Source organism: Idiotropiscis lumnitzeri, unplaced genomic scaffold (genome assembly GCF_059441095.1).
Source record: "Idiotropiscis lumnitzeri isolate Australia: NSW breed Sydney's pygmy pipehorse unplaced genomic scaffold, RoL_Ilum_1.0 HiC_scaffold_36, whole genome shotgun sequence".
NCBI classification, from domain to species: domain Eukaryota; kingdom Metazoa; phylum Chordata; class Actinopteri; order Syngnathiformes; family Syngnathidae; genus Idiotropiscis; species Idiotropiscis lumnitzeri.
The window spans coordinates 1,260,058-1,332,146 of record NW_028283574.1 but is presented as its reverse complement, the minus strand read 5'-3'; positions in this window follow the sequence as shown (position 1 = coordinate 1,332,146).

Below are 72,089 nucleotides of genomic sequence, written 5' to 3'. Positions count from 1 at the left end.
AAAAAACAAACTTTTATAACAGCTAAACCAAACGTTTCCAATGTAAATTTCCACCTTTATATAGTGTAGAAAGGCATCCTGAAGCCTGGAAAGTCATTAATTTGATTGTCCAGTATTTCCTTCATGAGATATTGCAACACTTAGAAAAAGTGTTCAGCGCCAGCAGACAATGAATTTTCAGCACTAAATAAACGAAACTTCATTAACAGCTAAAGTAAACGTTTCCAATGTAAATTTCCACCTTTATATAGTGTAAAAAGACATCCTGAAGCCTGGGCAGTCATTAATTTGATTGTCCAATATTTCCCTTATGAGATAATGCCTCTCATAGCAAATGTGTACAGTGCGAGCTGAAAATGCATTTACAGCACTAAAAAAACAAACTTTTATAACAGCTAAACCAAACGTTTCCAATGTAAATTTCCACCTTTATATAGTGTAAAAAGACATCCTGAAGCCTGGAAAGTCATTAATTTGATTGTCCAGTATTTCCTTCATGAGATATTGCAACACTTAGAAAAAGTGTACAGCGCCAGCAGACAATGAATTTTCAGCACTAAAAAAAACGAAACTTCATTAACAGCTAAACCAAACGTTTCCAATGTAAATTTCCACATTTATAGAGTGTAAAAAGGCATCCTGAAGCCTGGGAAGTCATTAATTTGATTGTCCAGTATTTCCCTTATGAGATAATACCTCTCATTGCAAATGTGTACAGCGCGAGCTGAAAATGCATTTTCAGCACTAAAAAACCAAACTTTTATAACACCTAAACCAAACGTTTCCAATGTAAATTTCCTCCTTTATATAGTGTAAAAAGACATCCTGAAGCCTGGGCAGTCATTAATTTGATTGTCCAATATTTCCCTTATGAGATAATGCCTCTCATAGCAAATGTGTACAGCGCGAGCTGAAAATGCATTTACAGCACTAAAAAACCAAACTTTTATAACAGCTAAACCAAACGTTTCCAATGTAAATTTCCACCTTTATATAGTGTAGAAAGGCATCCTGAAGCCTGGAAAGTCCTTAATTTGATTGTCCAGTATTTCCTTCATGAGATATTGCAACATTTAGAAAAAGTGTACAGCGCCAGCAGACAATGAATTTTCAGCACTAAAAAAACGAAACTTCATTAACAGCTAAACTAAACGTTTCCAATGTAAATTTCCACCTTTATATAGTGTAAAAAGACATCCTGAAGCCCGGGCAGCCATTAATTTGATTGTCCAATATTTCCCTTATGAGATAATGCCTCTCATAGCAAATGTGTACAGCGCGAGCTGAAAATGCATTTACAGCACTAAAAAACCAAACTTTTATAACAGCTAAACCAAACGTTTCCAATGTAAATTTCCACCTTTATATAGTGTAAAAAGACATCCTGAAGCCTGGGCAGTCATTAATTTGATTGTCCAATATTTCCCTTATGAGATAATGCCTCTCATAGCAAATGTGTACAGCGCGAGCTGAAAATGCATTTACAGCACTAAAAAAACAAACTTTTATAACAGCTAAACCAAACGTTTCCAATGTAAATTTCCACCTTTATATAGTGTAGAAAGGCATCCTGAAGCCTGGAAAGTCATTAATTTGATTGTCCAGTATTTCCTTCATGAGATATTGCAACACTTAGAAAAAGTGTACAGCGCCAGCAGACAATGAATTTTCAGCACTAAAAAAACGAAACTTCATTAACAGCTAAACTAAATGTTTCCAATGTAAATTTCCACCTTTATATAGTGTAAAAAGACATCCTGAAGCCTGTGGGCAGTCATTAATTTGATTGTCCAATATTTCCCTTATGAGATAATGCCTCTCATAGCAAATGTGTACAGCGCGAGCTGAAAATGCATTTACAGCACTAAAAAACCAAACTTTTATAACAGCTAAACCAAACGTTTCCAATGTAAAATTCCACCTTTATATAGTGTAAAAAGGCATCCTGAAGCCTGGAAAGTCTTTAATTTGATTGTCCAGTATTTCCTTCATGAGATATTGCAACACTTAGAAAAAGTGTAAAGCGCCAGCAGACAATGAATTTCCAGCACTAAAAAAACGAAACTTCATTAACAGCTAAACTAAACGTTTCCAATGTAAATTTCCACCTTTATATAGTGTAAAAAGACATCCTGAAGCCTGGGCAGTCATTAATTTGATTGTCCAATATTTCCCTTATGAGATAATGCCTCTCATAGCAAATGTGTACAGCGCGAGCTGAAAATGCATTTACAGCACTAAAAAACCAAACTTTTATAACAGCTAAACCAAACGTTTCCAATGTAAATTTCCACCTTTATATAGTGTAGAAAGGCATCCTGAAGCCTGGAAAGTCATTAATTTGATTGTCCAGTATTTCCTTCATGAGATATTGCAACACTTAGAAAAAGTGTACAGCGCCAGCAGACAATGAATTTTCAGCACTAAAAAAACGAAACTTCATTAACAGCTAAACCAAACGTTTCCAATGTAAATTTCCACATTTATAGAGTGTAAAAAGGCATCCTGAAGCCTGGGAAGTCATTAATTTGATTGTCCAGTATTTCCCTTATGAGATAATGCCTCACATAGCAAATGTGTACAGTGCGAGCTGAAAATGCATTTTCAGCACTAAAAAACCAAACTTTTATAACAGCTAAACCAAACGTTTCCAATGTAAATTTCCACCTTTATATAGTGTAAAAAGACATCCTGAAGCCTGGGCAGTCATTAATTTGATTGTCCAGTATTTCCCTTATGAGATAATGCCTCACATAGCAAATGTGTACAGCGCGAGCTGAAAATGCATTTACAGCACTAAAAAAACAAACTTTTATAACAGCTAAACCAAACGTTTCCAATGTAAATTTCCACATTTATAGAGTGTAAAAATGCATCCTGAAGCCTGGGAAGTCATTAATTTGATTGTCCAGTATTTCCCTTATGAGATAATGCCTCACATAGCAAATGTGTACAGTGCGAGCTGAAAATGCATTTTCAGCACTAAAAAACCAAACTTTTATAACAGCTAAACCAAACGTTTCCAATGTAAATTTCCACCTTTATATAGTGTAAAAAGACATCCTGAAGCCTGGGCAGTCATTAATTTGATTGTCCAATATTTCCCTTATGAGATAATGCCTCTCATAGCAAATGTGTACAGCGCGAGCTGAAAATGCATTTACAGCACTAAAAAACCAAACTTTTATAACAGCTAAACCAAACGTTTCCAATGTAAATTTCCACCTTTATATAGTGTAAAAAGACATCCTGAAGCCTGGGCAGTCATTAATTTGATTGTCCAATATTTCCCTTATGAGATAATGCCTCTCATAGCAAATGTGTACAGCGCGAGCTGAAAATGCATTTACAGCACTAAAAAAACAAACTTTTATAACAGCTAAACCAAACGTTTCCAATGTAAATTTCCACCTTTATATAGTGTAGAAAGGCATCCTGAAGCCTGGAAAGTCATTAATTTGATTGTCCAGTATTTCCTTCATGAGATATTGCAACACTTAGAAAAAGTGTACAGCGCCAGCAGACAATGAATTTTCAGCACTAAAAAAACGAAACTTCATTAACAGCTAAACTAAATGTTTCCAATGTAAATTTCCACCTTTATATAGTGTAAAAAGACATCCTGAAGCCTGGGCAGTCATTAATTTGATTGTCCAATATTTCCCTTATGAGATAATGCCTCTCATAGCAAATGTGTACAGCGCGAGCTGAAAATGCATTTACAGCACTAAAAAACCAAACTTTTATAACAGCTAAACCAAACGTTTCCAATGTAAATTTCCACCTTTATATAGTGTAAAAAGGCATCCTGAAGCCTGGAAAGTCTTTAATTTGATTGTCCAGTATTTCCTTCATGAGATATTGCAACACTTAGAAAAAGTGTACAGCGCCAGCAGACAATGAATTTCCAGCACTAAAAAAACGAAACTTCATTAACAGCTAAACTAAACGTTTCCAATGTAAATTTCCACCTTTATATAGTGTAAAAAGACATCCTGAAGCCTGGGCAGTCATTAATTTGATTGTCCAATATTTCCCTTATGAGATAATGCCTCTCATAGCAAATGTGTACAGCGCGAGCTGAAAATGCATTTACAGCACTAAAAAACCAAACTTTTATAACAGCTAAACCAAACGTTTCCAATGTAAATTTCCACCTTTATATAGTGTAGAAAGGCATCCTGAAGCCTGGAAAGTCATTAATTTGATTGTCCAGTATTTCCTTCATGAGATATTGCAACACTTAGAAAAAGTGTACAGCGCCAGCAGACAATGAATTTTCAGCACTAAAAAAACGAAACTTCATTAACAGCTAAACCAAACGTTTCCAATGTAAATATCCACATTTATAGAGTGTAAAAAGGCATCCTGAAGCCTGGGAAGTCATTAATTTGATTGTCCAGTATTTCCCTTATGAGATAATGCCTCACATAGCAAATGTGTACAGTGCGAGCTGAAAATGCATTTTCAGCACTAAAAAACCAAACTTTTATAACAGCTAAATCAAACGTTTCCAATGTAAATTTCCACCTTTATATAGTGTAAAAAGACATCCTGAAGCCTGGGCAGTCATTAATTTGATTGTCCAGTATTTCCCTTATGAGATAATGCCTCACATAGCAAATGTGTACAGCGCGAGCTGAAAATGCATTTACAGCACTAAAAAAACAAACTTTTATAACAGCTAAACCAAACGTTTCCAATGTAAATTTCCACATTTATAGAGTGTAAAAATGCATCCTGAAGCCTGGGAAGTCATTAATTTGATTGTCCAGTATTTCCCTTATGAGATAATGCCTCACATAGCAAATGTGTACAGTGCGAGCTGAAAATGCATTTTCAGCACTAAAAAACCAAACTTTTATAACAGCTAAACCAAACGTTTCCAATGTAAATTTCCACCTTTATATAGTGTAAAAAGACATCCTGAAGCCTGGGCAGTCATTAATTTGATTGTCCAATATTTCCCTTATGAGATAATGCCTCTCATAGCAAATGTGTACAGCGCGAGCTGAAAATGCATTTACAGCACTAAAAAACCAAACTTTTATAACAGCTAAACCAAACGTTTCCAATGTAAATTTCCACCTTTATATAGTGTAGAAAGGCATCCTGAAGCCTGGAAAGTCATTAATTTGATTGTCCAGTATTTCCTTCATGAGATATTGCAACACTTAGAAAAAGTGTACAGCGCCAGTAGACAATGAATTTTCAGCACTAAAAAAACGAAACTTCATTAACAGCTAAACTAAACGTTTCCAATGTAAATTTCCACCTTTATATAGTGTAAAAAGACATCCTGAAGCCTGGGCAGTCATTAATTTGATTGTCCAATATTTCCCTTATGAGATAATGCCTCTCATAGCAAATGTGTACAGCGCGAGCTGAAAATGCATTTACAGCACTAAAACACCAAACTTTTATAACAGCTAAACCAAACGTTTCCAATGTAAATTTCCACCTTTATATAGTGTAGAAAGGCATCCTGGAGCCTGGAAAGTCATTAATTTGATTGTCCAGTATTTCCTTCATGAGATATTGCAACACTTAGAAAAAGTGTACAGCGCCAGCAGACAATGAATTTTCAGCACTAAAAAAACCAAACTTTTATAACAGCTAAACCAAACGTTTCCAATGTAAATTTCCACCTTTATATAGTGTAAAAAGACATCCTGAAGCCTGGGCAGTCATTAATTTGATTGTCCAGTATTTCCCTTATGAGATAATGCCTCACATAGCAAATGTGTACAGCGCGAGCTGAAAATGCATTTACAGCACTAAAAAAACAAACTTTTATAACAGCTAAACCAAACGTTTCCAATGTAAATTTCCACCTTTATATAGTGTAGAAAGGCATCCTGAAGCCTGGAAAGTCATTAATTTGATTGTCCAGTATTTCCTACATGAGATATTGCAAAACTTAGAAAAAGTGTACAGCGCCAGCAGACAATGAATTTTCAGCACTAAAAAAACGAAACTTCATTAACAGCTAAACCAAACGTTTCCAATGTAAATTTCCACATTTATAGAGTGTAAAAAGGCATCCTGAAGCCTGGGAAGTCATTAATTTGATTGTCCAGTATTTCCCTTATGAGATAATGCCTCACATAGCAAATGTGTACAGTGCGAGCTGAAAATGCATTTTCAGCACTAAAAAACCAAACTTATATAACACCTAAACCAAACGTTTCCAATGTAAATTTCCACCTTTATATAGTGTAAAAAGACATCCTGAAGCCTGGGCAGTCATTAATTTGATTGTCCAATATTTCCCTTATGAGATAATGCCTCTCATAGCAAATGTGTACAGCGCGAGCTGAAAATGCATTTACAGCACTAAAAAACCAAACTTTTATAACAGCTAAACCAAACGTTTCCAATGTAAATTTCCACCTTTATATAGTGTAAAAAGACATCCTGAAGCCTGGGCAGTCATTAATTTGATTGTCCAATATTTCCCTTATGAGATAATGCCTCTCATAGCAAATGTGTACAGCGCGAGCTGAAAATGCATTTTCAGCACTAAAAAACCAAACTTTTATAACAGCTAAACCAAACGTTTCAAATGTAAATTTCCACCTTTATATAGTGTAAAAGGACATCCTGAAGCCTGGGCAGTCATTAATTTGATTGTCCAATATTTCCCTTATGAGATAATGCCTCTCATAGCAAATGTGTACAGCGCGAGCTGAAAATGCATTTACAGCACTAAAAAACCAAACTTTTATAACAGCTAAACCAAACGTTTCCAATGTAAATTTCCACCTTTATATAGTGTAGAAAGGCATCCTGAAGCCTGGAAAGTCATTAATTTGATTGTCCAGTATTTCCTTCATGAGATATTGCAACACTTAGAAAAAGTGTACAGCGCCAGCAGACAATGAATTTTCAGCACTAAAAAAACGAAACTTCATTAACAGCTAAACCAAACGTTTCCAATGTAAATTTCCACATTTATAGAGTGTAAAAAGGCATCCTGAAGCCTGGGAAGTCATTAATTTGATTGTCCAGTATTTCCCTTATGAGATAATGCCTCACATAGCAAATGTGTACAGTGCGAGCTGAAAATGCATTTACAGCACTAAAAAAACAAACTTTTATAACAGCTAAACCAAACGTTTCCAATGTAAATTTCCACCTTTATATAGTGTAGAAAGGCATCCTGAAGCCTGGAAAGTCATTAATTTGATTGTCCAGTATTTCCTTCATGAGATATTGCAACACTTAGAAAAAGTGTACAGCGCCAGCAGACAATGAATTTTCAGCACTAAATAAACGAAACTTCATTAACAGCTAAAGTAAACGTTTCCAATGTAAATTTCCACCTTTATATAGTGTAAAAAGACATCCTGAAGCCTGGGCAGTCATTAATTTGATTGTCCAATATTTCCCTTATGAGATAATGCCTCTCATAGCAAATGTGTACAGTGCGAGCTGAAAATGCATTTACAGCACTAAAAAAACAAACTTTTATAACAGCTAAACCAAACGTTTCCAATGTAAATTTCCACCTTTATATAGTGTAAAAAGACATCCTGAAGCCTGGGCAGTCATTAATTTGATTGTCCAATATTTCCCTTATGAGATAATGCCTCTCATAGCAAATGTGTACAGCGCGAGCTGAAAATGCATTTACAGCTCTAAAAAACCAAACTTTTATAACAGCTAAACCAAACGTTTCCAATTTAAATTTCCACCTTTATATAGTGTAGAAAGGCATCCTGAAGCCTGGAAAGTCATTAATTTGATTGTCCAGTATTTCCTTCATGAGATATTGCAACACTTAGAAAAAGTGTACAGCGCCAGCAGACAATGAATTTTCAGCACTAAAAAAACGAAACTTCATTAACAGCTAAACCAAACGTTTCCAATGTAAATTTCCACATTTATAGAGTGTAAAAAGGCATCCTGAAGCCTGGGAAGTCATTAATTTGATTGTCCAGTATTTCCCTTATGAGATAATGCCTCACATAGCAAATGTGTACAGTGCGAGCTGAAAATGCATTTTCAGCACTAAAAAACCAAACTTATATAACACCTAAACCAAACGTTTCCAATGTAAGTTTCCACCTTTATATAGTGTAAAAAGACATCCTGAAGCCTGGGCAGTCATTAATTTGATTGTCCAATATTTCCCTGATGAGATAATGCCTCTCATAGCAAATGTGTACAGCGCGAGCTGAAAATGCATTTACAGCACTAAAAAAACCAAACTTTTATAACAGCTAAACCAAACGTTTCCAATGTAAATTTCCACCTTTATATAGTGTAGAAAGGCATCCTGAAGCCTGGAAAGTCATTAATTTGATTGTCCAGTATTTCCTTCATGAGATATTGCAACATTTAGAAAAAGTGTACAGCGCCAGCAGACAATGAATTTTCAGCACTAAAAAAACGAAACTTCATTAACAGCTAAACTAAACGTTTCCAATGTAAATTTCCACCTTTATATAGTGTAAAAAGACATCCTGAAGCCCGGGCAGCCATTAATTTGATTGTCCAATATTTCCCTTATGAGATAATGCCTCTCATAGCAAATGTGTACAGCGCGAGCTGAAAATGCATTTACAGCACTAAAAAACCAAACTTTTATAACAGCTAAACCAAACGTTTCCAATGTAAATTTCCACCTTTATATAGTGTAAAAAGACATCCTGAAGCCTGCGCAGTCATTAATTTGATTGTCCAATATTTCCCTTATGAGATAATGCCTCTCATAGCAAATGTGTACAGCGCGAGCTGAAAATGCATTTACAGCACTAAAAAACCAAACTTTTATAACAGCTAAACCAAACGTTTCCAATGTAAATTTCTACCTTTATATAGTGTAGAAAGGCATCCTGAAGCCTGGAAAGTCATTAATTTGATTGTCCAGTATTTCCTTCATGAGATATTGCAACACTTAGAAAAAGTGTACAGCGCCAGCAGACAATGAATTTTCAGCACTAAAAAAACGAAACTTCATTAACAGCTAAACTAAACGTTTCCAATGTAAATTTCCACCTTTATATAGTGTAAAAAGACATTCTGAAGCCTGGGCAGTCATTAATTTGATTGTCCAATATTTCCCTTATGAGATAATGCCTCTCATAGCAAATGTGTACAGCGCGAGCTGAAAATGCATTTACAGAACTAAAAAACCAAACTTTTATAACAGCTAAACCAAACGTTTCCAATGTAAATTTCCACCTTTATATAGTGTAGAAAGGCATCCTGAAGCCTGGAAAGTCATTAATTTGATTGTCCAGTATTTCCTTCATGAGATATTGCAACACTTAGAAAAAGTGTACAGCGCCAGCAGACAATGAATTTTCAGCACTAAAAAAACGAAACTTCATTAACAGCTAAACCAAACGTTTCCAATGTAAATTTCCACATTTATAGAGTGTAAAAAGGCATCCTGAAGCCTGGGAAGTCATTAATTTGATTGTCCAGTATTTCCCTTCTGAGATAATGCCTCACGTAGCAAATGTGTACAGTGCGAGCTGAAAATGCATTTTCAGCACTAAAAAAACAAACTTTTATAACAGCTAAACTAAACGTTTCCAATGTAAATTTCCACCTTTATATAGTGTAAAAAGACATCCTGAAGCCTGGGCAGTCATTAATTTGATTGTCCAATATTTCCCTTATGAGATAATGCCTCTCATAGCAAATGTGTACAGCGCGAGCTGAAAATGCATTTACAGCACTAAAAAAACAAACTTTTATAACAGCTAAACTAAACGTTTCCAATGTAAATTTCCACCTTTATATAGTGTAAAAAGACATCCTGAAGCCTGGGCAGTCATTAATTTGATTGTCCAATATTTCCCTTATGAGATAATGCCTCTCATAGCAAATGTGTACAGCGCGAGCTGAAAATGCATTTACAGCACTAAAAACCCAAACTTTTATAACAGCTAAACCAAACGTTTCCAATGTAAATTTCCACCTTTATATAGTGTAGAAAGGCATCCTGAAGCCTGGAAAGTCATTAATTTGATTGTCCAGTATTTCCTTCATGAGATATTGCAACACTTAGAAAAGGTGTCCAGCGCCAGCAGACAATGAATTTTCAGCACTAAAAAAACGAAACTTCATTAACAGCTAAACCAAACGTTTCCAATGTAAATTTCCACATTTATAGAGTGTAAAAATGCATCCTGAAGCCTGGGAAGTCATTAATTTGATTGTGCAGTATTTCCCTTATGAGATAATGCCTCACATAGCAAATGTGTACAGTGCGAGCTGAAAATGCATTTTCAGCACTAAAAAACCAAACTTTTATAACAGCTAAACCAAACGTTTCCAATGTAAATTTCCACCTTTATATAGTGTAAAAAGGCATCCTGAAGCCTGGAAAGTCATTAATTTGATTGTCCAGTATTTCCTTCATGAGATATTGCAACACTTAGAAAAAGTGTACAGCGCCAGTAGACAATGAATTTTCAGCACTAAAAAAACGAAACTTCATTAACAGCTAAACTAAACGTTTCCAATGTAAATTTCCACCTTTATATAGTGTAAAAAGACATCCTGAAGCCTGGGCAGTCATTAATTTGATTGTCCAATATTTCCCTTATGAGATAATGCCTCTCATAGCAAATGTGTACAGCGCGAGCTGAAAATGCATTTACAGCACTAAAAAACCAAACTTTTATAACAGCTAAACCAAACGTTTCCAATGTAAATTTCCACCTTTATATAGTGTAGAAAGGCATCCTGAAGCCTGGAAAGTCATTAATTTGATTGTCCAGTATTTCCTTCATGAGATATTGCAACACTTAGAAAAAGTGTACAGCGCCAGCAGACAATGAATTTTCAGCACTAAAAAAACGAAACTTCATTAACAGCTAAACTAAATGTTTCCAATGTAAATTTCCACCTTTATATAGTGTAAAAAGACATCCTGAAGCCTGGGCAGTCATTAATTTGATTGTCCAATATTTCCCTTATGAGATAATGCCTCTCATAGCAAATGTGTACAGCGCGAGCTGAAAATGCATTTACAGCACTAAAAAACCAAACTTTTATAACAGCTAAACCAAACGTTTCCAATGTAAATTTCCACCTTTATATAGTGTAAAAAGGCATCCTGAAGCCTGGAAAGTCTTTAATTTGATTGTCCAGTATTTCCTTCATGAGATATTGCAACACTTAGAAAAAGTGTACAGCGCCAGCAGACAATGAATTTCCAGCACTAAAAAAACGAAACTTCATTAACAGCTAAACTAAACGTTTCCAATGTAAATTTCCACCTTTATATAGTGTAAAAAGACATCCTGAAGCCTGGGCAGTCATTAATTTGATTGTCCAATATTTCCCTTATGAGATAATGCCTCTCATAGCAAATGTGTACAGCGCGAGCTGAAAATGCATTTACAGCACTAAAAAACCAAACTTTTATAACAGCTAAACCAAACGTTTCCAATGTAAATTTCCACCTTTATATAGTGTAGAAAGGCATCCTGAAGCCTGGAAAGTCATTAATTTGATTGTCCAGTATTTCCTTCATGAGATATTGCAACACTTAGAAAAAGTGTACAGCGCCAGCAGACAATGAATTTTCAGCACTAAAAAAACGAAACTTCATTAACAGCTAAACCAAACGTTTCCAATGTAAATTTCCACATTTATAGAGTGTAAAAAGGCATCCTGAAGCCTGGGAAGTCATTAATTTGATTGTCCAGTATTTCCCTTATGAGATAATGCCTCACATAGCAAATGTGTACAGTGCGAGCTGAAAATGCATTTTCAGCACTAAAAAACCAAACTTTTATAACAGCTAAATCAAACGTTTCCAATGTAAATTTCCACCTTTATATAGTGTAAAAAGACATCCTGAAGCCTGGGCAGTCATTAATTTGATTGTCCAGTATTTCCCTTATGAGATAATGCCTCACATAGCAAATGTGTACAGCGCGAGCTGAAAATGCATTTACAGCACTAAAAAAACAAACTTTTATAACAGCTAAACCAAACGTTTCCAATGTAAATTTCCACATTTATAGAGTGTAAAAATGCATCCTGAAGCCTGGGAAGTCATTAATTTGATTGTCCAGTATTTCCCTTATGAGATAATGCCTCACATAGCAAATGTGTACAGTGCGAGCTGAAAATGCATTTTCAGCACTAAAAAACCAAACTTTTATAACAGCTAAACCAAACGTTTCCAATGTAAATTTCCACCTTTATATAGTGTAAAAAGACATCCTGAAGCCTGGGCAGTCATTAATTTGATTGTCCAATATTTCCCTTATGAGATAATGCCTCTCATAGCAAATGTGTACAGCGCGAGCTGAAAATGCATTTACAGCACTAAAAAACCAAACTTTTATAACAGCTAAACCAAACGTTTCCAATGTAAATTTCCACCTTTATATAGTGTAGAAAGGCATCCTGAAGCCTGGAAAGTCATTAATTTGATTGTCCAGTATTTCCTTCATGAGATATTGCAACACTTAGAAAAAGTGTACAGCGCCAGTAGACAATGAATTTTCAGCACTAAAAAAACGAAACTTCATTAACAGCTAAACTAAACGTTTCCAATGTAAATTTCCACCTTTATATAGTGTAAAAAGACATCCTGAAGCCTGGGCAGTCATTAATTTGATTGTCCAATATTTCCCTTATGAGATAATGCCTCTCATAGCAAATGTGTACAGCGCGAGCTGAAAATGCATTTACAGCACTAAAACACCAAACTTTTATAACAGCTAAACCAAACGTTTCCAATGTAAATTTCCACCTTTATATAGTGTAGAAAGGCATCCTGGAGCCTGGAAAGTCATTAATTTGATTGTCCAGTATTTCCTTCATGAGATATTGCAACACTTAGAAAAAGTGTACAGCGCCAGCAGACAATGAATTTTCAGCACTAAAAAAACCAAACTTTTATAACAGCTAAACCAAACGTTTCCAATGTAAATTTCCACCTTTATATAGTGTAAAAAGACATCCTGAAGCCTGGGCAGTCATTAATTTGATTGTCCAGTATTTCCCTTATGAGATAATGCCTCACATAGCAAATGTGTACAGCGCGAGCTGAAAATGCATTTACAGCACTAAAAAAACAAACTTTTATAACAGCTAAACCAAACGTTTCCAATGTAAATTTCCACCTTTATATAGTGTAGAAAGGCATCCTGAAGCCTGGAAAGTCATTAATTTGATTGTCCAGTATTTCCTACATGAGATATTGCAAAACTTAGAAAAAGTGTACAGCGCCAGCAGACAATGAATTTTCAGCACTAAAAAAACGAAACTTCATTAACAGCTAAACCAAACGTTTCCAATGTAAATTTCCACATTTATAGAGTGTAAAAAGGCATCCTGAAGCCTGGGAAGTCATTAATTTGATTGTCCAGTATTTCCCTTATGAGATAATGCCTCACATAGCAAATGTGTACAGTGCGAGCTGAAAATGCATTTTCAGCACTAAAAAACCAAACTTATATAACACCTAAACCAAACGTTTCCAATGTAAATTTCCACCTTTATATAGTGTAAAAAGACATCCTGAAGCCTGGGCAGTCATTAATTTGATTGTCCAATATTTCCCTTATGAGATAATGCCTCTCATAGCAAATGTGTACAGCGCGAGCTGAAAATGCATTTACAGCACTAAAAAACCAAACTTTTATAACAGCTAAACCAAACGTTTCCAATGTAAATTTCCACCTTTATATAGTGTAAAAAGACATCCTGAAGCCTGGGCAGTCATTAATTTGATTGTCCAATATTTCCCTTATGAGATAATGCCTCTCATAGCAAATGTGTACAGCGCGAGCTGAAAATGCATTTTCAGCACTAAAAAACCAAACTTTTATAACAGCTAAACCAAACGTTTCAAATGTAAATTTCCACCTTTATATAGTGTAAAAGGACATCCTGAAGCCTGGGCAGTCATTAATTTGATTGTCCAATATTTCCCTTATGAGATAATGCCTCTCATAGCAAATGTGTACAGCGCGAGCTGAAAATGCATTTACAGCACTAAAAAACCAAACTTTTATAACAGCTAAACCAAACGTTTCCAATGTAAATTTCCACCTTTATATAGTGTAGAAAGGCATCCTGAAGCCTGGAAAGTCATTAATTTGATTGTCCAGTATTTCCTTCATGAGATATTGCAACACTTAGAAAAAGTGTACAGCGCCAGCAGACAATGAATTTTCAGCACTAAAAAAACGAAACTTCATTAACAGCTAAACCAAACGTTTCCAATGTAAATTTCCACATTTATAGAGTGTAAAAAGGCATCCTGAAGCCTGGGAAGTCATTAATTTGATTGTCCAGTATTTCCCTTATGAGATAATGCCTCACATAGCAAATGTGTACAGTGCGAGCTGAAAATGCATTTACAGCACTAAAAAAACAAACTTTTATAACAGCTAAACCAAACGTTTCCAATGTAAATTTCCACCTTTATATAGTGTAGAAAGGCATCCTGAAGCCTGGAAAGTCATTAATTTGATTGTCCAGTATTTCCTTCATGAGATATTGCAACACTTAGAAAAAGTGTACAGCGCCAGCAGACAATGAATTTTCAGCACTAAATAAACGAAACTTCATTAACAGCTAAAGTAAACGTTTCCAATGTAAATTTCCACCTTTATATAGTGTAAAAAGACATCCTGAAGCCTGGGCAGTCATTAATTTGATTGTCCAATATTTCCCTTATGAGATAATGCCTCTCATAGCAAATGTGTACAGTGCGAGCTGAAAATGCATTTACAGCACTAAAAAAACAAACTTTTATAACAGCTAAACCAAACGTTTCCAATGTAAATTTCCACCTTTATATAGTGTAAAAAGACATCCTGAAGCCTGGGCAGTCATTAATTTGATTGTCCAATATTTCCCTTATGAGATAATGCCTCTCATAGCAAATGTGTACAGCGCGAGCTGAAAATGCATTTACAGCTCTAAAAAACCAAACTTTTATAACAGCTAAACCAAACGTTTCCAATTTAAATTTCCACCTTTATATAGTGTAGAAAGGCATCCTGAAGCCTGGAAAGTCATTAATTTGATTGTCCAGTATTTCCTTCATGAGATATTGCAACACTTAGAAAAAGTGTACAGCGCCAGCAGACAATGAATTTTCAGCACTAAAAAAACGAAACTTCATTAACAGCTAAACCAAACGTTTCCAATGTAAATTTCCACATTTATAGAGTGTAAAAAGGCATCCTGAAGCCTGGGAAGTCATTAATTTGATTGTCCAGTATTTCCCTTATGAGATAATGCCTCACATAGCAAATGTGTACAGTGCGAGCTGAAAATGCATTTTCAGCACTAAAAAACCAAACTTATATAACACCTAAACCAAACGTTTCCAATGTAAGTTTCCACCTTTATATAGTGTAAAAAGACATCCTGAAGCCTGGGCAGTCATTAATTTGATTGTCCAATATTTCCCTGATGAGATAATGCCTCTCATAGCAAATGTGTACAGCGCGAGCTGAAAATGCATTTACAGCACTAAAAAAACCAAACTTTTATAACAGCTAAACCAAACGTTTCCAATGTAAATTTCCACCTTTATATAGTGTAGAAAGGCATCCTGAAGCCTGGAAAGTCATTAATTTGATTGTCCAGTATTTCCTTCATGAGATATTGCAACATTTAGAAAAAGTGTACAGCGCCAGCAGACAATGAATTTTCAGCACTAAAAAAACGAAACTTCATTAACAGCTAAACTAAACGTTTCCAATGTAAATTTCCACCTTTATATAGTGTAAAAAGACATCCTGAAGCCCGGGCAGCCATTAATTTGATTGTCCAATATTTCCCTTATGAGATAATGCCTCTCATAGCAAATGTGTACAGCGCGAGCTGAAAATGCATTTACAGCACTAAAAAACCAAACTTTTATAACAGCTAAACCAAACGTTTCCAATGTAAATTTCCACCTTTATATAGTGTAAAAAGACATCCTGAAGCCTGCGCAGTCATTAATTTGATTGTCCAATATTTCCCTTATGAGATAATGCCTCTCATAGCAAATGTGTACAGCGCGAGCTGAAAATGCATTTACAGCACTAAAAAACCAAACTTTTATAACAGCTAAACCAAACGTTTCCAATGTAAATTTCTACCTTTATATAGTGTAGAAAGGCATCCTGAAGCCTGGAAAGTCATTAATTTGATTGTCCAGTATTTCCTTCATGAGATATTGCAACACTTAGAAAAAGTGTACAGCGCCAGCAGACAATGAATTTTCAGCACTAAAAAAACGAAACTTCATTAACAGCTAAACTAAACGTTTCCAATGTAAATTTCCACCTTTATATAGTGTAAAAAGACATTCTGAAGCCTGGGCAGTCATTAATTTGATTGTCCAATATTTCCCTTATGAGATAATGCCTCTCATAGCAAATGTGTACAGCGCGAGCTGAAAATGCATTTACAGAACTAAAAAACCAAACTTTTATAACAGCTAAACCAAACGTTTCCAATGTAAATTTCCACCTTTATATAGTGTAGAAAGGCATCCTGAAGCCTGGAAAGTCATTAATTTGATTGTCCAGTATTTCCTTCATGAGATATTGCAACACTTAGAAAAAGTGTACAGCGCCAGCAGACAATGAATTTTCAGCACTAAAAAAACGAAACTTCATTAACAGCTAAACCAAACGTTTCCAATGTAAATTTCCACATTTATAGAGTGTAAAAAGGCATCCTGAAGCCTGGGAAGTCATTAATTTGATTGTCCAGTATTTCCCTTCTGAGATAATGCCTCACGTAGCAAATGTGTACAGTGCGAGCTGAAAATGCATTTTCAGCACTAAAAAAACAAACTTTTATAACAGCTAAACTAAACGTTTCCAATGTAAATTTCCACCTTTATATAGTGTAAAAAGACATCCTGAAGCCTGGGCAGTCATTAATTTGATTGTCCAATATTTCCCTTATGAGATAATGCCTCTCATAGCAAATGTGTACAGCGCGAGCTGAAAATGCATTTACAGCACTAAAAAAACAAACTTTTATAACAGCTAAACTAAACGTTTCCAATGTAAATTTCCACATTTATATAGTGTAAAAAGACATCCTGAAGCCTGGGCAGTCATTAATTTGATTGTCCAATATTTCCCTTATGAGATAATGCCTCTCATAGCAAATGTGTACAGCGCGAGCTGAAAATGCATTTACAGCACTAAAAACCCAAACTTTTATAACAGCTAAACCAAACGTTTCCAATGTAAATTTCCACCTTTATATAGTGTAGAAAGGCATCCTGAAGCCTGGAAAGTCATTAATTTGATTGTCCAGTATTTCCTTCATGAGATATTGCAACACTTAGAAAAGGTGTCCAGCGCCAGCAGACAATGAATTTTCAGCACTAAAAAAACGAAACTTCATTAACAGCTAAACCAAACGTTTCCAATGTAAATTTCCACATTTATAGAGTGTAAAAATGCATCCTGAAGCCTGGGAAGTCATTAATTTGATTGTGCAGTATTTCCCTTATGAGATAATGCCTCACATAGCAAATGTGTACAGTGCGAGCTGAAAATGCATTTTCAGCACTAAAAAACCAAACTTTTATAACAGCTAAACCAAACGTTTCCAATGTAAATTTCCACCTTTATATAGTGTAAAAAGGCATCCTGAAGCCTGGAAAGTCATTAATTTGATTGTCCAGTATTTCCTTCATGAGATATTGCAACACTTAGAAAAAGTGTACAGCGCCAGTAGACAATGAATTTTCAGCACTAAAAAAACGAAACTTCATTAACAGCTAAACTAAACGTTTCCAATGTAAATTTCCACCTTTATATAGTGTAAAAAGACATCCTGAAGCCTGGGCAGTCATTAATTTGATTGTCCAATATTTCCCTTATGAGATAATGCCTCTCATAGCAAATGTGTACAGCGCGAGCTGAAAATGCATTTACAGCACTAAAAAAACAAACTTTTATAACAGCTAAACTAAACGTTTCCAATGTAAATTTCCACCTTTATATAGTGTAAAAAGACATCCTGAAGCCTGGGCAGTCATTAATTTGATTGTCCAGTATTTCCCTTATGAGATAATACCTCTCATAGCAAATGTGTACAGCGCGAGCTGAAAATGCATTTACAGCACTAAAAAACCAAACTTTTATAACAGCTAAACCAAACGTTTCCAATGTAAATTTCCACCTTTATATAGTGTAGAAAGGCATCCTGAAGCCTGGAAAGTCATTAATTTGATTGTCCAGTATTTCCTTCATGAGATATTGCAACACTTAGAAAAAGTGTACAGCGCCAGCAGACAATGAATTTTCAGCACTAAAAAAACGAAACTTCATTAACAGCTAAACCAAACGTTTCCAATGTAAATTTCCACATTTATAGAGTGTAAAAAGGCATCCTGAAGCCTGGGAAGTCATTAATTTGATTGTCCAGTATTTCCCTTATGAGATAATGCCTCACATAGCAAATGTGTACAGTGCGAGCTGAAAATGCATTTTCAGCACTAAAAAAACAAACTTTTATAACAGCTAAACTAAACGTTTCCAATGTAAATTTCCACCATTATATAGTGTAAAAAGACATCCTGAAGCCTGGGCAGTCATTAATTTGATTGTCCAATATTTCCCTTATGAGATAATGCCTCTCATAGCAAATGTGTACAGCGCGAGCTGAAAATGCATTTACAGCACTAAAAAAACAAACTTTTATAACAGCTAAACTAAACGTTTCTAATGTAAATTTCCACCTTTATATAGTGTAAAAAGACATCCTGAAGCCTGGGCAGTCATTAATTTGATTGTCCAATATTTCCCTTATGAGATAATGCCTCTCATAGCAAATGTGTACAGCGCGAGCTGAAAATGCATTTACAGCACTAAAAAAACAAACTTTTATAACAGCTAAACCAAACGTTTCCAATGTAAATTTCCACCTTTATATAGTGTAGAAAGGCATCCTGAAGCCTGGAAAGTCATTAATTTGATTGTCCAGTATTTCCTTCATGAGATATTGCAACACTTAGAAAAGGTGTACAGCGCCAGCAGACAATGAATTTTCAGCACTAAAAAAACGAAACTTCATTAACAGCTAAACCAAATGTTTCCAATGTAAATTTCCACATTTATAGAGTGTAAAAATGCATCCTGAAGCCTGGGCAGTCATTAATTTGATTGTCCAATATTTCCCTTATGAGATAATGCCTCTCATAGCAAATGTGTACAGCGCGAGCTGAAAATGCATTTACAGCACTAAAAAACCAAACTTTTATAACAGCTAAACCAAACGTTTCCAATGTAAATTTCCACCTTTATATAGTGTAGAAAGGCATCCTGAAGCCTGGAAAGTCATTAATTTGATTGTCCAGTATTTCCTTCATGAGATATTGCAACACTTAGAAAAAGTGTACAGCGCCAGCAGACAATGAATTTTCAGCACTAAAAAAACGAAACTTCATTAACAGCTAAACCAAACGTTTCCAATGTAAATTTCCACATTTATAGAGTGTAAAAAGGCATCCTGAAGCCTGGGAAGTCATTAATTTGATTGTCCAGTATTTCCCTTATGAGATAATGCCTCACATAGCAAATGTGTACAGTGCGAGCTGAAAATGCATTTTCAGCACTAAAAAACCAAACTTTTATAACAGCTAAACCAAACGTTTCCAATGTAAATTTCCACCTTTATATAGTGTAAAAAGACATCCTGAAGCCTGGGCAGTCATTAATTTGATTGTCCAGTATTTCCCTTATGCGATAATGCCTCACATAGCAAATGTGTACAGCGCGAGCTGAAAATGCATTTACAGCACTAAAAACCCAAACTTTTATAACAGCTAAACCAAACGTTTCCAATGTAAATTTCCACCTTTATATAGTGTAGAAAGGCATCCTGAAGCCTGGAAGGTCATTAATTTGATTGTCCAGTATTTCCTTCATGAGATATTGCAACACTTAGAAAAGGTGTACAGCGCCAGCAGACAATGAATTTTCAGCACTAAAAAATCGAAACTTCATTAACAGCTAAACCAAACGTTTCCAATGTAAATTTCCACCTTTATATAGTGTAGAAAGGCATCCTGAAGCCTGGAAAGTCATTAATTTGATTGTCCAGTATTTCCTTCATGAGATATTGCAACACTTAGAAAAGGTGTACAGCGCCAGCAGACAATGAATTTTCAGCACTAAAAAAACGAGACTTCATTAACAGCTAAACCAAACGTTTCCAATGTAAATTTCCACCTTTATATAGTGTAAAAAGACATTCTGAAGCCTGGGCAGTCATTAATTTGATTGTCCAATATTTCCCTTATGAGATAATGCCTCTCATAGCAAATGTGTACAGCGCGAGCTGAAAATGCATTTACAGAACTAAAAAACCAAACTTTTATAACAGCTAAACCAAACGTTTCCAATGTAAATTTCCACCTTTATATAGTGTAGAAAGGCATCCTGAAGCCTGGAAAGTCATTAATTTGATTGTCCAGTATTTCCTTCATGAGATATTGCAACACTTAGAAAAAGTGTACAGCGCCAGCAGACAATGAATTTTCAGCACTAAAAAAACGAAACTTCATTAACAGCTAAACCAAACGTTTCCAATGTAAATTTCCACATTTATAGAGTGTAAAAAGGCATCCTGAAGCCTGGGAAGTCATTAATTTGATTGTCCAGTATTTCCCTTCTGAGATAATGCCTCACGTAGCAAATGTGTACAGTGCGAGCTGAAAATGCATTTTCAGCACTAAAAAAACAAACTTTTATAACAGCTAAACTAAACGTTTCCAATGTAAATTTCCACCTTTATATAGTGTAAAAAGACATCCTGAAGCCTGGGCAGTCATTAATTTGATTGTCCAATATTTCCCTTATGAGATAATGCCTCTCATAGCAAATGTGTACAGCGCGAGCTGAAAATGCATTTACAGCACTAAAAAAACAAACTTTTATAACAGCTAAACTAAACGTTTCCAATGTAAATTTCCACCTTTATATAGTGTAAAAAGACATCCTGAAGCCTGGGCAGTCATTAATTTGATTGTCCAATATTTCCCTTATGAGATAATGCCTCTCATAGCAAATGTGTACAGCGCGAGCTGAAAATGCATTTACAGCACTAAAAACCCAAACTTTTATAACAGCTAAACCAAACGTTTCCAATGTAAATTTCCACCTTTATATAGTGTAGAAAGGCATCCTGAAGCCTGGAAAGTCATTAATTTGATTGTCCAGTATTTCCTTCATGAGATATTGCAACACTTAGAAAAGGTGTCCAGCGCCAGCAGACAATGAATTTTCAGCACTAAAAAAACGAAACTTCATTAACAGCTAAACCAAACGTTTCCAATGTAAATTTCCACATTTATAGAGTGTAAAAATGCATCCTGAAGCCTGGGAAGTCATTAATTTGATTGTGCAGTATTTCCCTTATGAGATAATGCCTCACATAGCAAATGTGTACAGTGCGAGCTGAAAATGCATTTTCAGCACTAAAAAACCAAACTTTTATAACAGCTAAACCAAACGTTTCCAATGTAAATTTCCACCTTTATATAGTGTAAAAAGGCATCCTGAAGCCTGGAAAGTCATTAATTTGATTGTCCAGTATTTCCTTCATGAGATATTGCAACACTTAGAAAAAGTGTACAGCGCCAGTAGACAATGAATTTTCAGCACTAAAAAAACGAAACTTCATTAACAGCTAAACTAAACGTTTCCAATGTAAATTTCCACCTTTATATAGTGTAAAAAGACATCCTGAAGCCTGGGCAGTCATTAATTTGATTGTCCAATATTTCCCTTATGAGATAATGCCTCTCATAGCAAATGTGTACAGCGCGAGCTGAAAATGCATTTACAGCACTAAAAAACCAAACTTTTATAACAGCTAAACCAAACGTTTCCAATGTAAATTTCCACCTTTATATCGTGTAGAAAGGCATCCTGGAGCCTGGAAAGTCATTAATTTGATTGTCCAGTATTTCCTTCATGAGATATTGCAACACTTATAAAAAGTGTACAGCGCCAGCAGACAATGAATTTTCAGCACTAAAAAAACCAAACTTTTATAACAGCTAAACCAAACGTTTCCAATGTAAATTTCCACCTTTATATAGTGTAAAAAGACATCCTGAAGCCTGGGCAGTCATTAATTTGATTGTCCAGTATTTCCCTTATGAGATAATGCCTCACATAGCAAATGTGTACAGCGCGAGCTGAAAATGCATTTACAGCACTAAAAAAACAAACTTTTATAACAGCTAAACCAAACGTTTCCAATGTAAATTTCCACCTTTATATAGTGTAGAAAGGCATCCTGAAGCCTGGAAAGTCATTAATTTGATTGTCCAGTATTTCCTACATGAGATATTGCAAAACTTAGAAAAAGTGTACAGCGCCAGCAGACAATGTTTTTTCAGCACTAAAAAAACGAAACTTCATTAACAGCTAAACCAAACGTTTCCAATGTAAATTTCCACATTTATAGAGTGTAAAAAGGCATCCTGAAGCCTGGGAAGTCATTAATTTGATTGTCCAGTATTTCCCTTATGAGATAATGCCTCACATAGCAAATGTGTACAGCGCGAGCTGAAAATGCATTTACAGCACTAAAAAACCAAACTTTTATAACAGCTAAACCAAACGTTTCCAATGTAAATTTCCACCTTTATATAGTGTAGAAAGGCATCCTGAAGCCTGGAAAGTCATTAATTTGATTGTCCAGTATTTCCTTCATGAGATATTGCAACACTTAGAAAAAGTGTACAGCGCCAGCAGACAATGAATTTTCAGCACTAAAAAAACGAAACTTCATTAACAGCTAAACCAAACGTTTCCAATGTAAATTTCCACATTTATAGAGTGTAAAAAGGCATCCTGAAGCCTGGGAAGTCATTAATTTGATTGTCCAGTATTTCCCTTATGAGATAATGCCTCACATAGCAAATGTGTACAGTGCGAGCTGAAAATGCATTTTCAGCACTAAAAAACCAAACTTTTATAACACCTAAACCAAACGTTTCCAATGTAAATTTCCACCTTTATATAGTGTAGAAAGGCATCCTGAAGCCTGGAAAGTCATTAATTTGATTGTCCAGTATTTCCTTCATGAGATATTGCAACACTTAGAAAAAGTGTACAGCGCCAGCAGACAATGAATTTTCAGCACTAAAAAAACGAAACTTCATTAACAGCTAAACCAAACGTTTCCAATGTAAATTTCCACATTTATAGAGTGTAAAAAGGCATCCTGAAGCCTGGGAAGTCATTAATTTGATTGTCCAGTATTTCCCTTATGAGATAATGCCTCACATAGCAAATGTGTACAGTGCGAGCTGAAAATGCATTTTCAGCACTAAAAAACCAAACTTTTATAACAGCTAAACCAAACGTTTCCAATGTAAATTTCCACCTTTATATAGTGTAAAAAGACATCCTGAAGCCTGGGCAGTCATTAATTTGATTGTCCAGTATTTCCCTTATGAGATAATGCCTCACATAGCAAATGTGTACAGCGCGAGCTGAAAATGCATTTACAGCACTAAAAAAACAAACTTTTATAACAGCTAAACTAAACGTTTCCAATGTAAATTTCCACCTTTATATAGTGTAAAAAGACATCCTGAAGCCTGGGCAGTCATTAATTTGATTGTCCAGTATTTCCCTTATGAGATAATACCTCTCATAGCAAATGTGTACAGCGCGAGCTGAAAATGCATTTACAGCACTAAAAAACCAAACTTTTATAACAGCTAAACCAAACGTTTCCAATGTAAATTTCCACCTTTATATAGTGTAGAAAGGCATCCTGAAGCCTGGAAAGTCATTAATTTGATTGTCCAGTATTTCCTTCATGAGATATTGCAACACTTAGAAAAAGTGTACAGCGCCAGCAGACAATGAATTTTCAGCACTAAAAAAACGAAACTTCATTAACAGCTAAACCAAACGTTTCCAATGTAAATTTCCACATTTATAGAGTGTAAAAAGGCATCCTGAAGCCTGGGAAGTCATTAATTTGATTGTCCAGTATTTCCCTTATGAGATAATGCCTCACATAGCAAATGTGTACAGTGCGAGCTGAAAATGCATTTTCAGCACTAAAAAAACAAACTTTTATAACAGCTAAACTAAACGTTTCCAATGTAAATTTCCACCATTATATAGTGTAAAAAGACATCCTGAAGCCTGGGCAGTCATTAATTTGATTGTCCAATATTTCCCTTATGAGATAATGCCTCTCATAGCAAATGTGTACAGCGCGAGCTGAAAATGCATTTACAGCACTAAAAAAACAAACTTTTATAACAGCTAAACTAAACGTTTCTAATGTAAATTTCCACCTTTATATAGTGTAAAAAGACATCCTGAAGCCTGGGCAGTCATTAATTTGATTGTCCAATATTTCCCTTATGAGATAATGCCTCTCATAGCAAATGTGTACAGCGCGAGCTGAAAATGCATTTACAGCACTAAAAAAACAAACTTTTATAACAGCTAAACCAAACGTTTCCAATGTAAATTTCCACCTTTATATAGTGTAGAAAGGCATCCTGAAGCCTGGAAAGTCATTAATTTGATTGTCCAGTATTTCCTTCATGAGATATTGCAACACTTAGAAAAGGTGTACAGCGCCAGCAGACAATGAATTTTCAGCACTAAAAAAACGAAACTTCATTAACAGCTAAACCAAATGTTTCCAATGTAAATTTCCACATTTATAGAGTGTAAAAATGCATCCTGAAGCCTGGGCAGTCATTAATTTGATTGTCCAATATTTCCCTTATGAGATAATGCCTCTCATAGCAAATGTGTACAGCGCGAGCTGAAAATGCATTTACAGCACTAAAAAACCAAACTTTTATAACAGCTAATCCAAACGTTTCCAATGTAAATTTCCACCTTTATATAGTGTAGAAAGGCATCCTGAAGCCTGGAAAGTCATTAATTTGATTGTCCAGTATTTCCTTCATGAGATATTGCAACACTTAGAAAAAGTGTACAGCGCCAGCAGACAATGAATTTTCAGCACTAAAAAAACGAAACTTCATTAACAGCTAAACCAAACGTTTCCAATGTAAATTTCCACATTTATAGAGTGTAAAAAGGCATCCTGAAGCCTGGGAAGTCATTAATTTGATTGTCCAGTATTTCCCTTATGAGATAATGCCTCACATAGCAAATGTGTACAGTGCGAGCTGAAAATGCATTTTCAGCACTAAAAAACCAAACTTTTATAACAGCTAAACCAAACGTTTCCAATGTAAATTTCCACCTTTATATAGTGTAAAAAGACATCCTGAAGCCTGGGCAGTCATTAATTTGATTGTCCAGTATTTCCCTTATGCGATAATGCCTCACATAGCAAATGTGTACAGCGCGAGCTGAAAATGCATTTACAGCACTAAAAACCCAAACTTTTATAACAGCTAAACCAAACGTTTCCAATGTAAATTTCCACCTTTATATAGTGTAGAAAGGCATCCTGAAGCCTGGAAGGTCATTAATTTGATTGTCCAGTATTTCCTTCATGAGATATTGCAACACTTAGAAAAGGTGTACAGCGCCAGCAGACAATGAATTTTCAGCACTAAAAAATCGAAACTTCATTAACAGCTAAACCAAACGTTTCCAATGTAAATTTCCACCTTTATATAGTGTAGAAAGGCATCCTGAAGCCTGGAAAGTCATTAATTTGATTGTCCAGTATTTCCTTCATGAGATATTGCAACACTTAGAAAAGGTGTACAGCGCCAGCAGACAATGAATTTTCAGCACTAAAAAAACGAAACTTCATTAACAGCTAAACCAAACGTTTCCAATGTAAATTTCCACATTTATAGAGTGTAAAAAGGCATCCTGAAGCCTGGGAAGTCATTAATTTGATTGTCCAGTATTTCCCTTATGAGATAATGCCTCACATAGCAAATGTGTACAGTTCGAGCTGAAAATGCATTTACAGCACTAAAAAACCAAACTTTTATAACAGCTAAACCAAACGTTTCCAATGTAAATTTCCACCTTTATATAGTGTAGAAAGGCATCCTGAAGCCTGGAAAGTCATTGATTTGATTGTCCAGTATTTCCTTCATGAGATATTGCAACACTTAGAAAAAGTGTACAGCGCCAGCAGACAATGAATTTTCAGCACTAAAAAAACGAAACTTCATTAACAGCTAAACTAAACGTTTCCAATGTAAATTTCCACCTTTATATAGAGTAAAAAGACATCCTGAAGCCTGGGCAGCCATTAATTTGATTGTCCAATATTTCCCTTATGAGATAATGCCTCTCATAGCAAATGTGTACAGCGCGAGCTGAAAATGCATTTACAGCACTAAAAAACCAAACTTTGATAACAGCTAAACCAAACGTTTCCAATGTAAATTTCCACATTTATAGAGTGTAAAAAGGCATCCTGAAGCCTGGGAAGTCATTAATTTGATTGTCCAGTATTTCCCTTATGAGATAATGCCTCACATAGCAAATGTGTACAGCGCGAGCTGAAAATGCATTTACAGCACTAAAAAACCAAACTTTTATAACAGCTAAACCAAACGTTTCCAATGTAAATTTCCACCTTTATATAGTGTAGAAAGGCATCCTGAAGCCTGGAAAGTGATTAATTTGATTGTCCAGTATTTCCTTCATGAGATATTGCAACACTTAGAAAAAGTGTACAGCGCCAGCAGACAATGAATTTTCAGCACTAAAAAACCGAAACTTCATTAACAGCTAAACTAAACGTTTCCAATGTAAATTTCCACCTTTATATAGTGTAAAAAGACATCCTGAAGCCTGGGCAGTCATTAATTTGATTGTCCAATATTTCCCTTATGAGATAATGCCTCTCATAGCAAATGTGTACAGCGCGAGCTGAAAATGCATTTACAGCACTAAAAAACCAAACTTTTATAACAGCTAAACCAAACGTTTCCAATGTAAATTTCCACCTTTATATAGTGTAGAAAGGCATCCTGAAGCCTGGAAAGTCATTAATTTGATTGTCCAGTATTTCCTTCATGAGATATTGCAACACTTAGAAAAAGTGTACAGCGCCAGCAGACAATGAATTTCCAGCACTAAAAAAACGAAACTTCATTAACAGCTAAACTAAACGTTTCCAATGTAAATTTCCACCTTTATATAGTGTAAAAAGACATCCTGAAGCCTGGGCAGTCATTAATTTGATTGTCCAATATTTCCCTTATGAGATAATGCCTCTCATAGCAAATGTGTACAGCGCGAGCTGAAAATGCATTTACAGCACTAAAAAACCAAACTTTTATAACAGCTAAACCAAACGTTTCCAATGTAAATTTCCACCTTTATATAGTGTAGAAAGGCATCCTGAAGCCTGGAAAGTCATTAATTTGATTGTCCAGTATTTCCTTCATGAGATATTGCAACACTTAGAAAAAGTGTACAGCGCCAGCAGACAATGAATTTTCAGCACTAAAAAAACGAAACTTCATTAACAGCTAAACCAAACGTTTCCAATGTAAATTTCCACATTTATAGAGTGTAAAAAGGCATCCTGAAGCCTGGGAAGTCATTAATTTGATTGTCCAGTATTTCCCTTATGAGATAATGCCTCACATAGCAAATGTGTACAGTGCGAGCTGAAAATGCATTTTCAGCACTAAAAAAACAAACTTTTATAACAGCTAAACTAAACGTTTCCAATGTAAATTTCCACCTTTATATAGTGTAAAAAGACATCCTGAAGCCTGGGCAGTCATTAATTTGATTGTCCAATATTTCCCTTATGAGATAATGCCTCTCATAGCAAATGTGTACAGCGCGAGCTGAAAATGCATTTACAGCACTAAAAAAACAAACTTTTATAACAGCTAAACTAAACGTTTCCAATGTAAATTTCCACCTTTATATAGTGTAAAAAGACATCCTGAAGCCTGGGCAGTCATTAATTTGATTGTCCAATATTTCCCTTATGAGATAATGCCTCTCATAGCAAATGTGTACAGCGCGAGCTGAAAATGCATTTACAGCACTAAAAACCCAAACTTTTATAACAGCTAAACCAAACGTTTCCAATGTAAATTTCCACCTTTATATAGTGTAGAAAGGCATCCTGAAGCCTGGAAAGTCATTAATTTGATTGTCCAGTATTTCCTTCATGAGATATTGCAACACTTAGAAAAGGTGTACAGCGCCAGCAGACAATGAATTTTCAGCACTAAAAAAACGAAACTTCATTAACAGCTAAACCAAACGTTTCCAATGTAAATTTCCACATTTATAGAGTGTAAAAATGCATCCTGAAGCCTGGGAAGTCATTAATTTGATTGTCCAGTATTTCCCTTATGAGATAATGCCTCACATAGCAAATGTGTACAGTGCAAGCTGAAAATGCATTTTCAGCACTAAAAAACCAAACTTTTATAACAGCTAAACCAAACGTTTCCAATGTAAATTTCCACCTTTATATAGTGTAAAAAGACATCCTGAAGCCTGGGCAGTCATTAATTTGATTGTCCAATATTTCCCTTATGAGATAATGCCTCTCATAGCAAATGTGTACAGCGCGAGCTGAAAATGCATTTACAGCACTAAAAAACCAAACTTTTATAACAGCTAAACCAAACGTTTCCAATGTAAATTTCCACCTTTATATAGTGTAGAAAGGCATCCTGAAGCCTGGAAAGTCATTAATTTGATTGTCCAGTATTTCCTTCATGAGATATTGCAACACTTAGAAAAAGTGTACAGCGCCAGTAGACAATGAATTTTCAGCACTAAAAAAACGAAACTTCATTAACAGCTAAACTAAACGTTTCCAATGTAAATTTCCACCTTTATATAGTGTAAAAAGACATCCTGAAGCCTGGGCAGTCATTAATTTGATTGTCCAATATTTCCCTTATGAGATAATGCCTCTCATAGCAAATGTGTACAGCGCGAGCTGAAAATGCATTTACAGCACTAAAAAACCAAACTTTTATAACAGCTAAACCAAACGTTTCCAATGTAAATTTCCACCTTTATATAGTGTAGAAAGGCATCCTGGAGCCTGGAAAGTCATTAATTTGATTGTCCAGTATTTCCTTCATGAGATATTGCAACACTTAGAAAAAGTGTACAGCGCCAGCAGACAATGAATTTTCAGCACTAAAAAAACCAAACTTTTATAACAGCTAAACCAAACGTTTCCAATGTAAATTTCCACCTTTATATAGTGTAAAAAGACATCCTGAAGCCTGGGCAGTCATTAATTTGATTGTCCAGTATTTCCCTTATGAGATAATGCCTCACATAGCAAATGTGTACAGCGCGAGCTGAAAATGCATTTACAGCACTAAAAAAACAAACTTTTATAACAGCTAAACCAAACGTTTCCAATGTAAATTTCCACCTTTATATAGTGTAGAAAGGCATCCTGAAGCCTGGAAAGTCATTAATTTGATTGTCCAGTATTTCCTACATGAGATATTGCAAAACTTAGAAAAAGTGTACAGCGCCAGCAGACAATGAATTTTCAGCACTAAAAAAACGAAACTTCATTAACAGCTAAACCAAACGTTTCCAATGTAAATTTCCACATTTATAGAGTGTAAAAAGGCATCCTGAAGCCTGGGAAGTCATTAATTTGATTGTCCAGTATTTCCCTTATGAGATAATGCCTCACATAGCAAATGTGTACAGCGCGAGCTGAAAATGCATTTACAGCACTAAAAAACCAAACTTTTATAACAGCTAAACCAAACGTTTCCAATGTAAATTTCCACCTTTATATAGTGTAGAAAGGCATCCTGAAGCCTGGAAAGTGATTAATTTGATTGTCCAGTATTTCCTTCATGAGATATTGCAACACTTAGAAAAAGTGTACAGCGCCAGCAGACAATGAATTTTCAGCACTAAAGAACCGAAACTTCATTAACAGCTAAACTAAACGTTTCCAATGTAAATTTCCACCTTTATATAGTGTAAAAAGACATCCTGAAGCCTGGGCAGTCATTAATTTGATTGTCCAATATTTCCCTTATGAGATAATGCCTCTCATAGCAAATGTGTACAGCGCGAGCTGAAAATGCATTTACAGCACTAAAAAACCAAACTTTTATAACAGCTAAACCAAACGTTTCCAATGTAAATTTCCACCTTTATATAGTGTAGAAAGGCATCCTGAAGCCTGGAAAGTCATTAATTTGATTGTCCAGTATTTCCTTCATGAGATATTGCAACACTTAGAAAAAGTGTACAGCGCCAGCAGACAATGAATTTTCAGCACTAAAAAAACGAAACTTCATTAACAGCTAAACCAAACGTTTCCAATGTAAATTTCCACATTTATAGAGTGTAAAAAGGCATCCTGAAGCCTGGGAAGTCATTAATTTGATTGTCCAGTATTTCCCTTATGAGATAATGCCTCACATAGCAAATGTGTACAGTGCGAGCTGAAAATGCATTTTCAGCACTAAAAAACCAAACTTTTATAACAGCTAAACCAAACGTTTCCAATGTAAATTTCCACCTTTATATAGTGTAAAAAGACATCCTGAAGCCTGGGCAGTCATTAATTTGATTGTCCAGTATTTCCCTTATGAGATAATGCCTCACATAGCAAATGTGTACAGCGCGAGCTGAAAATGCATTTACAGCACTAAAAAAACAAACTTTTATAACAGCTAAACTAAACGTTTCCAATGTAAATTTCCACCTTTATATAGTGTAAAAAGACATCCTGAAGCCTGGGCAGTCATTAATTTGATTGTCCAATATTTCCCTTATGAGATAATGCCTCTCATAGCAAATGTGTACAGCGCGAGCTGAAAATGCATTTACAGCACTAAAAAACCAAACTTTTATAACAGCTAAACCAAACGTTTCCAATGTAAATTTCCACCTTTATATAGTGTAGAAAGGCATCCTGAAGCCTGGAAAGTCATTAATTTGATTGTCCAGTATTTCCTTCATGAGATATTGCAACACTTAGAAAAAGTGTACAGCGCCAGCAGACAATGAATTTTCAGCACTAAAAAAACGAAACTTCATTAACAGCTAAACCAAACGTTTCCAATGTAAATTTCCACATTTATAGAGTGTAAAAAGGCATCCTGAAGCCTGGGAAGTCATTAATTTGATTGTCCAGTATTTCCCTTATGAGATAATGCCTCACATAGCAAATGTGTACAGTGCGAGCTGAAAATGCATTTTCAGCACTAAAAAAACAAACTTTTATAACAGCTAAACTAAACGTTTCCAATGTAAATTTCCACCTTTATATAGTGTAAAAAGACATCCTGAAGCCTGGGCAGTCATTAATTTGATTGTCCAATATTTCCCTTATGAGATAATGCCTCTCATAGCAAATGTGTACAGCGCGAGCTGAAAATGCATTTACAGCACTAAAAAAACAAACTTTTATAACAGCTAAACTAAACGTTTCCAATGTAAATTTCCACCTTTATATAGTGTAAAAAGACATCCTGAAGCCTGGGCAGTCATTAATTTGATTGTCCAATATTTCCCTTATGAGATAATGCCTCTCATAGCAAATGTGTACAGCGCGAGCTGAAAATGCATTTACAGCACTAAAAACCCAAACTTTTATAACAGCTAAACCAAACGTTTCCAATGTAAATTTCCACCTTTATATAGTGTAGAAAGGCATCCTGAAGCCTGGAAAGTCATTAATTTGATTGTCCAGTATTTCCTTCATGAGATATTGCAACACTTAGAAAAGGTGTACAGCGCCAGCAGACAATGAATTTTCAGCACTAAAAAAACGAAACTTCATTAACAGCTAAACCAAACGTTTCCAATGTAAATTTCCACATTTATAGAGTGTAAAAATGCATCCTGAAGCCTGGGAAGTCATTAATTTGATTGTCCAGTATTTCCCTTATGAGATAATGCCTCACATAGCAAATGTGTACAGTGCAAGCTGAAAATGCATTTTCAGCACTAAAAAACCAAACTTTTATAACAGCTAAACCAAACGTTTCCAATGTAAATTTCCACCTTTATATAGTGTAAAAAGACATCCTGAAGCCTGGGCAGTCATTAATTTGATTGTCCAATATTTCCCTTATGAGATAATGCCTCTCATAGCAAATGTGTACAGCGCGAGCTGAAAATGCATTTACAGCACTAAAAAACCAAACTTTTATAACAGCTAAACCAAACGTTTCCAATGTATATTTCCACCTTTATATAGTGTAGAAAGGCATCCTGAAGCCTGGAAAGTCATTAATTTGATTGTCCAGTATTTCCTTCATGAGATATTGCAACACTTAGAAAAAGTGTACAGCGCCAGTAGACAATTAATTTTCAGCACTAAAAAAACTAAACTTCATTAACAGCTAAACTAAACGTTTCCAATGTAAATTTCCACCTTTATATAGTGTAAAAAGACATCCTGAAGCCTGGGCAGTCATTAATTTGATTGTCCAATATTTCCCTTATGAGATAATGCCTCTCATAGCAAATGTGTACAGCGCGAGCTGAAAATGCATTTACAGCACTAAAAAACCAAACTTTTATAACAGCTAAACCAAACGTTTCCAATGTAAATTTCCACCTTTATATAGTGTAGAAAGGCATCCTGGAGCCTGGAAAGTCATTAATTTGATTGTCCAGTATTTCCTTCATGAGATATTGCAACACTTAGAAAAAGTGTACAGCGCCAGCAGACAATGAATTTTCAGCACTAAAAAAACCAAACTTTTATAACAGCTAAACCAAACGTTTCCAATGTAAATTTCCACCTTTATATAGTGTAAAAAGACATCCTGAAGCCTGGGCAGTCATTAATTTGATTGTCCAGTATTTCCCTTATGAGATAATGCCTCACATAGCAAATGTGTACAGCGCGAGCTGAAAATGCATTTACAGCACTAAAAAAACAAACTTTTATAACAGCTAAACCAAACGTTTCCAATGTAAATTTCCACCTTTATATAGTGTAGAAAGGCATCCTGAAGCCTGGAAAGTCATTAATTTGATTGTCCAGTATTTCCTACATGAGATATTGCAAAACTTAGAAAAAGTGTACAGCGCCAGCAGACAATGAATTTTCAGCACTAAAAAAACGAAACTTCATTAACAGCTAAACCAAACGTTTCCAATGTAAATTTCCACATTTATAGAGTGTAAAAAGGCATCCTGAAGCCTGGGAAGTCATTAATTTGATTGTCCAGTATTTCCCTTATGAGATAATGCCTCACATAGCAAATGTGTACAGCGCGAGCTGAAAATGCATTTACAGCACTAAAAAACCAAACTTTTATAACAGCTAAACCAAACGTTTCCAATGTAAATTTCCACCTTTATATAGTGTAGAAAGGCATCCTGAAGCCTGGAAAGTGATTAATTTGATTGTCCAGTATTTCCTTCATGAGATATTGCAACACTTAGAAAAAGTGTACAGCGCCAGCAGACAATGAATTTTCAGCACTAAAGAACCGAAACTTCATTAACAGCTAAACTAAACGTTTCCAATGTAAATTTCCACCTTTATATAGTGTAAAAAGACATCCTGAAGCCTGGGCAGTCATTAATTTGATTGTCCAATATTTCCCTTATGAGATAATGCCTCTCATAGCAAATGTGTACAGCGCGAGCTGAAAATGCATTTACAGCACTAAAAAACCAAACTTTTATAACAGCTAAACCAAACGTTTCCAATGTAAATTTCCACCTTTATATAGTGTAGAAAGGCATCCTGAAGCCTGGAAAGTCATTAATTTGATTGTCCAGTATTTCCTTCATGAGATATTGCAACACTTAGAAAAAGTGTACAGCGCCAGCAGACAATGAATTTTCAGCACTAAAAAAACGAAACTTCATTAACAGCTAAACCAAACGTTTCCAATGTAAATTTCCACATTTATAGAGTGTAAAAAGGCATCCTGAAGCCTGGGAAGTCATTAATTTGATTGTCCAGTATTTCCCTTATGAGATAATGCCTCACATAGCAAATGTGTACAGTGCGAGCTGAAAATGCATTTTCAGCACTAAAAAACCAAACTTTTATAACAGCTAAACCAAACGTTTCCAATGTAAATTTCCACCTTTATATAGTGTAAAAAGACATCCTGAAGCCTGGGCAGTCATTAATTTGATTGTCCAGTATTTCCCTTATGAGATAATGCCTCACATAGCAAATGTGTACAGCGCGAGCTGAAAATGCATTTACAGCACTAAAAAAACAAACTTTTATAACAGCTAAACTAAACGTTTCCAATGTAAATTTCCACCTTTATATAGTGTAAAAAGACATCCTGAAGCCTGGGCAGTCATTAATTTGATTGTCCAATATTTCCCTTATGAGATAATGCCTCTCATAGCAAATGTGTACAGCGCGAGCTGAAAATGCATTTACAGCACTAAAAAACCAAACTTTTATAACAGCTAAACCAAACGTTTCCAATGTAAATTTCCACCTTTATATAGTGTAGAAAGGCATCCTGAAGCCTGGAAAGTCATTAATTTGATTGTCCAGTATTTCCTTCATGAGATATTGCAACACTTAGAAAAAGTGTACAGCGCCAGCAGACAATGAATTTTCAGCACTAAAAAAACGAAACTTCATTAACAGCTAAACCAAACGTTTCCAATGTAAATTTCCACATTTATAGAGTGTAAAAAGGCATCCTGAAGCCTGGGAAGTCATTAATTTGATTGTCCAGTATTTCCCTTATGAGATAATGCCTCACATAGCAAATGTGTACAGTGCGAGCTGAAAATGCATTTTCAGCACTAAAAAAACAAACTTTTATAACAGCTAAACTAAACGTTTCCAATGTAAATTTCCACCTTTATATAGTGTAAAAAGACATCCTGAAGCCTGGGCAGTCATTAATTTGATTGTCCAATATTTCCCTTATGAGATAATGCCTCTCATAGCAAATGTGTACAGCGCGAGCTGAAAATGCATTTACAGCACTAAAAAAACAAACTTTTATAACAGCTAAACTAAACGTTTCCAATGTAAATTTCCACCTTTATATAGTGTAAAAAGACATCCTGAAGCCTGGGCAGTCATTAATTTGATTGTCCAATATTTCCCTTATGAGATAATGCCTCTCATAGCAAATGTGTACAGCGCGAGCTGAAAATGCATTTACAGCACTAAAAACCCAAACTTTTATAACAGCTAAACCAAACGTTTCCAATGTAAATTTCCACCTTTATATAGTGTAGAAAGGCATCCTGAAGCCTGGAAAGTCATTAATTTGATTGTCCAGTATTTCCTTCATGAGATATTGCAACACTTAGAAAAGGTGTACAGCGCCAGCAGACAATGAATTTTCAGCACTAAAAAAACGAAACTTCATTAACAGCTAAACCAAACGTTTCCAATGTAAATTTCCACATTTATAGAGTGTAAAAATGCATCCTGAAGCCTGGGAAGTCATTAATTTGATTGTCCAGTATTTCCCTTATGAGATAATGCCTCACATAGCAAATGTGTACAGTGCAAGCTGAAAATGCATTTTCAGCACTAAAAAACCAAACTTTTATAACAGCTAAACCAAACGTTTCCAATGTAAATTTCCACCTTTATATAGTGTAAAAAGACATCCTGAAGCCTGGGCAGTCATTAATTTGATTGTCCAATATTTCCCTTATGAGATAATGCCTCTCATAGCAAATGTGTACAGCGCGAGCTGAAAATGCATTTACAGCACTAAAAAACCAAACTTTTATAACAGCTAAACCAAACGTTTCCAATGTATATTTCCACCTTTATATAGTGTAGAAAGGCATCCTGAAGCCTGGAAAGTCATTAATTTGATTGTCCAGTATTTCCTTCATGAGATATTGCAACACTTAGAAAAAGTGTACAGCGCCAGTAGACAATTAATTTTCAGCACTAAAAAAACTAAACTTCATTAACAGCTAAACTAAACGTTTCCAATGTAAATTTCCACCTTTATATAGTGTAAAAAGACATCCTGAAGCCTGGGCAGTCATTAATTTGATTGTCCAATATTTCCCTTATGAGATAATGCCTCTCATAGCAAATGTGTACAGCGCGAGCTGAAAATGCATTTACAGCACTAAAAAACCAAACTTTTATAACAGCTAAACCAAACGTTTCCAATGTAAATTTCCACCTTTATATAGTGTAGAAAGGCATCCTGGAGCCTGGAAAGTCATTAATTTGATTGTCCAGTATTTCCTTCATGAGATATTGCAACACTTAGAAAAAGTGTACAGCGCCAGCAGACAATGAATTTTCAGCACTAAAAAAACCAAACTTTTATAACAGCTAAACCAAACGTTTCCAATGTAAATTTCCACCTTTATATAGTGTAAAAAGACATCCTGAAGCCTGGGCAGTCATTAATTTGATTGTCCAGTATTTCCCTTATGAGATAATGCCTCACATAGCAAATGTGTACAGCGCGAGCTGAAAATGCATTTACAGCACTAAAAAAACAAACTTTTATAACAGCTAAACCAAACGTTTCCAATGTAAATTTCCACCTTTATATAGTGTAGAAAGGCATCCTGAAGCCTGGAAAGTCATTAATTTGATTGTCCAGTATTTCCTACATGAGATATTGCAAAACTTAGAAAAAGTGTACAGCGCCAGCAGACAATGAATTTTCAGCACTAAAAAAACGAAACTTCATTAACAGCTAAACCAAACGTTTCCAATGTAAATTTCCACATTTATAGAGTGTAAAAAGGCATCCTGAAGCCTGGGAAGTCATTAATTTGATTGTCCAGTATTTCCCTTATGAGATAATGCCTCACATAGCAAATGTGTACAGCGCGAGCTGAAAATGCATTTACAGCACTAAAAAACCAAACTTTTATAACAGCTAAACCAAACGTTTCCAATGTAAATTTCCACCTTTATATAGTGTAGAAAGGCATCCTGAAGCCTGGAAAGTGATTAATTTGATTGTCCAGTATTTCCTTCATGAGATATTGCAACACTTAGAAAAAGTGTACAGCGCCAGCAGACAATGAATTTTCAGCACTAAAAAACCGAAACTTCATTAACAGCTAAACTAAACGTTTCCAATGTAAATTTCCACCTTTATATAGTGTAAAAAGACATCCTGAAGCCTGGGCAGTCATTAATTTGATTGTCCAATATTTCCCTTATGAGATAATGCCTCTCATAGCAAATGTGTACAGCGCGAGCTGAAAATGCATTTACAGCACTAAAAAACCAAACTTTTATAACAGCTAAACCAAAACTGGGTTTAGCTAGTCAGTAAAACACTCTTTATAGTGTAGCAACGTTAGTAACGCTAAATTCTTACCTAGTTTATGAGACGAGTGCTGTACTTGACTATTTTTTGTAATTTATTATTATTATTTTTTTTTAATGCTTTATAGAGCAAATTGCACCTATGACAGTTGTTATTACCACAGAAGCCATCTCAAATGGTTGCAAACTCTGAGGGTGACTTTGAACCGGAAGTCCCGCCTCAATCGTCATCTGATTGACAGCGGAATCCTGGAGCCAGAGAAGAGAAAAGAATCAGACACGAAGTTGAAGAAGCGAAAAAAAATAAACATCGAATCTTAAAGTTCTCGCAACGAGGGTGACTGTTGGGGTCTGGAGAAGTGACCGGGAGATGGGGAGCCCCGTATTTTGGTCTTGGTAAGAGGGTAACTCACTTGATGTTGACGAGGGAACCTATGCCGCTATGCTATATACCGTCGTGAGAAAACTACGGCCTGGGGGCCACATGCGGCCCGTTAAACGTTTTAATCCGGCCCGCCGAATTTGAAAAAAAAAAAAATAAACCTTGTTAATGTTTTATTTTCAAAATAGTGTGGTTTTTCAAAGACAAGCTTTTGTTCACTTTCATTTAAAATTAAATGTATTTTTTTTCTCAGATGAGATGAGGTTACCAAAACACTCCATCCATCTGCTCCTGGTCCAGCCCCTCTGTCAAATTTTAGAACCCATTGTGGCCCGCCAATAAAAAAGTTTTCCCACCCCTGCTATATACTATAAACTATGTTGATGTCGTCAGGCCATTATAGAGTATTTCTTCTGACATTTTGAAGGAGAAATAATACTCAACGTTTTATTTTTTTATGATGTTTGAGGCATTCTGACTGAAATACAGTTAAATTGAGGTTACCAGTAGTCATTTCCATTACCTGTAAATGTAAATTAGAATGTAACTTACTACAGTGAACCCTCGGTTATCGCGGTTAATGGGGACCGAGACCACCCGCGAAAACTGAAAATCCGCGAAGTAGCGGCGCACCTTCAAAAATGCTTAAAAAAAAAAAGTGCGAAGTAGCGGCGCACCTTCAAAAATGCTTAAAAAAATAAATAAATAAAATAATATATATATATATATATATATATATATATATATACGGGTAGAGAGAGAGAGGGTGAAATTCATGTTATAACAAAAAAAAAAATTATTAAAACATTTTTTTATTCCCCAGCCATTATTTTTGTATTTATTCAATTACTTCTTTTTGTATTTATTTAATTACTTCGACTTTTACCTGCTGGTACGCCGTCCGGTGTGCCCTGGCATTCTTCATTTATTTATTCATTTATTCATTCATAACTGACAGCCTCGCGCTCCGCTCATGCCCGGGCGGAAGGTGTTCCTCTTCGGCTTAACAACCACGCACGCCGGCCGGTCTCCTCCGGAGCTCTCGCACGGTCCCGAACGGAGCGAAATGTCGCCCCGCTAGTGCCCGGGCGGAAGTTGTTCCTCTTCGGCTTAACTGCCACGCACGCTGGCCGGAGCTCTGGTACGGTCCGAACCGCGCGAAACGTCGCCCCAAATCGTGCCCGGGGGAACGTGCTCTTCTTTGTCCACTCTCCTCTTCGCCCACGTTCTTCTTCGGCGCACGCCGGCCGTCTAACCACTCCAGCGCCCCGTCGTGCCGCTCGGCGAAACTACAATGCCCCCGAATATTTTTTAGACCCGCGAAGCACTGAACCCGCGAAAGGTGAACCGCGAAGTAGCGAGGGTTCACTGTATTGCAGCCAGATACCTATAAAATGTCATTTAATTTGCACTGTTTTGATCGCCACTGTTTTGCTCATTGAACAACAAATGAAAAGATGAATCATACACAGTGTTTGTAAAGATAATTGTCAATGTTTTATTAAATGAAATTCCAATGTAAAATTGTGTAATATTGTGTTATATAATGGGTCTACAACATACATTTCTCACAGACAAGTAGAGCTTTTTCTCATGAAATGTGTTGAAAAAAAACTAACATTTGAACATTGTTTTGCGTTACAACATCCGTGTTTACTGGTCATAAATTATTAACTTAAGTTTAATATACACTACACGAGCTGGGTAGCCACCACGCCTCAACCACCATAACAAGTTCGCTAACCCTTTAAGTCGAACGAGGTAGCTAACATATCGGGTTCAATTTGTACCAAAAATATGCTGTTGTGCCTTGTGTCTCTGTATATGTCGTCATGACGTGTCATTTGACAAAGCCTTGTGTCGATGTTAGTTGTCGATGTAACAGTCTTTGTTAGATGTCAATGTATGTCTATGTTAGATCTCAATGTGTCGATGTTAGATGTCAATCTATGTGTCTATATTAGATGTGTTTATGTTAGATGTCTATGTAAATGTTTGTTAGATGTCGATGTGTGTAAGATGTCTATGTAAAGGTTGGTTAGATGTCGATGTCTATGTAAATGTTTATGATGGATGTCGATGTGTCTGTTAGATGTCCGTGTTTGTTAGATGTGATTGTAATGGTTTATGTTATAGACGTCAATGTAAGTGTCAATGTTAGATGCCCATGCATGTTTGTTAGATGTCGATATATGTGTCATTGTTACATTTCAACGTAAATGTTGTTCGTGCAAGTTTCCAGTCCTCCAGCCACGTGACATCATGCGCGTCAAAGTGATAACTCGTACATTTCACGGAGGGAAAAAAAACAGACACCATTGGTAGTTTTGACCGGGAAAAAAAATCATTTATTTTTTTCGAACACCTCATGTCTCTTTCAGCGTAAGAATAAACATGACACGACCAAAATAAAATATACCAACACAGGCAAATATTTAAGGAGCACTCAAGAGATACACTCAGCTCATTTAATCCCACCTATTTTTACTAACGCAAACCCTTCAATTCTAGCGCCCACAGAATAGTGTGCTATAATGCTATAAAAATATGGAGCCTTTACCTGACAGCGTTTGAATATAACTGAATTCCCATTGCTCACGAAAAACTGAGAAACTAAGAACAAACATTTCAAGCACAAGCTTGACTTGACTTCAACAGTTCTATTTTTTCTTTTGTGACAGCTCAGACATCAAAATAATGCTTTCCTTCTATAAAATAAAAACAGCATGACAAAAGGTGCTGAAATAAACTATATACGGAAGTGCGTGAGTGACAGTGTGTGCATGTGTTTTTGCAACGCATGTGTACACCCCGCCATACAAATTACACAATTCGTTGGGTATGTGGTATACACTTAAAAACAATTGCCTTGGAGCAAGTGAACACAACACGTCTCACACTGTATACATGCTGTAGAAGGGCTGGGCGATATGACCTCAAATCAATATCGCGAGAAATCGAGCAATTTTACCTCGATAACGATAAATGCACAATAAATTCCCACGTGGACTAAAATCAAAATAAATGCAGGAATTGCATATTGACTGTTTTTTTTATTGACCAACTGGTACACTTTACTTTCAATGAAAAATAAAAGTACAAAAATCATTTGTATGAACATTCCAAATAGCTTGCAGGGTTCGCGGTTAACTTTAAAAACTGCTTGCCCATAGGGCAAGTGCCACTAAAATTTGCCTTGCCCGAGTGGCCAAATTACTTGCCCGACTTGGGCAAGTGACAATTTTTTTTCTCTAAGAATAAAATGTTTATGGTTGTAAAATGTGCGCCACAAATGTAAATAAACATATAATCTGATAAGCATAAATTAATCTTGTTTTCATCGTCAACCATGAAACCCTACTCACAAGAGCAAATGTATCATCCTGTGCAGTTATTGAAAATGTTAATTGTAGTTTTAATAATTAACAAATCTGCATGTTAAATTGGGAAAATGATATTACAGCAATCCAGATGATCAATTTAAGTCCAGGAGAGCGTATTAATTGAGGAATCACATGAGTAAATTATGAGTGTGGCAAATTTGTGTATTCCTTTAAGACCAGTGCCTGTGGTGCTGCCTCCATAAGTTTCATAGCATAAACAGAACACAGTCACTGACACTATGTCAGGTCACATCATGGAGCTAATGAATTAACAGCCAATAATCAAATATTACTCCCTTCCTTACTCACAACTGAATTGTCTACTTAAAAATATTCGAGCTATTTTAGTCATGTCAGAGGAATCCGAAATGTTCGGATTTGAACGAACTCGTCGCCAATTTTCGGCCAAAATATCGTAGGTTTTTGTTGTGTTTTTTCAAACTTCAAATGAGGATGCTACGACAGCGAGTTCCAATACTGCGGGATTTATTGACGTCCACTTTAACTCGACATTCACTGAACTAACTGATCCCCATAGCGCCCGCCCATTGCCCCCGATAAGGCCAATGGACCATACCAAAACATAAGGGGTTGTCTGGTTAAACCATCACCATACAGTGCACACAAACAGATCACACCACCGTTTTCGTCAAAATTAAAGATATTTGGCTGCTTTAAAAAATGCTTGCCCGGTCGGGCAAGTTGCCCATAATTTTACCTTGCCCGTGGCCAAATTTCACTTGCCCCGGGCAATCGGAAGCGGTTAACCGCGAACCCTGAGCTTGCTTTGCATGACTTGAACAATGTCACAAAGAAAAAGGGTACCTCTTGCGAAATCTTTTTCTGCAAATAGATTGCGCCAAGATGCTCTCATGATGTAAATAATGGCAAATAAAAAAACGCTAAATAAAATGAAAGAAAATGTCAATGCAAGCCAAATAAACAAGTGGGTATTATCGGGGAAAATGTGCCGTCTCGAGTACTCTGCTGCGCAGTCGCCACTTGGTCATCTATGTAATGCACAGTTAGGCTCAATCAGGGATCCATGTTGCGACCCGACCACAAGTCGGATGTAGATGCAAAATGCTTGACATGTCTAAGCTCCCGGCCCGATGTAGTCCATATCGGGAAATACGGCTTTCATGAAGCGTTTAAATCCTGTGCGCGCCACGTAGCTAGAGGAGCTTTATCTTTAGCTATGTGCTAAGCTATCGCGTCCACCTCTGAGACGTTCTCTCGTATGGTGTCGCCTCCGTTCATGGGCTGTTGTCACTTGTCGAACCTTGCTTCTCACTTTGAACTTTCAGCACAGCATGGTTGTGTTGTGGGTGGTGAGAAAGCTTCTGGATTTGAATCGCCAGCAACGAGAGCGACAGACGGGTGGAGTCACATGACTAGAGGCGCTGTAGCGGTCTTAAAGGGGCATGAACATTGCCGGCAGACAAAAGGCTTTTCTTTTTTTTATTCATCGAATTTACCGACATGGGCAAAATGATTTCGGTCATTGTAATAAATTTCGGTAACGGTAAATTTTCGGTTTATCGCCCAGCCCTATGCTGTAGCATGGCTTTTTTTGCCGTGGGTGTCAAATATTTTACTTTGTTTCAGAGTGCTTACAGACCTCTTGGTTTTGCCTCAAAATAATTGTCTGCAAAGCAGTCTGTGCCATCCGCATCATTGATGTGCAGGAGTAGCATGTTGGTAATAAAATAGCTGCAAGAAGTCCGCTGTTTGCCGCAGCATCCAGTGGTCCAGCGCTCGCAGTGAAAGTCTTGTCTGGCAGCCCGAACCATCCCCCAAACATTTCGAGATGCACGCCCACTAAATTCCAGAAATATAAACATGGACAAACTTGACATTCTTCCAGATTCTGTCTCTTTGCATTGTTTTGAAGTTACTCCTGCAACTTTTCCACTTCTTCGATCCTCCCCATTGTCTGAAAAAGAAGTGTATATTTTGATTTGAAATAATGACCTCAACATACCAATACATTTGTTTATCATCTGAACTGGATTATTTTGAAACAACATTTGGGTTGGACATCTGGGATTTGTTGTTGTGTATATTCAGAGTAATCCTTTTCTTGTATATAGCTAAAGCACTAGTCGCTGGCCTTGAAAATGGGTACAAGACTTGACCAAATTAAGATGCCATAAGGTCTAATTTGCCCCTTCTCTACCACAACTGATTAGAGGCCATTAGTAACAGATTTGAGAAGACCACTTTTAAAGATATGAAGCCAGAGGCTCGGCACCGGACCCATTTTAATTATTTATTATAATTTTAATGTATTATTGAGCAAATGACACAATATGTCAGTAGTGATTACCACAGAAGTCATGTCAAAATAGTGCAAATTCTGAGGTCGACTTCAAATCAGACAGGCGGAGACGAGCGCCAGAGAAGAGATGAGAATCAGAAGAGATGTTGAAGAAGCTAATAACAAAAAAAACAAAAAAACACATCAAATCTCCATGTAGTAGCAACGGGGATGGCTCATGGGGTCAGGAGAAGTGAGAGCGGAGATGGGGAGTATGAGGTGCCGTTGGGGACAAAAGTCAGGAATCGCTTCACACTTCTGAAATGCACTCTTACACACCAGTGAAATTGTTGTTGCTCATGCATACTTATGAAACGCTATCATACATACGAGTGAAACGCTCTCATACACACTAGTGAAATAGTTGCTGCTCATACACTCGTCAAATGCGCTCATACACATAGGTGAAACATTCTCATACACACCAGTGAAAGGCGCTCAGGCACAATTGTGAAATTATTGTTATTCATAAATACAACTGAAACATGCTCATGCCCATACACGAGTGAAATGCTTTCATACAAACACCCACACTGTTGAAAATGCTGTCATGAACACAAGATCGCACAAATACTAAAATGTAAAAATTAATCATTTATTTAGCAGGGATGCATGGTGGGCGACTTGTTAGCACGATGGTCTCACAATGCAGAGGTCGCGGGATTGATTCCGGCTTTCCTGTTTGGAGTTTGCATGTTTCCCACACGCCTGCGTGGGTTCTCCGGTTTCCTCCCACATTCCAAACACATGCATGGCAGGTTGTTTGGACACCCTAAATTGGTGTGAGTGTGAGCGCGGATGGTTGTTTGTCTTTGTGTGACCTGCGATTGGCTGGCAACCAGTTTAGGGTGTACCCCACCTACTGCCCCAAGATAGCTGGGATAGGCTCCAGCACCCCCCGCAACCCTTGTGAGGAGAAGCCGTACAGATAATGGATGGTGGGATGGCATTCATAATGGACGGCCGCCACGGTGGGCGACTTGTGAGCACGATGGTCTCACAATGCAGAGGTTGTGGGATCGATTCCGGCTCCGGCCTTCCTGTGTAGAGTTTGCATGTTCTCCCAAGCCTGCGTAGTTTTCTCTGAGTTCGCCAGTTTCCTCGCACATTGCAAAAACATGCATCCATTTACTCTGATGCCAATGTTTTCTGTACCTTATGGCAGATTTTTCTCTTTGCCGAAGACTATTAGCACTTGTAGAGCGAGGACCTGTGCCACAGTCGTCAACTGCACCCTAAAATCTGATCATTTTGTATTTTAGACATTACACACTACACAGTTAAAGATGGTCCAAAAAAGAAAAATGGATTAATGTATTTCAACTTACATAATACTCTTTAAAGAGCTGACCAGCTCATTCCCAGAGGTACGTATTGGGGCGTATTGGTCGTCTTTACAGAAGACTCCAGGAGGTAACTCAGGTTTGACCTTCAGCCACAACAGAGTGTTGGGTGTGAGTGCTTCCAAGTCGTTGAGGTCGGAAGATGTCCTTGTGATAGGCCTGCTGTTTATAACTGCTTCAGCCTCACCAAGCAAGGTATATTGACTTTCTTCACCCGAAATTTGTTCTTTTACAGTGACATTCAGGATTTTTCTCACAGACCAAATAAGTCGCTCACAGCTTCCTCCGTGGTGGGAACCTGCTGGGGGATTGCTATGCCACTGAATACCTTTTTGCAGCAAGTGTTTCTCGATTTACTTAGTGTTCCATTCTTTGATTGATTTCTTCATTTCACTGTCAGCTGATCTAAAGTTGGTTCCGTTATCAGAATACATCTCTCTCACTTGTCCTCTTCTGACAAGAAATCTTCGGATTGCGTTGAGACAAGCATCTGTGTCACGTGAAGATGCAATTTCCAGATGTACGGCTCGTACAGCGAGACATGTAAAAATCACGCCGTATCTCTTTACTTGTCCTCTAACCCTACTTACTTAGAATGGACCAAAATAATCAACGCCAATTCTCTTGAAAGGCGGATCGTCAGGTAGCACTCTTCTGATGACTCTAGCAGCTCGAGGTATCCAAAACTGTTGATGCAGATTAGCCATCATGTGGTTCCTTCCAGCGTGAGCTGTAATCTCATGAATGTATCTCAGGACTAGCTTTGTGTTATGTGAATCCTTGGCAAGATGGCTTGCTGTTTTGCTGTTTCAGGCATGGCTGCGTGGCTCAACTGTCCACCAACCCTCATGACACCATCTTGAAGTACTATATTGAACTTGTAAAGTGGGCTACTTTTCTTCACCCTTTTTTGTTTTTCAAATATGGCTAAATCTTTTTTGAAACTTCGCCTTTGACAGTATTTCACAAGTTCTCTTTCTGCTTTATCCAAGTCGTCGCAGGTCAAATACTTTCCTTTGACAGTTCTCTTGAATAAATTCATCTTGCCTTCTTCACCTAATGTGATTAACTCCTTTCTATTTTCCTTTACTCTGTCAGTAAGTCTTTCAGCTTTAGAAACCAGGCTACGGCCTGCTTCAATGCTGTCCAAGACGAATAATGGTTCATCCACTGGCCCAGAGAATCTTTGGGCTACAGTGACTGAATTACATGCACTTGAGTCACTCATTTGACCTCCAGGTCATTAATTGGTAATTTGAAGTGGTTTTTGTGTTTAACTAAATTCCTGGACACTGCCTGATTTTTTTCAGAGCTGTACAACCACTAGAAAGGGTGGTTCCCACAATGTGAGTTTTGCTCAGGTGGCCCAACAATGTCACAAAAACAAGTAGGGGTGTGTGTGTGTGTTTGTATAAGCTACATGTTGGGGACCAACATCGGACAGCACACCCACTGTAGGGGACCAAAATTTTTGTGGGGACCAAAAATCTGGGCCCCACAAAAAAGAGCATTGAATTCAGTGATAAGAAGCTCAGGGGGAGGTCCTGTCAAAGTTTCAGGGCTTCCCAGGAAGGTCACAAAAACAAGACGAGTGTGCTAGAAATGTGTGTGCGGAAAAATTACTCAGGATCGCTGTCTAGTGGTCGGTCCCGGTACTGCACTTACGCACACTTCACACACTCGGCTGGTCTGCGCATGTGCAGGACAGTCTGCTTTATGTCAGGCAGCCACCCTCCCCTCCCCCACAGCCCAACCCGAAAAATTGAGATGTTAGTTAAGTATTTATTCCTATTATTGAGTGAGATTACATATTTTTACTTGGCAGCTGGCACAACAGCTAAGCTTGGAGCACAGTTATTGCAAAATAAAATAAATAAACAGTAACAACAATAACGATTGTTAATATTGTTATACTTTATAGCGTAACCTATTTATACTAATTTTCTGTATGCAATTTCAAGTGCAACTAATATAGTTGTGCATATAGATAGCCACCAAACTCCATACATTAGATAAAAATAAGAGCCACGATGTTAACCAATTAACAGTTCAAGAAAAAAGCAGACATCCAAGAACTTGCTTTGTTACTTTTGCGTGGCCAGAACTACAAACCCCAAAGCAGAGCAAACCCAAAACATCAGAGAAAGTACAATACTTTTGTCAAGGAGTGGTGCTGCTGCTTTGCGATCGCTGCCACCATAGTGAACGCGCTCCCACATTCGTGCACACGCACACATGCCACACACCTGTTTTCCACGTCCTGTCAGTCCACTCCGTCGGTCCGCATTTATTTCGTTGGTCAGCCATCACGGTTGGGTGCGCACTAGATCGCTGTTAAACCATCTTCTACGCCACAGTCCTCGTGTTCAACAAACATTTCTCCCGAATTCGCCTACCATGCACAACTCTCCACTTTCAAACCGAGCGCCGCTGTTACTTCCGGGTTTTTAGCGCCAAGCACTTGACGCTAGCGTGTGACGTCATGGCGAAATACTAGGTTTTAAAATAAAAATTTTCTTTTTTTTGTACAGTCTAAGTGCATGGGGTTATGATAGATCGAATGAGTATACCTTTATGTACTCACTAACATTTATGTTGATCATAAAATGTTGTTTTGATGAAGAAAACTGTTATTTTTTAGAATCAATTGGCTTAGGGCACTTGGGCAAACTACGGCCCGGGGGCCACTTGTGGCCCGTTAAACGTTTCAATCCAGCCCCCCAAACTTGAAAAAAATTAAATGAATAAGCCTTGTTAATGGTTTATTTTCTAAATACTGTGGTTTTTCAAAGACATATATATTGTTGTAATGCTTTTGTTCACTTTCGTTTAAAATTAAATGTATTTTAGGACTCATTGTGCCCCCCCCCTCCCAATCCAAAAGTTTGCCCATCCCTGGCATAGTGGATGGGCCGAGGAGTTTAAAAGGCACACATCATGCATTTTTCAGTCAGTTTTAGCCAGGGCTTGGTATGGGGAAGACCAGCTGGTTTACATGTAATCATTAAATTTTCCCAAGTTTTATTTAAGTTAATTGGACAAAACAAAAAAAACGCAATATTCTTCTGCCAGAGAGTATGTAATATTCTTCTGCCATTTTATTGTAGAGGGCCATTTTGAGCCCCTAACAATATTATTCAACCAAGAGATCATGAGTCGTCGCCCACTTACTTTCTGAAGTCAGCTGGGATGTCACGGCTGTGACCCTCGTGAGGATAAAGTGGTTCAGATGGAAAAGTAGGACTAAGGGCTTTTTCTCAGGTTTCCATGCGCAAATCCATGTATATTAGGTTAATTGGAGACTCTAAATTCTCTACTCATCAAATGACATTCGTGACCCTGATGGATAGATAAAATAGATTATTAATCTGCCATGGGAAGTCCAAGGTGTCTGGTAGAAAGAAATGCATTCATACACTCATTACACAGTCAACCAAGCAAAGACACAAAGCCTAGGGCAGGGGCGGGCAAACTTTTTGATTGGAGGACCACAATGGGTTCTAAAATATGACAGAGGGGCCGGACCAGGAGCAGATGGATGGAGTGTTTTGGAAACCTCACCTCATCTGAGAAAAAAAATACATTTAATTTTAAATGAAAGTGAATAAAAGCATTCCAACAATAATATTTGTCTTTGAAAACCACAGTGTTTAGAAAATAAAACATTAACAAGGTTTATTCATTAAATTTTTTTCAAGTTCGGCGGCCCGGATTAAAACTTAACGGGCCGCATGTGGCCCCCGGGCCGTAGTTTGCCCTCGCCTGGCCTAGGGCATAAACACATACATGTAATATCCAATCCGCTTATTCTCACAAGGATAGCGTGCTGGAGCCTACCCAGCTGTCAACGGACAGTAGGCGGGGCACACCCTGAAGTGGTTGCCAGCCAATCGCAGGGCACGCAAAGACGAACAACCATCTGCGCTCAAACTCACTCACAAATGCAACCTCCACACAGGAAAGCTGGGTCCCGGGATCGAACCCTGCACCTTGGGACTGCGAGCCGGATGTCCTAACCAGTCTTAACTCATTAAATACCAGCCATTTTCACTGGAGCAACCCGCTCAATCCCAGCGTTTTCCTGGGTTTTGACTAATATTGCAAGGCCCACAGAATATAGTATTCTAATGCTATATAGACATGGAGCACACCCGAAGAAAGATGAGACTCTCTTCTTTCAACAGAAAAAAATGTTTGTTCCTATCTTTTTCCATTCTTGAGCAATCGGCATTTGAAAATAGCTAAATTTCATGAAAACTCCAATCCCTGGGGAAAAAACTGAGAAAATGAGCTTTTTGTAAACTGATGCATTTTGACCATAATTTGAATTTTGACACTATTATTTATGGCTTTTATGACACCTCTAACATCTAAATAATGCATGCCTTCTATAAAATAACAAAAAAAAGCACAAAAAATGTTTTTGATAAAATAAATTTATTTGCACATAACACTAAACGACTGAACTGTTGAACTATGTACAAAAATGAAATACATCAGTGTCATACATACTTTTTTTTTGTGTGATATAAAATAAAACAGTTGCCTTGATGCAAGGGCACACAACATAGTTCACACCACATTCTTGTTTCACTCCGTTTGCCTTTGCACAAACAGACCCGACACTTTCGTTGTGGTCTGGCTTTGCTGGTCCGTGGAAAATAGGCGAGCTTGTGTTTGTCCACTGGGGTTTGTGTGAAAATAATTGTCTGGGAAGTGATTGCTGGCATCCGCGATGTGCTGCAGAAGCTCATCCGTGAGAAACAGCTGCAGGAAATCAGCTGGCTCCTCAGACTCCAAATGGGCAGCGGCATTCAGTGGTCCAGGGGTTGCTGTAAAGTCGATTTTCCTCGGTTGCCATCCAGTGTGACGCCATCCGGAACCACTGCTTCCTGATGCACAACCTGTAAATTACAGAAATACAAACAATTGGAAATATATATTTATTGCTGCATTTTATTGCTGGCGTGTGAAGTTTCATATTATAATTTACCTTTCTTTACACCAACAAGACGAGGAGGAACTTTCTTGCCGCGGGATGCACAATCTGTGAATTTTAGAAAGTATGCATGATTACCACACCATTCAGTATTGTTGTTTCCTCGTCGGGGAGGAGATGCGCTCGCGCGTAACTGCACATTTACGCGACATTTTCTGCCCGCAAGATGCATGATATGTACAATAAAAGCATGAGGGCTAAAACCACATGTTCAATGGTAACTTGCGAGCGTTTACTTCCTCGTCGGCGAGGACTTACGCTCGCGTGTAATTGTGCAATAGGCGCCCGGACGAGAAAGTCAGCGAGCAAGCTTGCGTCTAACTGCACATTTACGCGACATTTTCTGCCCGCAAGATGCATGATATGTACAATAAAAGCATGAGGGCTAAAACCACATGTTTAATGGTAACTTGCGAGCGTTTACTTCCTCGTCGGCGAGGACTTACGCTCGCGTGTAATTGTGCAATAGAGGCGGCCGGATGAGGAAGTCAGCGAGCAAGCTCGCGTCTAACTGCACATTTACGCGACATTTTCTGCCCGCAAGATGCATGATATGTACAATAAAAGCATGAGGGGTAAAACCACATGTTCAATGGTAACTTGCGAGCGCTTACCTCCTCGTTCGGGGGGATCTGGTGAGGACTCTCAGCTGCTTTGGCTATTGTCCGAAGGCAGGCGATGCAGGCCGCAAGGCACGCGCACCCTCTTTAGACGCCGTTTTGTTGTGACGACGACGAAGCGTCATCCTCTCAACCAAAGCGTCTCCATCGCCTTGATGCTTTTAGGAAGCTTTTTTTTTACAAAAAAGCATTCCTCGATCGTCATTTGCTTGGAGGATTTCATTGCTAACGCTACTAATGCGACTGCTGCTAGTGCTGCCGATGCTGCTGCTACCCACGCTGCTCTCCACACTTATAAGTCTACCCCAGGATCCCGCCCCCCCATTTGTACCTCTGGCGCAGATTCAAGGCGGATCTTTTGCACCTCTGCCCCCTGCTGGATGATTTTTACATGATTCACAATGCGGACAAGGCTGATTCTCAGTCAGAGGTTGCATCAGACCCTTATGTACACTATGACGTAAAAAAGACAGGAAACGTACTTATACGTCTTTGGTAGAGGGCGCCATTGCATTAAAAGACGTCTTTGTACGTCTAAGGGAGTAAATGAGTTGAACAAAGTACAGGGTCCTTCACCTGACTACAGATGATCTTCTGGGGACTTTATTTGGTTTTAATCACTTTTGGGGTCTGTATCTATGCACACTCCCTGGTTTTGCTACCTTCCCGGGTACCACATACACACTGCTTAGTTTCTCTGCCTTCGTGGGTACCACATACATATTGCTTGGTTTCTCTGCCTTCCTGGGTACGACATACACACTGCCTGGTTTTGCTACCTTCCTGGGTACCAGTCACACAAACGTCAGACGACTCAGCACATACCGACTGTCTCAGCACTACACACTTTCACTCCAAGGCAGTGCTGTGAACCAACTTACTGACAAGAGGTAGTATTTAGAATTTTAAAAAGTGCTTGAAAGGTTTTGTTCATGTAAAACCAACAGATTATGACATTATTATTATTATTTAAATCAGTATTAAACAGCATCAGCATAGGTTAAAGATATTATACAGACTATATACGATAAAAAAATACTAAACCACCCTTGCTTTTCCGTCATTTCTTGTATAAGTTAACACACAGATGTATAACATTTGTTTATACAAATATAACGATTAAAAAGTAGCTGATTAGAGTTTTAATTTTGTATTCATTAATCTGTAATAAAAATGGACATATTTTGGTTAATAAAATTTACAAGAAATAAAAGTAAAGGGTGTTCTAATACTTTTTTCAAGATTGTCCTAACATACATTTAATGTTTACAGTATATGTCTTCGGAAGAAGCGCAGCATTAGATTTTTTTTTTTGTTCTCTCTCTTTGACTTCTGAATTTGAATTTCTGTCACAGATGTGCTTGAATTCTATTTTGGATGATTTGTGTTAAACTGCACAAATATTTGAAGAGCCATAGAATTCAAGAATCACACCAGTGCTGCTACTCCTCCGAACGGGTGAACGCCCTTGATTAACAACCTGCGTTGAGGTGGCTTTTGAGATTCGTGGTGTGGGAGAAAAATCTCTGAAGGCATTCTTAGACTTCAAGAGAGGGTCCACAATTTTCAAAGATTCACTTCCGTCTGAATCAGAGGCCTCACTTGTATCCGGAATATATTCATCTCCACTGTCATCTGAGTTGGAGTAATAATGCTTATCCATTCCAAAGTCAGCCTGTTTTTTTAATCTAAAAAACAACAACAACAACGAAATATAAAGGATAGAAGGCAGGAGACCAATAAAATATATGCAATTTGCTTGTAAGATTCCCTGAAATCTATATGGGTTGTTTACCTGTATACTTTTGGTCCTCCTGAGCCTTGGGATAGTAATATGGTCTGGGTCTGAGGCACAAAGTTCAGGGGCAGGATTTGACAATGATTCGTCAGAATCTGTGTCGTTATTCCAAGGAAGATTCAGCCCATATTTTTTGTCCAAGGGAGGAGACTGGGTTGCATCAGAGTCCAAGAGAAAATTGAGAACCCATTAAATACTTAATCCCCAGAGGAATCTGCACAGAAAAAGGTCTTAATTCTATTTGAAAAAAAAAAAAACTAAAATATTGATGAATGATATTATGACAAAATAATGTAATAACAAAATTAGAATGATTTTAGGAAATTATTTGCAAAACCAAAACATTGTGGTACGATAATAATGCATATAATTATTCTACGCAGCTATATTTAACAAAAACACTTAATTGACCGTAACAAAAAGCTCCCGGGAGGAAAACTACATTAAATGTTTTTTTAACAGGGCAGTGAAAATATTGGAAAATAAAAAAAATAATGAATAAAATAATATGAAAAAAGAATTCAATGTGTATCGATGGACCCATATGAAATACTTATATCGCTATGTACTTATCAGCCATATCGCCCAGCCCAATATGTAACTGCAACTTCAAAACCTCGGGCCATAACAGGATTGTAACATGGAATGCATATCTTCATTCCTAAATTTGTAGATCCCGAGGAGGCTGCTCAATGGTCCTGGTAATGTAAACCTCAACCAATTCGGTCACAGCCAATGTTCTCCATCCTTGTTAAGAAGTTTTGAAATGATTTAATAGATATACTATTGCAGACTATACCAGAATTTTATACATTTTAAACTTTTGATCACAATTTTACCTATTTTCTAAAAATCTGAAGAATCCACATGCCAAATCACCTGCTGTGGACACATAGGTTCTGTTCTGACAGATAATTCAGTTACAGGTTGTGTACTTAAAGCCAATAAGAGGGCAATGCAGCAGTCGACAGCCTGACGAAAGCTTAAGTCTCCCAATGAGAGAACTGTAGTGGCTGGTAGGTTCTTAGATTGTAACATAGTAAAGACATACACTACGCATAACTGTATATCATATGATGATGAGGGAAAATATTATTAGCTACGATTTATGTCCAGATATATTAGAAAACTTGTCCAACCAGCACAGGTCTATCTAACTGTAATTTTAACATCTCAAGACACGACAGGATGACCACATGATACGCATACCTCCTTTTCAGAGTCTGTCAAACCTTGAGAAGGCTGCTTCGATGTTCTGGTGGCATCAACCTCAGCCGATTCAGTCATTGTCGGTTGTCCTCCATCCTAATGAACAAGTTGAATATTAATTTAATGAATTAAAAAAAAGAAAATGGATCAGAATTTTACACATTTTAACGAACAAGTTCACGAATGAAACAAAACCAATTACTTTAGCGCATGACAATTAATCTTCAGTAGAGATATGTTGTGACTGATATTTCAGTCACAGGTTGTCTTTTGAACGCCACCAGGGCCGCAATGGAGCACAGGACAGCCAAAAGTCTTCTTGTCGGACAGCTGTAGTGGCTGGTAGGTTCTAAGATTATAACATAGTAAAGGCACATACAACTCCTAACTGTATTTCATATGATAATGAAGGAAAAGATGATTAGCTATGATTTATGTCAACAATAAAAATGGCTCTACGGGGTCCCCACGAACGCAAACCTGACAGTTGGGTGTCAGATGGCCAACATACCTGACTCGCAATTCAACTCAACTGGACCCCACAACACAAGAAAAAGCTGAGTGAGCCTCAAACCAGACATACACATTCACTGACAAATATCCTGTGACACCAGATATATTAGAAGTCTTGTCTAATCAGCACACGTCTATCTAACTGCAATTTTAACATCTCGAGACACGACAGGATGAGCACACGATACGCATACCTCCATTTCTGAGTCTGTAAAGCCTGGAGGAGGCTGCTTCGATGTTTTAGTAGCATCATAAATTTATTGAATTAATTATATTTGAGGTTGGATTAGATTTTTACACATTTTAAGCCTTAGCCACCCAAAACAAAACATAAGCTCATGAATGAAATAAAACTAATTAATTTCGCCCATGCCAATTAATCTTCTGTAGACACGTGTTGTGACCAGTGTTGTTTTTGGCAGGCATTTTAGATTTTGTCCAAGTCATTTGGACAAAGTGCTGATTTGTTTACATCACATTTAGTCATCCCAATTCGTTATAGTTTTAGTCCAGTTTTAGTCAACGAAAACTAAAAAAAGGGTTTTAGTCCAGTTTTAATCGACGGAAACGCAAAAAAAGTTTTACCCTAGTTTTCGTCAATTTATTCACAAAGGTTTTAGTCCAAGCGGCACGGTGGCCCAACTGGTTAGCATGATGGCCTCACAATATTGAGGTCGTAGGTACGATTCTGGCTCCGGCCTTCCTGCGTGGGTTTCCTCTGGGTAATCCGGTTTCCTCCCATATTCTTAAAACATGCATGGCAAGTTGCTTGGACACTCTAATTGCCCCGAGGCATGAGTGTGAGCGTGGATGGTTGTTCGTCTATGCATGTCCTGCGATTGGCTGGACACCAATTCAGGGTGTACCTCGCCTACTGCCGAAGACAGCTGGGATAGGCTCCAACACCCCCCGCGACCCTAGTGAGGAGAAGCGGTTCAGATAACGGATGGATGGATGGATGGATGGATGGATGGGTTTAAGTCCATTTGAGTTAAAACAAGGCATTCAAGGTTTCCACCCAATAACAAAGACTTTTGGATGGACTACTAAGGATTCTTCATTACAAACAGAAAAAAGTGGCAACAGTGGAATCAATACTCACTGCTCCAAAATAAGCAGAGAAGCAAAACATTTTGTTGGGCAACTGTTGTGGCTTTATTTCACTAAAAGCAACATAAAATAATTTATGAACCACATGCTAACAATTTTGTCTAGTCAACGAAAAAAATTCATGTACATCACGTCATGTTTTCGTCATAAAAGAACCTCGTATAGCTTGTCATCGTCATTAAAAAAGGGGCGTTAACGAAGTATTTTCGTCATAGTCATCAGTGACGAAAACAACACTGGTTGTGACTGATATTTCAGTCTCAGGTTGTCTCCTGAACACCACCAATTGGGCAAGGGCGCGCAGGAAAGCCTGGGGTCTTCTATTTTTACAGTATAGAAAGGCTAAATATCAAATTGAAACAGTGTTTTATATCATGAATATACAGGGTTGGTGCTGGTTCTGGTAGGGAAACCACAACATAAAGATGTCCTTAATTAGTCCCACAATGGGGATATTTGCAATATGGCATATGATGGCCTAACAGGGCCACCGCCCAGAAAGGAGTAACGCAGAACTTTGTAATACTGTCACTCCCTGACCAGTTCGTTGTTCCTGCAGAGCCAAACTTTGACTCAGACCCACAAATTTGAATTACAGATAGTGGACAATGGAGAACTCCCCCAGTCAGTCATCATGTTCAACTTCCATAGAAACTTCACATACATTTATTAGATTGCCAAACTAATTGGAAACTACATCACCAGAACACCACAAGTGGGCTCTGTTATTGTACTTAAAGATGCATCTTACAAACCTGTGTTCTCCAAGGCCAGCTGGTCCATAGTCTTAAGTTATTTCTTCGCCAACATCAATGTCTCGGAGCGCAAACAGACAGAGGTGTGGTCTGTCCTCTGTTGTCATCTTCTTCATTTTACAGTTGGGGTGCATGTGGTCATCATTAACCAGTCTTCCCAGACTGCCATCTTCTTGAGCTGCATCAACACTTAAAATAGATTAAAAAAAAAAAAAACAATTATTCAATCAATGTCAGAAATTAATCTTTGAGACAATCTTGTGTACACAAAACATAAAAATAGGAAATCCACAATTTTTAAATCTAAATCAAATCATACAAGAAATTTCTATTGGAATCAGACCCTATTAACAGCTTGTCTTTGAGACTTCATGATCTATATTTTCATTTGTACAGATTCAACGCATGAATAAAAGTAATTATACATTTTTGCTTAGAGAATGATTTTTCCCCTAACACTTATGGGATGAGTATGTGTTTATTTTTTTAAATAAAAACAAAAATAAGATAACATCTCAATCTTTGCCTCACCTCCAAGTTTTTTCTTGCCGGCGGAAGTCAAACAAAAAGACAGTGCCTCTTCCATCCATCTTCCTGCGTTGAGATTCATCAGAATCTATCAATTTTCCTCTGTACTCCATAATAAAGAATAAAGTCGTCTTTCCTGAAAGGGGCCTTGGTAAATACTCCTTGACCTAGTTAACAGGGAAATCAAGTTAGCTTCGTCATATTTTTAAGCACACAAATAAGGAGTCATCATATTCATTTGGGCCACTATACTAATGTAGGGTGGTTTGAAACATTGCTTCTTGTGAGGGATAGAGCAGAGCCCTTCTTTATGATTTTAAAGGAACAGACCAGCCAAAATTCATTTTCCAGCATTGCATTAGCCAGTATGTATTAGGACTGAAAGTACAAATGTCAATTGCACCTGGTTACGTAAAAAAAAAAACTTTAAGATTATTTAGTTTCAAAACAATGACATACACTGTACACAGTCATATTGGATCGCGTCACGTGATCTCTGTGACGTATTACGTGCTTTACACTAGACTATCAATATCGGACTTGTTCACCGGTCTATTGTGGTATAAAAATGCCGGAGGGCGTCATCAAGTACAGCCTTAATTTAGATAGAACTCCTACCATCAGGTTTCACACTCACTGAAATAACTTGAAACTGACAAAAGTGGCAAAAGAAAAGGTCAAGACACTCTTAATGTAAAATAACCACTTAAAAAACGATGTCAGCTTGGTTATCAGAAAACAATAATATATCTTAGCAAAAGCGTTAACATCATACCTTTAAATTAGTTTATATACTTCGCTTCTAACTCTGCAGTCTTGTCCAGACCCTTGACTGCATGTTCAATAGTATCCTGCTTTGGGGACTTCCTGCATCTCAGGGAAGGCATTGTTTATTCTATAAAGAAAAAAGACAGTATTGTGTTGAGAATTATTAATACTATGGGCTAAATGGAGTTTTAACAATATCAGTGTAAGAAAAATAAATTATAAATTAAAAAAATATCAATTCCTCCATCCCAATTAACGATTTCAACCATAATAGTTTATATTGAAGTTTAAACAACAGACACAGACAGATTTATGCAGTGTGACTACAAAAATCTTACCAAAATTGCATTCACAGTAACCTTTGCTTTAAGAATCATGTAATTAACCAGTGAACATCGTGTCTTACACAAAAATTAATGACAGAAATTATCATGGTACTTGCATTCTGTGGTTCTATAACAAAAGTGCAAGCTGTTAGCTCCGCAAAGCTAACGCAACAAGCTAGCGTCCCTCGTGCTCACATTCAATGCAAACCTGACCACCGGATGACAATACGCGTCGGTTTAGTTCTTTAAATGAGTAAAAGCACCATGACGTTTTATAATTATTCAATGCTTAACTGGAGCTCGTCAATTATGTCGATGTAGGAGCACATGTTTGCTAGGCCAGTGTTGTAGGCCCACATCCATGGTGCTACTTTGTATAGTGTTTTCCACACAACTATCTCTAACTATGAACAAATGCACTCGACGCATGTTTTGAAAAAAACCCAACGAAAAACACTTACCTCTCCGTTTCAACAGCAGTTCGAACTTCGAAGTGGTGATATTCTCCAGCGTTAAGCACCTGCTCGAACTGCGAATAGGTCAAATTCAACAGCGTCTTTTTTCTGTCTTAATAAGGACGCGATGAGAGGAGGAGCGCTTGCCTTTTCGTCAGCACGCCCCGCGCGGGTGGTGCTGATTTATCACTCTCTATCTGTGCCCGCCCGCCGGCACGTCGATAGAAAAATAATATTCCTTCAAACATTACTTTCATCTTCTTAACGTTTTGTAGTGAATTTAACAGGTTCACCACTTTTTTCAAATACACCAATGGAAAACAGGTCTTAATTGAGGAAACATACAAAGAGCGTCTCACAAACACCTTATGATGAGCAATGTAATTTGATCACGTTTTTTGTCACTGCCTGGACGTTGGGTTCACTGGCCTGGTGGCAGTGGCTTGTAGACACTGTCACTGAGTGGGAACGGATCTCAAGGTGGGTCAAACTAACCCAAGCAGTGGATCGGTCCGTTTTTTAAATTTATTAATTTTTTTATTTTATGTATTTATTTATTATTTAATACAAGGGCTTCGGCTCACTACCAGTGGGCGGGACCAAAGAATTTGGGTTTCCTTTGAGCTAGGAGGCAGTCAAAGGCAGTCCAATCCCCGGCAACATAAAGCGCCTAGCTCTGGGGACATGGAATGTCATTTCTCTGGTAGGGAATGAACCCGAGCTGGTGTGTGACTAGACCAGTGGTTCTCAATTATTTCCTGTCATGCCCCCCCTACCAAGAAGAAAACAATTCGCACCCCCCCACCACAATTTTCTTTTACATTTCGTACTAATGTACATGTTCTTTGCATATTAATGTTAGATTGTCAATAAAATATCTTACCTTAACAAAGCTAAATTGATAAAAATAAAATATCATTTTGAGAACGACTATTGTGAGGATCTCGAAACTCAGTACTCTGTGGTGCTAATATTGATGAGATGATAAATATGTTGAAGCCACAGAACAAAAAGATTAGATATTGTTTGGAAATTAATGACGTACATAAAGGAATATCAGCCTTGATTGGAGTACATTACTGCATTTAAATTTTTAATAAAAATGAAACAATTATTGATGTTATGACCACTATGAAGAATTTAAAAAACAATATATAGGGATAATTATAGTTTTCATTTTGTTATGTGTAGTCTGTTCATGTTGCATTATTTTTATGACAAAGACGATGGTTAATCGTAGGTTTGTTGCCCAAATGTACCATTACAACCTGATTAATGTTGAGAATGACGAACTCAAACTGGACACTGAAACGTAAAAACACATGGACTTCTTGCCCCTGTCCTCACACGTGCACACACACACACACCATACACGAAGATCCGGGAGGTAAGGACGGCTGTCCTACAGGATGCGGATGGAAGAACAACTGCAGCGGAACAATGCCAGGGATGTCTGGAGGGGCCTGAAGACCATCTCAGGCCACGGACAAGCAGGTAAGACCCAGAAGGGGGGGGGGGGGCTTCAGTGGGCAAATGAGTTGAACCTATTTTTCAATAGGTTTGATCAAATGTCTGACCCCGCTCAGGCTTCCCTGATGCAGCCCCCACCCACCCCTCCTGCCACTGCGAACAAGACCCTCTCTCCCCCTCTCTCGCCCCTCTCTCTCTCCACAGGCTCCAGTTCCCAGCCTCATCAGACAACCACCACTTCCTCCTGCTCAGCCTTGTTCCTCACAACATCTCAGGTGAAGAACCAGCTGAGGAAGATGAAGGCGAGGAAGGCGGCAGGCCCAGATGGGACCAGCTCCCAGCTCCTCAAATCCTGCGCAGACCAGCTGTGTGGAATCGTCCAGCACATGTTCAACCTGAGCTTGAAGCTGGGCAGAGTCCCCCAGCTGTGGAAAACATCCTGCCTGGTTCCGGTTCCAAAGACACCCCATCCGAAGGAGCTCAACAACTTCAGACCAGTGGCGCTGACGTCTCATCTGATGAAGACCCTGGAGAGACTGGTCCTCGTCCATCTGCGCCCCCTGGTCAGCTCCTCAATGGACCCACTCCAATTTGCATACCAGCCTGGCATCAATGTGGATGATGCCATCATCTACCTGCTCCACACTTCACTCTTCCACCTGGAGAAGGCGGGGGGCACGGTGAGGATCATGTTCTTTGATTTCTCAAGTGCTTTCAACACCATCCAGCCCGCCTTATTGGGAGACAAGCTGGAGCAGGCGGGAGTGGCCCACCACCTCATCACATGGATTCACAACTACCTCACAAACCGGCCACAGTACGTGAGAACACAGGACTGTGTGTCTGACGTGCTCCTCTGCAGCACGGGAGCGCCGCAGGGAACTGTGCTGGCTCCCTTCCTGTTCACCCTCTACACCTCGGACTACAAATACAATTCCACAACCTGTCACCTGCAGAAGTTCTCTGATGACTCTGCGATTGTCGGCCTCATCACTGACGATGACGATCGGGAGTACAGAGGGGTTACGCAGGGGTTCGTGGACTGGTGTCAGCAGAACCGCCTCCAAATCAACGCTGGGAAATCCAAAGAGCTGGTGGTGGATTTCCGCAAGCGTCGGCACTCTCCACCTGCACCAGTGAATATCCAGGGAACAGACGTTGAGAGGGTCTCAACTTACAAGTACCTGGGTGTTCATCTGAACAATAAACTGGACTGGAGCGACAACACAGACGCTCTCTATAGGAAGGGTCAGAGCAGACTCTTCCTACTCAGGCGGCTGAGGTCCTTTGGCGTTCGGGGAACACTCCTCAGGAACTTCTATGACTCGGTGGTTTCATCAGTCATCTTCTATGGAGTGGTCTCCTGGGCAGGAGGCATCTCGGGCCGAGACAAAAAGAGACTGGACAAACTGGTGAGGAGGGCCAGCTCTGTCCTGGGCTGCTCCCTGGACTCTGTGGACTCAGTGGGGGGCAGAAGGATGACGGCAAAACTGTCATCAATGCTGGACAAACCAGCCCACCCATTCAATGACACTCTGAGAACACTTTACAGCTCCTTCAGTGACAGACTTTTACACCCTCGCTGTACCAAAGAGAGATTTCGCCGCTCCTTCCTGCCAACTGCTGTCAGACTTTTTAACAAGAACATTGGGTCAGGCCTACAAACGGGAGGGCATTAGTGCAATTGTGCAGTCCTAGGATGCAATATTAACTACTACTGTACTTTCAGCCAAGGGTGTACTTAAATATTGACCAATGATGTATTTTGTTTACCATTACAGTATTCTTATTACAATACTTCTATCACTGTAGTATTTCTACCACTGCAGGATGTTCACTATTACAGTACTTTTATCATTGCAGTACTTTTATCATTGCAGTATTTTTCTATCATTGCGGTACTTTTACTATTACAGTACTTTTACCATTGCAGTACTTTTACCATTGCAGTACTTTCATCATTGCAGTATTTTTCTATCGTTGCAGTACTTTTACTATTACAGTACTTTTACCATTGCAGTATTTTCTATCATGCAGTACTTTTCTATCATTTCAGTACTCTTACCATTACAGTACTTTTATCATTGGAATATTTTTATGATTGCAGTATTTTCAATCATTCAGTAGTTTTTATCATTACAGCGTTTCCCCCTCCGTATAATGGACAAACATTAGGAGTGTTTCCTTACACTTAGATACGTTTATACTGTGTATATTTGCATGCTTTTTCTGAATGTCTGCTGCTAATGTTATACATTAACGGCTACATTACGCCGCCGACTCTGTGTGATCTATATCTTTGCTGCTGTAACACCTCAAATTTCCCCATTGTGGGACTAATAAAGGACATCTTATCTTATCTTATCTTATCTTATCTCTCCTACAACGAGGCAAGGGCCTCCACCAAGTCACCCCAGGGACAAGTTTTATTCCCTGATGGTCATCAAATTATGAGGATCTCATTCTACGCCGGAAGGGAGGAGGGGAATTTTTCCCTAATGTGAGGTTTTCGCTCCTCCACTGATGATCACACTGTTGTATGATTTCATTATGATGATCTGTCTTAAAGCCGTAAGGACATGATTTTTAAATCCACAACAGGGGGGAAATGTAAGATGGGCTGAGGATAGGTAATCAGTTTGTGTATTCATAATCATGTTTTTATACACTCATTAATGTTGAACACACACAGAGACACTTACTTGTTATTTTAACACACACACACACAGACACCGTATCCTGAAGATGTGTTTAGTTAAACTGACCTTGGGTTATGATTTTCTGCCTGCTGGAGTCCCTGGTGATTAGTTATTGATGCTTTAGTTAAACTGACCTTTATACCGTGAGTTATTGATGTTTTCTGTCTCTTGGTGATTAGTTGTTGATGCTTTTCTGTCTTCTGGTGATTAGTTATTGATGAGTTAGTTTCAATAAAAAGGCAGAACGGAGGGTGAGAGTCAGAGGGTGTGCGGGATTGAACTGGCAAGACGGCTGTTTCACCTCCTGGCTCCCTCTCCCATTCTGAATGGCACAAAACGAAAACTTTAGTAAGTTATTTCAGTCTAAAAAAGGCGTCAGGGCATTTTTAAACCGGACAGTAAGTCGCCACTGTCTTGGTTCCTTTTTGTGCCTTGACCCATACCGGAATTATTGAAAGGATGCAGTCCTATTTACAGGCCCCAGTGACACCCCAGGTTTCTGTTGTTTGTACGAGGGCGCTTAATAGGTACTGCTATTCACAATCGTCTTAGGCTGTTTCTTTGCAGAAGTTTATGGACAATGTGTAGTGCTGTAGGATGCAGTCTAGAGCATTCTTGACATTGAAGCTTTTGTTTCCAGCAACTGCTAATGCGACCGTGCATCAAACATGCAAAACACAGACCCTTGCTCCTCAAGAAGTCAATCTTATCCTTGTGATGCTTTCTCCTAAATTCCTTACCAATTGTGAGACTGTGTTGCTCTCCATTACAATTAGCACATGGTTTGGCAATAGCATCCACTGAAACAGGTTCTGCCTTTGGCGTGGTGGTTTTGTTGTTTTCCATCTTGGCGGGCACAATGACTGTTGTGAAGACTTTCTTTGATTTTGTTGTTTCTGTGTGTTGTGATTTTGTTTTCTGTTTTATAGAAATCTTTCGTGCTTGTCAACAAAATCCTTAAACTTCACTCTTCTATTTGTTCTTTCTTGGAGATTGCAGGCAAATTTTCTCCAAGATTCTATAAGTCTGTATGGAAGTTTGTTTGCCAATGCCTTTATATTAGCCATGTTGTCCAAGTCCTCCATGTAATTAACATCTGCCATTATGTTCGAACAGCCCATAAGGAATAATGTGAAAGACTGAAGTGCAACACCATCTTCAGACTTGATTGTTGGCCAATCCATGGCTTCCTTTAAATATGCTTCTGCTATCATGAAGTCATCACCATAAAACTCCTTCAAGATTTGTTTTGCTTTGGTATATCCTGTCAGAGGTTCCATATGGATGCAGCTCTTCACCAACTCATGTGGTTGTTCACTAGTATACTGCAGCTAAAATTGAAGATGATCACGGTTATCACTTGTACGGCCTTCAATCCCATGTTCAATGGCACCTATACAGGTTTTATAATGCAGAGGGTCGCCTGTAAAACGTAGGAATGGAAAGTTCGGGAAGAAGCGATGCTTTTTGACTCTTTGCTAAGTATTCTGCGACACTGGCTTGCTGTGAGATTGCGTGGCAAAGGCCATCAAGCACATGTCCCTGTTGTTCTCTACTTTCTGTCTGATGTGGAAATCTAGCCATTGGAATAGTCGAAGTGGGAGCATTTCAGGTCAACACTGCTTGTTGCTCTGATAGGCTGTGATGGTAATTGAATGTTTTTCCTTGTTTAAATTGTAACACACTCATCAGGAATGTGGATACCATCCTCCTGGGTATTTTCATATCTTCTCAAGACATCCAATTTAGCATCAGACTCAGGGAGTGCCGTTTGCATTGCATGCATTTCCTTCTTTGCTTTAATTGCAGCTTCTTCTTGCTCAAGTGCCAACCTTTGTTGTAAATCAGCAGCCTTTGCCTTTAAACATGCTCGTTCCATTTGAGCCTTTAATTTAATTGAAGACGTTGACAGAAGTGAGCTTCTGTCTGTTAGATTCTTTACTTCTACTTCTATGGGTGTAGTTAGTTGATGCAGATCTACTATCAGCAGGTGATATTTGTTTATTGCATCCTTCCTCTGCACGTTTCAAAACGTCCTTCTTCCATTGCTCACATTTCCATTAATTACATTTTTTGGATCAAACCAGTTATTTTGGTCATCGGCAAAATCCTCTTCAGTCTTTAAATTTTGCAGACCGGAATTGAGGTCCACAAATTCTTGCTCCATGCCGCTAAAGCAAACACGAACCTCAGTTTTTTACAGCGTCAACATTTGCATCATCCTCCATCAATTGTTCAATTTGACGTTGCATGGAGGTCAATTGAGCAAATTTGCAGCTGCGTGCCTGCATCCGTTTAGGCTTGTGATCTTCTACAGCTTTTCTCCGTCATTTTTAATGTCCGCTTTCCACTGTCTTGTTCCTCCATGTCAATCCACAATGAAGCAAACAAAAACGTCAAACTGACTGTAGCGTCTCAATTTGTAGGTCAGCCGAATGACGATCAAAGTTTTAAGCAGTTTACTCACGCACCTGTTACGTGCGCGTCCTTGTTAACTCGCGATGCTTGTCAAGTATGGACGCATGCTAACAGCTAGCAGCTCATTGTCCCGACTGGAAAGTTGCTCCTTAGCTGTGATGTGCCTAGGGTTACACTATCTATCATTAACAAACACAGCCAGCCCTCCTCTTTCCTCTTACCGCTTTCCAGTGTCCTGTCCGCAAGTAGTATTTGGAAGCCGTCAAATTCCACAACGGTGTCCGGCGTTAGCTCTGTTAGCCATGAATCCGTGAACATCAGCAAGCTAGCTCATTGGAAGTTCCTCTCGTGCCGCGTTAGCGCTGTTAGCTCGTCCATTTTCTTGGGAAGGTATCTAACATTTCCCATAAAAACGGACGGGAGGACGGGGTGGTCACGCCTCCTCTTTGCCTGGCGTTTCGCCCCCGCGCGACATCCCCCGTCTCTTCCTCCTCAACTCGTGGGGGATATCGGGTCTCGCTCCGGGAGTCGGCACGGGGTTAGCACGAAGTGCTAACAGCTGATCTCTTGTGTAAACGATTGATCCGTAGCTCCCAGTGACATCTCCGGACACGATCACGCAAAAAACAGCCCTCAGCAGCAATAAAACCACCGCAATTTGGATGTCCATTGCTGCGATGAGGTAAAATAAATAAAACTGGGTAAAGGGAAAAACACGCGAAAAAGGCTCAAATAGTGAGCCGTGCTGCTCTAGCAGGTAGCCACTCGCGTGGCGACGGAACCGGAAAAACAAATGTGGTCCCATCAAAATCTGATTGGATATTTAAAAATAAAAGCGTGAAAATTTGCTTATTTGTCTGTCGTCACCAATGATTAAAAAAATTAAAATCATTACAAAATCCTCAAGCTATCGTGATACCAGACGAGTTCTGCGGGACACCAGACCACCCCAGTTGTCCACAAAAAGTGGTCACTTCAAAATTTGATGTGGCATTTCAAAATAAAAAAATCACCTGAAATATGCACTGTGATCAACACTGATTTAAAAGAAAAATCTTTAAAAAATATCCTCAAACTATCGTGATACCAAACCAGGACTGGGGATACTAGACCACACCAGCTGTCCACCAAAAGTGGTCACATCAAAATGTGATGTGGCACTTCAAAATAAAAGTAGCCTGAAATTCGCTTATTTCACGGTCATCACCACTGAGTTAAAAAAAAACATAGCTCGAGCTTTCGTGATACCAGACCAGTTTTGTGGGACACGAGACTACCCCAGCTGTCCATAAAAAGTGGTCCCATTGAAATCTAATTTGTAATTTCAAACTAAAAGTTGCCTGAAATCTGCACATTTCACTGTCATCATGCCTGACTTTAAAATTTCATTAAAAAATATCCTCTAGCTATGGTAATACCAAACCAGGTTTGGAGGACACTAGACAACACAGCTTTCCACCAAAAGTAGTCCCATCAAAATGTAAGGAGGCATTTTAAAATAAAAGAGCTGGAGCTGTCGTAATACCAGACTAGTTTTGTTGGACACTCGACGACCCCAGCTGTTCATCAAAAGTGGTCCCATCAAAATCTGGTGTAATTTCACAATAAAAAAAAAAACACCTGAAATATGCACATTTCATTGTCATCAACACTGATTTTAAAATAATCATTTCAAAATACCCTCGAGCTATCGTGATATCAGACCCATTTTGGGGGACACTAGACAACCCCAGTTGTCCATCAATTGCGGTCCCACCAAAATGTGATACGGCATTTCAAAATAAAAGTAGCCTGAAATCAGCATACATCACTGTTATCAGGCCTGACTAAAATATCATGACAAAATATCCTCCAGCTATCATGATACCAGACCAGACATATTTCACTGTCATCACCATTGATTTTAAAAAATTAATTAAAAACTAGAGCTGCGAGCAGCTATAAAGGGCCCTCGCCACCCGGACAACGTTGGGGTACTGGCACGTTGGAAATGTGAAATATTTCCGAGAAATAACGTGAGGAATCTTCAAGAGGAATTTGCTTGTAGTTAAAGTTAGAGCAGCTTTTGTTTTCAAAGCCTCGTCAATGTTTGAAGTAAATTTGTTGGCAGGCACTACAGGTGCATCAAATCAAAGACTAATAGACTGAAAAACATTTTCTTTCCGAGCGCCATCACCATTCTGAACTCTCACACACATGCACACACACACGACCACCCTTACCTTGCTGAACAGCGACGTATTGTGTTGTATTTCTCCAATTTCATACTATTTTCCATCACAATATTTATTCTCTTATTTATCTAATTTATATATTTGATTAAATTATTGTTGTATTGCACTGGAGAGGGGAGCTCCCTAATCTTGTTGCACACTGTACAATGACAATAAAAGGATTTCGGATTCTGATAAATTTAGAATGGCCGACTTCCTGTTCAATTTAGCATACGGCTCCATGAGACTTTTTATTAGGTCTTGGCTTTGTACACACTTCATCAAATTTTCAGTTTGGTGAAACAGAGATATGGGGCTGTTTTTTTTTGTTGTTTTTTTTTTCTAGGGGGCGATAGCGAGCCATTTTTAAACAACTGTACGACAAAATAATAAAATATTGTGAATATTGAATCAACTCCCGGTTGGGTGGACGCTGGCACGTTTGGCTGCCACTGCTCACCGGTAACTCTCAGAAATTTTTTGGATCCGCTTGTTGTACCTGCTTTAGCAGTTTACAATCCCTCCAGTTACAGTGATTTTATTTATTATCTGTATGTTGAGCGATCCCGATTCTCATGAATGCCACCCACCGATTGCATAGTCGCTGACGCGTCTACTGTGGCTAAAGTTTAGCTTACCTATCAAAGTTAGCACCTTATGTACAGGGTAAGTTTGGGATTTTTTTAGAGCATGAGCAGGGGAGTTTTTAAGCATTTAGTCCATTGTGGTGAACCGCCCCCATTTAAGTAAATTCAAAATGGCCGACTTCCTGTAAAACCTAGCGCATGGCTCCAAGAGACTTTTTTGTAGGTCTTGGCCTTATACATACTCCATCGAATTTACAAAAAGTAGGTGAATCACTCAACCAGGGCTGAAGTTTTTGAATATTTCTAGAGGGCCATGGCAAGCCATTTTAAAAAAGCTGCACATTCCATTCCGCAGGATTGCTATGGACATTGTGGGTCCTTTGACAAAAAGCAGTGGTGTAGTGTGTGACAACGCCACACGTTTCCCAGAGGCATTTCCATTGCGCACAATCACTGCTCCGGCAGTACTTTGTGCCTTGGTGCAACTCCTTTCCAGAGTTGGCATACCAGATGAGATTCTAACAGACCAGGGAACCAATTTCACTTCAAGGTTAATGCAACTGTTCAACAAACAACTGGGCATCTCCGCCATCAAAACCACTCCATACCACCCATAGACTGATGGACTAGTGGAAAGGTTCAATCAGACCTTAAAGAAGATGCTCCAGAAATTTGTGGATGATACTGGAAAAGACTGGGACCGGTGGCTGCCCTTTTTGCTGTTTGCCTATCGCGAAGTTCCTCAGGCGTCAACAGGTTTCTCTCCCTTTGAACTCTTGCATGCTTGGGAGGTTCAGGGGCCATTGGACTTGCTCCGAAAGGCCTAGGAGGCACCTTCCACCACGTGAAGTGATCGGGGGGTGGTGAAATTTGTGCTGGAAATGAGGGAGAGACTGGCCAGGTACCAGTAGGAGGCAGAGGTCAACCTGCGGGAGGCCCAGAAAAGCCAGAAGACCTGGTATGACCAGCAAGCTCGCCACCGGGAGTTTAAACCCGGCCAAAAAGTATTGCGGCTTCTCCCCACATGCAACAACAAGCTTTTAGTAAAGTGGCAGGGGCCATATGAGGTCACCCGGAAGATGGGTCCAGTGACCTATGAGATTTTCCATCCGGAGAAGAAAAAAAATAAACAAACTTATCATGTGAACCTCCTCAAAGAGTGGAAGGAGCGTTCAAACCAGGCTCCAAAGGAGGTCATACTCGCGCGGAAGGTGGAGGAGGACGACGACGACGACAAGGACGAGGACGACGACAATGATGATGATGATGATGATGATGACGAGGCAGAGCTGGAGTCCTCGACGACGACAGATGCGCCTGCACTGGCACGTCGGAAACCCAAGCAAGTCACAGAGATGTGCTTAATTTTCAAGACGGTGCCTTCTCTTTTTTCCGCCAGCCCAGGGAAGACGACGGTGGTAGAACACGTCATTCGTCTCAAAGAAGGATTACCAATTCGTCAGCGCCCCTACCGAGTTCCGCAACACTTGGTGGAGAGACTAACCAAGGAGCTCCAGGAAATGCTGAAGCTTGGAGTCATTGAGCCTTCCAAGTCGGAGTGGTGCAGTCCGGTGGTTATCATCTCCAAGAAAGATGTGTGCTGATTTAGAAAGAGAGTGAAAGACGTTTAAGAGAAGAAGCAGAAAGTACTTAATATGGAGATAAAGAAAGACGAAGAAACAGGAGCGAGAAAAAAAGGAGGAAATGCACCAGCCGAGGATCAAAGAGACAGTGACAGTGAAAAAGGAAGTCAGGGTGAGAGAGCTGAGGAGGAGGGCCAGCGAGAAAAGGAGCCGGGATTGCCTCAACAAGTGGACAACAGCGCCCTGGGAAGCCTGCCACAAGAGATGAATGCAAAGCGGCCTGCCAAACAATCACACCAATCCAAGATAATATGCGTAAATGGGCTGCGGGCCTCACGACCACCCCGTCAGCACCGATCTTCTACCAAGGACGTGGAAGAGGAAGAGGACACCTGCCAACAAAAGACGACGTCTGCTACAACTGTAGGAAACATGGCCACTTTGCTCGAAACTGCCGTCAACCACCCAGGAAAACCGATTACAATTTACACAGACAGAATCAAGTTTGATAAGAAATTTGTGATTTGTCAGGACCAGTCGTGAAAGCAACGGAGGATCACGTGACGTAAAAAACAAACAAAAAAAGCAAGTGGAGAAGCAGTTCTACATGAACGTGCGTTTTACTTATTAGGCCGTGATACACTGACACAATTGGACCTTAATATCAGAGTCAATAAGCAAGGGCGAATTCAAACAAACGTCAAAACTTTAAAAGGGCACATTATTATCGGTTGCTACATTTGGAAGAACAAAATAGGACGTCAATAAATTATTAGAAGTAGCTCACAATAGAGTCTGTTTGGGCGATGACGTGCAACACATGGTTAGTCTGCAAGGGACTATCAGATACAATGTATCAAAAGTAAGTGAAAACGCAACTATGGTTTCGTGCACCACCACATGCAACACTTGCACCATTCTCATGGAAAGACTCTCCCTGCTGGAGGGACGTGTCCGCCAGCTAGAGCAGAGTAATGTGGTAAGCGTAAATGTGGCGGACAGCACCGGTTAGCATTGGCCGTAAACGGCTTGCTAATCGCGTTGAGCCTGTTAAGACACAGAGCAGTTCCATTCCACCTCGGTCTCCTGGCTCCCGCACTTTAGTGAAAGGTGACTCCATTACTCGATACATTAAGCTTGAAAATCCAACCACAGAATGTGTATTGCTGGGGCCAGAGCACCCGACATTGAAGCTAATCTTATGGAGCTAGCACGCAAGAGACCTAGACACCAGCGCAGTGCAAACAACGCTAGCTATTCAGATATAGTAATACACGTCGGCTCCAATGACACTAGTGTTACTGCCGTTTCAATGATACGCTGGCTAAAGAAAGTTTTAACGCGCACTCACTCACCATGGGTTGAAGTTGCGATGACGTTCGCTCGGCTTCACTGGTCTTGATGTTGATGTGTAGTTATGTATGTCACGTCAAACAGTCAAGGGTTAGTCTTAATCGTAGTCATTTCAGTCCAGATGTCATGCCGTGAAGTCAAGTAAATCAAATAAATAAATCAATGGCTACGGTCTTCCAAACTTCAAATCAAAAACATCCGCGCATATGCGGTAATCAATACAATATACTATCTTCTATCTTCCAGTTTGTACATAAATAATGCGTCTTGAGTAAGTGCGGTTGAAAAACGGTATCCGACCAGCGTTCCCCCACCTGTCCTGCATTTGTTATTTATGGATGAACGCAACCAGTGCTGACGTCATCAATTGCCCTAGTGGTGGTGTTGCCATACTGCATTACTCAAAAGAAAACTGCTCCAACAACTAGGATGAAGCAATCAGAGATCACAAAGAAAAAACATAGCAAGGACTTGTGATCTCGCCAGAAAGATGAGTCTGAGTCGAGTAATTGTCTCTGGCCCCTTGCCTGCGAGAGGCAATGATGAGAAAGATGGGGGTGTAGCCCTCATTTCCGAATTTAATCTAAAACTTAGTCCTCGTCCTAGCAATTCCTTCAAAACATTTGAAGTTCTCATTATGCGATCCACGGCCGCACTGCCGTTTTATCTTGCCGTTTTTTACCGTCCCCCTGGCTCTTACTCAGGCTTTTTAGATGAATTTTCTGAATTTGTGGCTGATTTGGTAACTCATGCGGATAATATATCATGGGCGACTTCAACATTCATATGAATCTCCCGTCGGAACCACTTACCGTGGCGTTTCGGACAATAATTGATATGTTTGGTTTCATGCAAATAATAGATGAAGCAACGCATATAAATGGTAACACGTTAGATTTGGTATTAACCCGGGGCTTAGCATCCTCAAAAATAATTGTATTACCATATACTAGTGCTATAGCTGACCATTACTTAATCAAATTTGAAGTCTTGGCGCATTGCCATCGTTCTGACCATGATCAAAGCTATAGCAGCCGCAACATTAGCTCCTTAACCACCGCTGCGCTCTCTGAGCTACTCCCTTTAGTAACCGATTCGTTTCCTAATTATATTGGTACGATTGATGATCTTACAAACAACTTTAATGTCGCTCTGTTAAATGCGCCTGACTCCGTCGCACCTTTAAAAACTAAAACTTGTCCAAAGAGGCTGACTCCGTGGTTTTATGAGGAAACACGCATACTGAAACGATTCTTGTAGGAAGCTTGAGCGCAAATGGCGTGCGACCAAACTGGAGGTCTTCCGTCAGGCATGGTGCGCTAGTTTATACAAGGAAGCGCTCAATCTAGCCAAAACTAATTATTACTCTAGATTAATTGTTTTACATAAAAACAACCCTAAATATTTATTTGCTACTGTAGCAATGCTAACGCAACAGCAACCAACCTCGGATAGCTCTTCCTATTCAGCTCACGATTTCATGCAATTCTTTACTCAGAAGATTGAGTGTATTCGTGATGAGATTAAAGACACTGTTCTTACAATTCCGTTGAATTCCGTCATAAATGGTGTTAATAGGGACATTAGGGCTGATAACTGTCCGATAACCTTATCTCAATTTAAAAAAGTATCTCTTGAAAGCCAAACAAAATTGGTTAGTGGGGCAAAACCGACAACTTGTGTGCTCGATCCGCTTCCTGGCAAACTAATTAAAGAACTGTTTATGACCCTAGGACCGTCTGTCTTAAATATTATTAATCTATCACTTACCACGGGTATAGTACCAGCAGCTTTAGGACCGCCATTATGCGACCGCTACTTAAGCAACCAAACCTCGACCCAGAGAGTCTCAACAACTATAGACCGGTTTCAAATCTTCCGTTTATTGCAAAAATCTTGAAAAACTTAATGAATATATGACTAGTAATAATCAATTTGAACCTTTCCAATCAGGTTTTACCGAATGGAAGCTACGGAGGAGGAGGGCATGCTCGCGTCACAGTTAAGCCGAAGAGGAGCACCTTCCCCGGGCACGGGCGGTGTCAAGCGGCCCCTAAGTTTAACCGAATGGAAGCTCCGGAGGAGGAGGGCATGCTCGCGTCACAGTTAAGCCGAAG